Genomic DNA, 72,089 nt, shown 5'->3' with positions numbered 1-72,089 from the left:
AAGGGAGAAAACTGATCATGTAATTAAATTGACAAGAAACAAAAATGAATGTCAAGAGTTGTACAGGTATATAAAAATTGAGTATCGAAAGTCAGCATCGAACCCTTGGAGGTTCTGACTGTGGAATTGATCATGGGTACAAGGAAACAGCAGATCATTTAAACCGATATTTTACATTGATCTTCATGAAGGGGGATACCGTTATCATCCTAAAGGGAGCAAATAAGCAAGTTTATCACGAGTAGAAAAATGTTATAACAGTTTTGTCACAGGCGACAAAGTATTGACCAACTAATAGGACTAATGGCAGACAGGACCTTTTGGCCTGGATCAAACACTTTTAGGGCAACTGACTGCAGAGATATTCAAGGCATCAATTGGAATATTCCAGAATCAGGGGATACAGGAAAAATCCAGTGGATTGATGCACCTGTTCAAGAAGGGAAGGGAGACAGAAATCAGGAAACTATAGACTAGTTAGTTTAATATCTGTGTTTGTAAAATGGCAGAGTCGAATATTAAAGTAATAAATAGCAGGACATTTAGAAAAGCTTATCATTTAACATTGTAGACTGGGTTTTGTGAAAGAGACACTATAACAAATTTGCAACAGTTCATTGAGGAGATAACAAGCAGGGCTGATAAAGGGCAATCCAATGATGTTCTGTATTTGGATTTTAAAAGATGCATATGATAAGGTGCTATAGAAAAGTTAATTGCATAATACAGGACCTCACTGTGTCAGGGGTAATGTATTTGCATGGAGTGAGGATTGGTTAACCACACTGGCTGTTGCTGAGACCTCACTTGGAGTACTGTATACAATGTTAGCTCTCTTATTTAATAAGGGATAAACCAGTATTGGAGACCATTCAAAAAAAGATTCAGCTAGCTGCTTCAAGGATGGAAAGGTTGACCTATCAAGAATAGCTAAACAGGTTAGGTCATTATTCAATAGAATCTCGACAAACAGATTACATACAGTGTGGAAACAGGCACTTTGGCCCAACAAGTCCACACTGATCTGACGAAGCACAACCCACCCAGATCCATTCCCCTACATTTACCCCTTCAACTAACACTACAGGCAATTTACCATTGCCAATTCACCTAACCTGCACTTTTTTTTTGGATTGTGGGAGGATACCGGAGCACCCGGAGGAAACCCACGCAGACAACGTGCAAACTCCACACAGAGAGTCACCTGAGGCAGGAATTAAAACCAGGTCTTTGGCACTGTGAGATATCAGTGCTAACCACTGTGCCACCCACATAATATAAGGGGTGATCTTATGGAAACAAGATTCTGAGGAGCTTGACAGGGTAGATGTTGACTCAATCTTCTAGCACCAATGAAGTCTCAAACTAAGCATTACATAAGGGAACATTCATTTTGTAAAAAATGTAAAGAATTTTTTTCTCTCATGCATGGCTGGAATTTTCTAGCCCAAAAAATTGTGAAAGATAAATGTGGAAGGGTAATTGATCTGGTTGGGTTAGTCATCAGAGGGTCAGTGTGGCTTGTTGGGCTGAAGGGCCTGTTTCCACACAGTAGGGAATTTATGATTCTGTCTCAAATTATTCTAAAAGAGGGCAGATAGATTTTTGAAATATTGAGCAGTTGAGGGCTATGCAGATCAAGCATAAAAGTGGTGTTGAGATCTGGGTTGGCCCAGCCATGATCTGATAGAATGGGGGAACAAGCTGGAGGGAGTGAATGCCCTACTCCTGCTCTGATTCCTTGAGGCTCCATTTCATGCTTTTTTTTTATCTCCAAAGAAGAGTGTGATACAATGTGCTGAAGATCTCAGATGTTGTGAAAATGGTGTGTTTATGTACTGGTTCAGATGGCATTGGTTCATCAATCACAGTTATGCAGTCTGAGTAGGAAGGGAATTCCCTCGATGAATAAAGGAAATCTACTGCAGAGCTCACACAAAGGGATCCTTTCCCTCAGTCAACTCTCCCATCACATTACCCAACATATCAGCAAAAGCAGGACGCACTACGCATGCTCTCTCCAACAAAGGGTCCCCGGGTAATTGATGTCAGCTCCGGACCAATGAAAGGACAGTGGGCGGATATGGAGGACCTGGCGGAAGCTTGGTGCTCCAACCAATCAAAGTGAACTAGGCGCAGAACTCGACTAAACCACGTGATCACCCTCGCGCGCGGAGGAGAGTTGCTGTAATGAATGGTCAGGAAGTTATGGAGCGAAAGGATACGGTAAGGAAATAAATAAATAAACAGAGGGAACCTGGAGAAAAACTGTGTTGCTATGAGCGGAGAGGTTTTACAAACATGTTGTGAACGTCGGAAAACACAAATTTGAACGTCCCCGTCCCGTGTTTGGAGTAAACGGGGAATTGCCTCAGCGCGGCTGCAGGCCTGAGTGAGTGCCGCCATCTTTATTCGGGGCAACGATTCACTAGTCACGTGGGCGGCCGCCATCTTTGTAGGGAGCAAGGTGCAGCCAGGCGCATGTGCAGCCTTTCTCTGGTACAGAGTCATTGGGCAGAATTCACACAGAGCACATTCAAACTCAGAGAAATGGATGTTTATTTCTGGATGTGTTTCGTCATTCATTTAAATGACTTGCTATCGTAACTAAGTTTGCAGGTCATTCAAAATTGGAGGAATTGTGCATAGTGAAGAAGGTTACCTCAGGTTCCAGTGAGATATTGATCAGATACAGATTAATTTAGATAAATGTGAGGTGCTGCATTTTGGAAAAGCAAGTCAGGGCAGGACCTCTACACTAGGGAAAAGTGAAGACTGCAGATACTGGAGTTCAGAGCTGAAAAATGTGTTGCTGGAAAATCACAGCAGGTCAAGCAGCATCAAGGGCTCATGTCCGAAACGTCGATTCTCCTGATCTTTGTATGCTGCCTTACCTGCTGTGCTTTTCCAGCAACACGCTTTTCAGCCCAGGAGTTATACACTGAATGGCAAGGCCCTGGAGATGCTTGCGGAACAAAGAGACCTTGGACTGCAGATTCATAGTCCTTGCGAGTCAAGTTGCAGGTAGATAGGATGATGAAGAATGTGTTCAGTGTATTTTCCTTTATTGGTTAGAGCATTGAATATAGGATGTGGGAGGTCATGTTGCTGTACAGGACATTCGTTAGGCCACTTTTGGAATATTGTGTATAATTCTGGCCTGCCTTCTATCAGAAGGGTGCTGTGAAATTTGAAAGGTTTCAAAAAAGACTTACAAGGATGTTGTTAGGGTTGGAGGATTTGAGCTACAGGATGAGGCATAAAAGGCTGGGGCTGTTTTCCCTGGAGTGCCATAGGCTGAGCGGTGATGTTATGGAGGTTTATACAATCATGAGGAGTATGAACAGGGTAAATGAACAAGGTGTTTTCCCTGGAGTAGTGGTGTCCAAAAGTAGAGGACATTGCTTTAGGGTGAACGGGGCAAAAATTCAAAGGGGCCTAAAGGGCAACTCTTTCATGCAGTGGGTGGAATGAGCTGCCAGAGGAAGTGGTGGAGGCTAGAACAATTAAAACTTCTTGAAGGCATCTAGCTAGACACATTATACGATTTGGAAGTGTTTACAAGGATATGGGCCAAGTGCTGGCAAATGGGAATAGATGAGGTTCGGATACCGGGTTGGCATGGATGAGTTAAACCGAAGGGTCTGTGTCGGTGCTATACGTCTCTATGACTGTAGGATCATAACAGCTTATACAGCTGTGCTTCATCTCTGGGCTCCCTTATGAGCACTTTGTCAATATCTAGCTTGCTCAGAATCGAACAATGGGTGTATTTTTGGTCTGTTTAGTATTTTACGATTACTTTTACAGACATTTTTGTAAGTTATTTTTTCTCTGCTGCCCAGCCCCTGACCATGTGCTGCTTATAAATTTTTTCTGCAAAATCTTTGACAGTCAAGAATTCTTTTTTCCAATCAGCAAGTGTATTTTCCTTCCATTTCTGACTATCAAATTCTGCACCATTTTCATTCCCTGTAATCTGTTTCGCTCTCCCTGAAACATCAACTGTGTTTCTCCTTCCACAGATACCAGTGATTAATACTAAAGCCCTGTTGCCCGTGGAGAGGGTGATGTTTGACTTTCTTGTACAGCTGCAGTTTATGTGGTGAAGGTACTCCCACAATGTGATTGGGTAAGAGACATTACAGAGTATTCTTTACAGCAACAGTGATGATTTGAAGGTAATGTCCAAATCAAGAACACTTTGTAGTTTTATCATCATGCTTATAATTTCACAAAAACATTATTGGGAACTTTAGACATAAGGTCAGAGACTGATGATATTAGGTCAGGTGACCAAAACCATTGCCAAATAAGCAGGCTTTGAGGAATGTCTTAAAGGGGAAAAGCAGACCTGTGAGGTTTTGGCTGCGAATTTAAAATGTTGCTTTGGCAACTGTAAAAGCAGCCACACAGGTGAAGTAATGAATTAACAGATCATTGGGAATCTCGAACAGAATGGGTTGTCGAGGTATTCAAGGATGTGGCGAGCTAGGGATGATCACAGCCAGGAATTAAATCAAGAGTGAGAATTTTAAATTGAGCGATGTGGGCCGGATGCTGGCAGGTGAGACTAGATTGGGTTGGAATATCTGGTCAGCATGGATGGGTTGGATTGACGGGTCTGTTTCCATGCTGTACGTCTCTTTGGCTCTATGTTGTTGATTATGAATAGGAGCCTTTTGATGGATCAACAAGTTTTGGTACAAGGGAGGACTTGGGCAGCAGAAATTTAGTTTTTCTTAAGATTACAGGGAGATTGAATGTGGGAAGCTGGCCAGGAGTGTGTTTGGATACTGAAGTCTGGAGATAACACAAGGTGGATGAGAGTATATGAGCTGATACAAGGGTAGACACAGCTAGAAATAGTGGTCTTGTAGTGGGACTGGGCTGTTACACTCACCTCACCTCTGGGATTCCGCTGGTTGTCAGGTTGTGAATCAGGGCGATAACACAATCGGGCGCTGAGTGGCCCTGGTGGAGCCTAAAATGAGTGTCGCTCAGCTGGCTGTTGCTGAGCAGCTGCTGCTTGATAGCCCTGTTGATGACAGCTTCCATCACTTTCCTGCTGATCGAGTGTGGACTGATAGAGGGAAATTGGCTAGGTTGGATTGCCCTGTGTTTTTGTGTTGAACATTCCTGTGCAATGTTCCACATTGTCGGTAGATGCCAGTGCTGGAGCGGTACTTGGCTTGGTGGGTGGCAAGTTCTGGAGCACAAACCATCAGTATTATTGCCAGAATATTGGCAGGGCCCGTAGCCTTTGCACTACTTAACCATTTCTTGATGTTAATCAAACTGAATCAAACTGGCTTAAAACTCACATCTATGATGTTGGAAACCACCGGAGAAGGCTAAGATGGATCATCCCATTTTGCACTTCTGGCTGCAGATTGCAGCAAATACTGTTGTCTTATCTGGTGCGTGGGTGTGCCAGACCCCTCCATCGGTAAGGGTGGGGATATCTGTGATGTTTCCTCCAGTGAGTTGTTTAATTATCCATCACCATTCACAACTGGGTGTGGCAGAACTGCAGAGCTCCGATCTGTTCCATTGGTTGTGGGATCGTTTAGCACTGTTGATTGCTGCTGATGCTGTTTGACATGAAATAGCTTCAGGAAATGGTTTAAGTAGAATCCAAAGAGATTAAACAAACAAAGCACAGACAAAAGATGAACTGGACCAGAGAATAGGACCCTTTAAAGATTAACGAGGCTGTCTATGGAACCACAGGGGGTGGGAAAGATATGCAAATATTTCACGTCATTTTTACTGGAGAAAGATATGGAAGCTCGAGAGGTCGGGGAAATAAACAGAGAGAACTTGAACAGTATCCATGTTACAGTGGAGTTGTTACTGGATGTTTTGAATCGCATCAAGGTGGATAAAGCCCTGGGACCTGATCAAATGTATCCCGGAACTGGCTGGAAATCCAGGGAAGTGATTGTTGGGCCTCTACTGAGGTATTTGTATCATTGATAGTGACAGGTGAGGTGCCATTATTTTAAAAAGGTGGTAAGGAGAGGCCGTGGAACAAGAGAACAGTGAGCCTGAAGTCAGTGGCAGGCAAGTTGTTGGAAGGGATTCTGAGGGACAGGATATCCATCTAATTGGAAAAGTAAGGAATATTCAATGACTGTTGTCAATGTGGAGCTGAAAATGTGTTGCTGGAAAAGTGCAGCAGGTCGTCAGCATCCAAAGAACAGGAGAATCGACGTTTCGGGTATCAGCCCTTCTCAAAACGTCGATTCTCCTGTTCCTTGGATGCTGCCTGACCTGCGCTTTTCCAACAACACATTTTCAGCTCTGATCTCCAGCATCTGCAGTCCTCACTTTCTCCTGTTGTCAATGTGGCTTTGTTCGTGCACAATTGTGTCTCACTAACTTGAATGAATGTTTTGATGTGACAAAGAAAATTGATTAAACCAGGCTGTGAACGTTGTTTATATGGACAGTCAACAAGGTTCCACAAAGCAGACTGGTTAGCAAGGTTATATAACATGGAATGCAGGGAGAACAAGCCATTTGGGTACAAAGCTGGCTTGATGGTAGGAGACATAGGGTGATGATGGAGATTTGCTTTGTGGACTGGAGGACTGTGAGCAGCAGTGTGCTACAAGGATCGATTATTGCGTCCTTTAATAAATGACTTGGATGTGAATATGAGGTATGGTTAGTAGCTTTATTCAAGACACCAAAATTGGAGGTGTAGTGGACAGTGAAGAAGGTTAGTTCAGAATACAACAGGATCTTGATCAGATGGGTCAGTGGAGCAAGGAATGGCAAATAGAGTTCAATTTAGATAAATGTTAGCTGTTGGATTTTGGAAAGGCAAATCAGGGCAGGACTTATACACTTACTGGCAAGATCCTGGGGAGTGTTGCTGAGCAAAGAGACCTTGGTGTGCATGTTCATAGTTCCTTGAAAGTACAGTCACAGGTAGGTAAGGGAGTGAATGCAGCGTTTGTTATGCTCTCCGTCATGTTGTGGCTGTACAGGACATTGATTAAGGCTCTTCTGGAATTCTGTTTTCAGTTCCAATCTCCCTGTTCCAGGAATGATATTGTGAAACTTGAAACACTTCAGAAAATGTTTGCAAGGACTTTGCCAGAGTTGGACAGTTTGAGGGCAGTGCATGTTTGGAGTGAGCTGCCAAGGGAAGGGGTGGAGGCTAGTAAAATTACAACAATTAAAAGACATTTATTATGCACCTTCTCGAATTCTGTTTTCAGTTTGAATTTTCCTGTTCAGGGAAGGATTTTGTGAAACGTGAAAAGGTTCGGACAAGATTTACAAAAACGTTGCCAGGTTTGGAGGATTTGGGCTCCAGGGAGAGGCTGAATAGGTTGGGGTTAATTTCCCTGGAGAGTCCAAGACTGAGAGGTGATTTCATGGAGATTTATAAAATCACGAGGGGCATGGATACGGTGAGCAGCCGGGGTTCTCTTTCCTGATTAGATTAGATTACTTACAGTGTGGAAACAGGCCCTTCGGCCCAACAAGTCCACACCGCCCCGCCGGAGTGCAACCCACCCATACCCCTAACCTAACACTACGGGCCTTACCTAACACTACGGGCAATTTAGCATGGCCAATTCACCTGACCTGCACATATTTGGACTGTGGGAGGAAACCGGAGCACCCGGAGGAAACCCACGCAGACACGGGGAGAACGTGCAAACTCCACACAGTTAGTCACCTAAGGCGGGAATTGAACCCGGATCTCTGGCTAACCACTGTGCCACCGTGCCGCCTGATGTTAGGTGGGTCCAAAACTAGAGCACATGGTTGAGAGGGCAACGATTTAAAAGGAATCTGAGGGCAACGTTTTCAAGCTGAGTGTGTTGTGTGTATGGAATGAGCTGCCAGATGAAGTAGTGGAGGCTGATAAAATCACAACATTTAAAAGGCATCCGATTGGGTACGTGAACTGTAAGGGTTTTGATGGATACAGTTCAATAGTTGGCAAATGGGACTCCAGTAGTTTAGGATTCCTGGTTGGCATGGATGAATTGGACCGAAGTTCTGTTTCTGTGCTGTATATGTCTATGATGTTAATAAACTAAGATGCATTCCTCTTTTGTGGAGAGCAAGCTGCAGCACAGATAATTTTCCTTGGAGCTGAGAAGGTGCAGCAGTATTTTTGACCTGGTGTAGATTTGGTTCCAAGGTCTTGAATTTGCGGAGAGACAGGAATTGTTAACACTGTCATAACCTAGGCCCTGTGCTCTGTGATACTGCCCCATTCACTGTGAATGATGAAGCACATGCCAGGGCAGAGAGAGGGATTAGCCGTCCACTCTCATCACAATGGGGCCTGGCTGATTGACGGCAGCTCCAGACTAATGGGAGGAGAGTCTGTGTGGTCCTGCAGCCAATGGGAGTGAATGAGGTGTGTGGCCAGCAAGATGACACATGTCCATGAGCTGTGAAGGTGCAGTGTCACTGTTTGGGGTTGGGAGAGACAGCAGAGACTAGGACAGAGGCTGTTGGACCTGAATTACAAACTCCCGGTAAATTAGAACCAAAAGAACTGCGGAAGATGTAAATCAGAAACAACAACCAGGAGGTTCTGGAAAAGCTCAGCAGGTCTGGCAGCATCTGTGATGAAAAATCAGAGTTAAAGTTTCAGATCCAGTGTCCCTTCCTCAGAACTGACACTGAGAGAAAAAATGTTTGTTTCTATGCAGAAGGTAGGGTTTAGGGGAGGATGTAAGGCGTAAAGGATAGGTGGGGATAGAGCGAGAAGAAGGGTTGAATAAAGGAGTGGACAACTATCTGGCTGGGGGAGGGCGACTAGCTGTTAATGGAAACTGTTAGTGGCTAACCATAGGTATTGTGTACTGACAGGCTGTGAGAACAAGGACTATTGTGTGGGGTAGGGGGGCTAGGACATGGGGTTGCTAAACTATGGTCAGCCACTAACTGTCTCCGTTGTAAGCTGTTCTCCACAGACATCACTCCATGATTGGAGCTGCAGAGGACAAAGTTGCAGATGGGCAGCACAGTGGCACAGTGGTTAGCACTGCTGCCTCACAGTGCCAGAGACCCGGGTTCTATTCCCACTTCAGGCAACTGTCTGTGTCGAGTTTGCACATTCTGCCAGTGTCTGCGTGGGTTTCCTCCCACAGCCCAAAAAAGTGCAGGTTAGGTGAATTGGCCACGTTAAATTGCCCGTCGAGTTAGATGGAGGGGAATGGGTCTGGGTGGGTTGCTCTTTATGTTTGACTGATCTAAAAACCTCTTCAATATCCTTCCCAACCCCCTCTGAACTCCTCAAAGATGTATCTAAAAGTTGTTCTCTTTAATCAATGATTCCAGCATTCGTGAAGCACCTTAGGAGATTTGTCAGTGTGAAAGGCTCCATACAATGCAGGTCGTTGTTTTTAATGTCCGACATGAGGAGAAACAGGAATGAACGCTCTCTTCTACCTGATGAACAGCAGCAAAAGCAGGAAGCACTGAGCATGCTCAAGCCCACAAAGGGCCTCTGGTGATTGATCTCAGTGCAGGACCAATAAGAGGATGGGGACGGGGCTGGAAGACAAGGTAGTGCCGGTTGGTCTGAGTGAATGAGGCGTGTGGCTACACTCAACCACGTGATAAGCTTCTGGATTAGTGGTGCTGGAAGAGCACAGCAGTTCAGGCAGCATCCAAGGAGCAGCGAGATCTACGTTTCGGGCAAAAGCCCTTCATCAGGAATAAAGTGATACCACGTGATAAGCTTCACTGGCAGCACTGTGATGTTGTGACCAAGCCATTGAAAATGTGTGAAGGTGTAGGGCATGGTTCAGGAAAGGCATATTGACCAGGAAGAGAAGGAAATTTTAATGGAACAGGCTGAGACGTTTTACAGAACTTAGTGCACATCGGAAAACACAAATTTGAAAATCCCAGGCCCGTGTTTGTGGCAAACGGGAAAATGCTTCAAATGGTGAAAGGCGTGAATAATCACCGCCATCTTTATTGGGGGCAGTGATCCACGGGACACGTGTGTGGCCGCCAACTTTGAGAGGGGCAAGCTGTAGGGGGACGCATGTGCAGCCTTCCTTGGCAGGGAGTGATAGGGCAGGATTTACACGTGTCAGAGTCAGGATGTTTTCAATGTCAAAGAGTGTGATGCTAGAAAAGCACAGCAGGTCAGGCAGCAGCCGATTGGTGGGAAGGAAGATGGAAACGTAGGACAGGTCAAAAAGGTAGTGCCGAGTTGGAAGGCTGGATCTGGGATAAGGTGGGTGGAGTGGAAATTAGGAAACTGGTGAAATCCACATTGATCCCATGTGGTTGGAGGATCTGAACACAGATGATGAGGCGTTCTTTGTCCAGGCATCAGATGCCTGGGATTTGGCGGTGGAGGTGGCCCAGGACCTGCATATCTTTGGTGGAGCGGGAAGGGGAGTTAAAGTCTTTGGTCACAGGCTGTTTGGTTTGTTTAGTGTTTTTTACTGTTACTTTTGTCCTTTTGTAAGTTAATTTTCCTCTGCTGCCCAACCGCTGACAATGTGCTGCTCTCTCAACGGAGTAAATTTTCCACAGTATCTTGGGTAGTGAATAATTCTTCTTTTTTTCAACAAAAGAGTGCATTTTCCTTCCATTTCTGACCATCAAATTCTGCAACATTCTCACTTCCTGTAATGCATTTAGCACTCCCTGAAATATCAACTATGTGTTTCTCTCTCCACAGACACCAGTGATTAATGCCAGAGTCCCATTGCCTGTGGAGAGGGTGATGTTTGACTTCCTTGTACAGCTGCAGTTCGTGTGGTGAAGGTGCTCCCACAATGTGTTTGGGTAAGAGATGTTATAGATTATATACTCAGCGACAGTGAAGAGTAGACAATGTGTGTGCAAATCAACAATGGTTTGTATTTTTATCATTATTATAATTTTACAGAAATTAAGAATTTCTGACATATCCCCATTCTGATGGGGATATTGGGTCAGGTGATCAAAAGTATTGCCAAATAAGCAGGTTTTCAGGAATACCTTAAAGGAGGAAAGCAAGTCTGAGAGGGTCAGGGTGCGAATTCCAGACAGTGTTCCCTTGACCGTGTCAAAACAGCCAGACTGGTGAAGCAATGAATAAATGCATCTTTGGGAGTCTGAAAGAAACTGAGTTGTCGAGGTCTCACAGATTGTGTGGTGCAGGGAGACAGGGATGTTCACAGCCAGGAATTACATCAATGGAGAGAATTTTAAATTATTGCTTGTTAATAGGAGCCTTTTGATGGATCAACAAGTTTTGGTACAAGTGAGCACTTGGGCAGTAGGGTTTTAGATATTCTTGAGATTGCATGTAAGTTGAATGTGGGAGGCTGGCCAGGACTGTGTTTGGATAATGAAGTCTGGAGATAACACAGGGATGGACGAGTATTTCAGTAAATGAGCTGAGACTAGGGTGGAGTTGGGTGATGTCACTGATGTAGAAATAGCAGTTTTGGAGTCGGGCTCCTCCTCATCACTCCCCCTCCCCAATTCACAAATATTGTTCCTTGTTCTGTCTGTCTTTTCTGGTTATGTCCTTCTCTCCAATTCTGCTAAGAACTAATATTTGACCTCACGGTTGTTGGAAAATCCTGCTCCATCTCCACTCTCGCTTTACTTTCTGAATTCCTCATATGTGGTGTTCATCCAGGATCTATCTTTGTTCCTTCCTGTATCTCACCTACATACTGCCAGGAGGTGACATCGTATTGGTTTCATATGTACACTGACAATGCACAGCTCTCTCTCCCTATCATCCCTCTCCATTGCTCCACTGTTACTCATTCATCAAACTGCTTACGACACTTTTGGCTTCAATTTCCTCCAATGAAACACTGCAATGGTTAAACCCATTGCCTTCAGTTGCTATTACAAATTACTTTCCCTTACTGCTGAGCCCCTCCCTCTTACTGGGAAATGCCTGAGGCACAACTTCACAATATTGCTCTCATATTCTGACCCCAAGGTGACCTCCTGATCAGACATCTACACCATTGCAAACACCAGGAATTCCAATCTCTAAAATTTTGCTTTTCTCCACCTCACCCCAGCTCCATTGCTACTGAAACCCTTTACCCATGTCTGTGTTGCATTAAAGTTGACAAATCTAAAACAGAACCCTTGATTCTGCAACTGACCCAGAATCTGGTTCTAGGTTCCCTCATGATGGGACACATCCTCTCAGTGTTTACCTGTCATACCCCTTCATAAGCCTATATGTTTCCATAAGATTCCCTCTCATTCTCCCCCAAGTCCAATGAGTCAAGTCCCAACTTCTTCAGCCTTTTCTTAAAAGATAGTCCCTGCAAACCAGGGATCATCCCAGTCAAGATTCTCTGAATGCTTCCGATGAAGTGATGTATTTCCTTAAATAAAGCGTCCAAAACTTCTCTCATTACTCCAATGTGGTTCACTCGCACTGTATAAAGTGGCTCTCAGGTATATACTCCAAACTCTTATACTGCAAAAACCCTGAAATCAGGAATAATATTCCATTCCCCTTCCTGATGACCTGTTGTAACTGTGTGCTAGCTTTCTGTGTTTCCTGCACAGTTACCCCCTGGTCCCTTTTGTGTTGCAGGTTTCGACAGTTTCCACCATTTAAATAGTCCTCTGTTCTTTTATTACCTCCAAAATGAACAACTTCACATTATCCCACGTTATGCTCCATTTACCAACTTGTCCACTTCTCCGAATCCCTCTCTGTAAACTGTTTATAATCGTTTTGGAAGTTTACTGTTCTACATTTTCTAGGAGATTCCCCCCTCATTCTTCTGAATCTTTCCAGGGAGCACTGGACAGTGGGAAGCATGCTGAGTTGCTGTCTTTTCAGAGAGATTGTTTGGAGTGACTTGGAGGATCTTGCTGCCCATTGGTCAGAATGGAGACAACTTGCCCATCGAGCTGCATGAGACTTTCACCCCCCCATGTCTTATTGATGAGGCACAGCGGCAACACGGAAGGAAAGAAAATGAAGGACATCCTGCTCTCCACATCTCACTGCCCCTTGGATCATTCTGTCCCATCTATGAAAGATCTGCCCTGTTCAGTCACATGAAGTCCCAAGGTGGAAACTCAAAGAAACCCACATAGATTTCCCCCTGAACTGACTGCTGGTCTCCACAAGGGGTAATGTGTACAGTCATCCTGGACCAGGAGGAAGGGATGGTGTGAGTTTCTCACCTGACCTGACAGTGACAGATTTTATAAACTTGTATTACAGGATACTACAGGTGGATATTAGTGGGCGGCACCGTGGCACAGTGGTTAGCACTGCTGCCTCACAGCACCAGAGATCCGGGTTCATTTCCCGCCTCAGGCGACTCTCTGTGTGGAGTTTGCATGTTGGAAAACAGGAGATCAGACACCACTGTTTAAAAATGGAGACAGACAGAAGTTGGGGAATTATAGACCGGTTAACCTATCATCTGTAGTGGGGAAAATATTTCAACCTGTAATCAAGGAATAAATGGCAATGCATCTTGATAGAAATAGCAGACGCAGTGTTGGTTCATGAAAGGCAGGCCACGTGTAAGTAATCTCCTGGAATTCTAAGACGACATTCCAACTGCAGAGACCCGGTAGCTGTGGTGTACTGAGATTTCCAAAAGACATTTTGTGGCCGGCGTGGTGTCACAGTGGTTATCACTGCTGCCTCACAGCACCAGAGCACCTCAGGCGACTGACTGTGCACATTCTCCCCGTGTCTGCGTGGGTTTCCTCCGGGTGCTCCGGTTTCCTCCCACACTCCAAAGATGTGCTGGTGAGGTGAATTGGCCATGCTAAATTGCCCGTAGTGTTAGGTAAGGGGTAGATGTAGGGGTATGGGTGGGTTTCGCTTCGGCAGGTGCGATGTGGACTTAATAATCATAATCTAATCTAATCTGATATTCAGATGGGAATCTCAGTAATTGTAACGCCAAACTCTGATTGAATTACTCCATTCATCAGGACCTGGATATCTGCACTGTGTGTGAGTGTTTTGTTCCAGCTCAATTCCATTTTCTGCATAAAAATTCTCCTTTGAATCAAACCGTCCTGTCAATAGATCTCCCCGAAATCTTCAATATGTGTCCAGTAATCCATTTATGATGAGTTGATGAGTGCAAGGTTTAACATCCTACTGTATATGTTTTGTAAGCACTTGTCTCTCAGCTCCCCTCAATTTCCTTTGCAACAAGGAGAACAATCTCAGTTTTCCCAAACCCCTGATTCCCCAATGTCTGTTTGCTCTCTGTAAGGCACACATCAGGATCGTGTTGGAATATTCTCCACTTGCCTGGATCAGTGCAGCCCTCAACAGTATTAAAGAAAGTGAACATCCTCCAGGACAAAACACTGTGCCTCAGTGGTGTCCCATCCACCACCTTCAACATTCCCTCTCTCCACCCCCGATGCACAATGGCATCACTGTGTAAAAGGTAAAGTCAGCATTGTCCTACCAGACCATAGGGCTGCTCTCGCATTAGGGAGAGATGTCCGGTGGTGGTTTAACCTGAAGGTTACCACAGCCCAGGCAAGGGGAGAGGTTGAGAACGAGAGTCCATCTATTAAAGATGGATATTCTTGATATGTATTAACAACACCCATGTCCCTGCAAATAAAATCCCCCATTCCTTGAACCATCCTGGTAACTCTCCTGTGCCCCCTCTCAGGGACCCTGCCATCCTTCCCAATGTTTGGCGATCTCTGGTTTGCACAGACCCAGCTGCTCTGTGTTCCTGTGGGTGATGTCATCATCGAGCAACAGTTGCACTAAACCTCACTGTCTGTGAGGGTGGGAGACACAAATCCCCAAAACATTTGAGATGTATTTAGTGTGCACTTGCTATGCCATGATAGATGACACTTTTCCACAAGTACTGGAAAATAGATGAGGATAGTTCGGTGGTAGTTTTCTTTCTCACAGACCCGCTGGACCACCAGAGCGTTTTTCTGTTCTGTAGACCGCTGAGATGTTTATTATAGGAATATGACAGGCTCCATTGGACATCAGGTCAGAAAAGGTGATACTGGAATAGATGACACGTGATTGGTCAATGTTTTTGGGAGGAAAGTGAGACGCAGAGGCTTAAGAGGAAATTCAGAAGCTCAGCGCAGGAATTGTAAAGGGCAATCATCCAGTGAAAAATAAACATTGGGCATCCTGAAAGCTGGAAATAAAGAAAGGCACATATAGCAGAGCTTTGAGAGACTGGAGGGGATTCCACATGGGGAGGATAATGAAGCTGGAGGAGATGCAAGTTGGAAAGGATTGTGAGGATGGAGGATGTTACAGAGCTAGAGATATTTGTGATAGAGGTTTTTGGATTTTGAGGCTGGAGAGGAATTATAGAAATGAGGAAGCTTTGTAAGGCTGGATGAGGTGGCACTGATAGGGAGAGTTCCAAGCATCGAGGAATTTATAGAGATAACGAGCCATAAAGTTACACAGCATCGACACAGACCCTGTGGTCCAACTAGTCCGTGTCGACCATAAATTCGAACTGAACTAATCGCACCTGCCTCCACTTGGTTCAAGTCCATCCTAGCATTCCCTATTGATATACGGGTCCAAATGGTTTTTTCCTATTAGAATCCCATTCTCCTACCCTTTTGCTCTATATTTACACCTGACTAATTCACTCAACCCAATCATCCCTGAACATTATGGGCAATTGAGCACGGCCAGTTCACCTACCCTGTACATGTGTGGATTGTGGGAGGAAACGGGAGCACCTGGAGGAACCCACGCTGTCATGGGGAAGAATATGCAAACTCCACATGGACAGTCACCCAATACAGGAATTGAGCCTGTGTCCCTGGCGCTAAGAGGTAGCATTGCTAACCGTTGAGCCACTGTGCCACCCTGAAATTGTAATTGCATTCACATCTACCACGTCCTCTGAAAGTTTATTCCACATGTGAACCACTCTTTGTGCAAAAACAAAAAATAAAACCCGGAACTTCTTTTTAAAGCCTGACTTTTTAACGTGAGAAACGTATGTCCCCAATCTTGAATCGCGCCCCCTCCTGGAAAGGGCACCTGCTGTTCCCATTACCGAAACTCTTCAGGATTTTATCAACCTCGAATAAGGTCACCCCTCAGCCTCCTGTGCTCCAGTGAAAAAGGACCCAGCCTATCAAGACTCTGCTTATAACTCAAACCATCCATTCCCATCACCATCCTGGTAAATCTATTCTGAACCTGCTCCAATTTAAGAATATCCTTCCGATAACAGCACAACCAGAATTAGACACAGTATTCAAGAAGAGGCCTCCCCAACATCCAGTACAACCTCAACATAACGTCCTAACTCCTATATTCAAAGATCTGAGCAATGAAGGCAAATGTACTAAAGCCTTTCTGAACCACCCTGTCTGCATGTGACACATAGTTCAAAGACCTGAACCCCTCGGTCTCTTTGTTCCATATCACTACCCGAGGCCCAACTTCTAATCAGTGTAAGTCCAGCCTTCGTTTGTTTTATCAAGATGTAATATTTCGCATTTATTCCAATCCAAAAATCACAAACATCCTTTAAGTATAAAGGCAAGAGGAGTATAGTTAAGAGTTAAATCAGTAAGGCAAAAAGGGGACAGGAGACCGCTTTGGCGAATAGGGAAAGGGTTTTTAGAAATACATTTAAGAGCAAATGGGTCACTAGAGAGAGAATAGGCCACCTCAAAGATCAACAAGGCAGCCTATGTGTGAAGACGCAGGAGATGGGGTAGTCGGGGGGATACTTAACGTGTGGCATCAGTGTTTAATGTGGAGAAGGACAGATTTGTGGGGGTTGTCAAGATTAGAGATCGTGAGGGTGATGAGATGGGAGGAGACTGGAGGATGTTACAGAGATCGAGATGTTTGTGATACCAGAGATAGTGATGGTTGTGAGGCTAGAGAGGATTTCTAGAGATAAGGAAGAGTTTAGTCTGGATGAGGTGACAGTGATCTGGGGAATTGTGAGCATGGAGGAATTCACAAAGATAGCGAGAGTTAGAGTCATAAAGTGATACAGAACAGAGACAGACCCTGTGGTTAAAGCAGTCCGTGTCGACCATAATTCCCAACATAAGCCCCTCCCTCCACTTGGTCCACATTCATCCAAACATTTCCTATTTATGTACTTGTCTAAATGTCTTTTAAACATTGTAATTTTATTCACAGCTGCCTCTTTTTCTGGGAGTTCATTTCACACATGTAAAAGTAAAAACAAATCCCCAATTTACTTTTTAAACCTTTCTCATCTATTTTCAAATTGTATGCACCCAGGTCTTGAATTCCCCACCGCCCCCGCCCCCACCCCACCCCCGGCCATTCACCTTGTCTACACGATTCATGGTTTTATAGACCTCTAAGGTCATCCCTCAACCTCCTATGCTCTAGTGAAAAAGCATCCCAGCCTATTCAGCTTCTCCTTGTGACACAATCCCTCCATTCATGGCAACATCCCGGTTAGTCTCTTCCGAATCCGCTCCAATTTAATAATATCCTTCCTATCACAGCACAACCAGAACTGGACACAGTATTCCAGAAGAGGCCTCCCCAACATCCTGTACAGCCTCAACCTAAATTCCCAACTCCGGTACTCAGAGGTCTGAGCAATGAAGGTAAGTGTGCTAACCACCTTCTTAACCACCCTGTCTACATGTGACACAGACTAGGATGACCTGAACCCCTCGGTCTCTTTTTTCCATATCACTACTCAAAGCATTACGTTTAACTAGTGTAAGTCCTGCACTCGTTTGTTTTATCAAAATGCAATATTTTGCATCAGTATTTACTGTGGAGAAGGACATGGGAGATGTACAATGTGGGGAAATAAATGGTGACATCTTGAAAATTGTCCATAATACAGAGTACTGGATATTGGAAACGCATAAAGGTGAATCAATCCCCAGGCTTTGATCAGGTGTATCCACAAATTCTGCAGGAGGCGAGGGAAGTGATTTCTGGGCCTCTTGCTAAGATTTTTGTATTATTGATAGTCATAGCTGAGGTGCCAGAAGACTGCCAGTTGTTCAATATGGTACTACTATTTAACGAAGGTGGTTTGGACATGCCCCGGGAACCACAGATGATGTGCTAGACTAGGTGCTGGAGGGAGCCCTGAACGGCAGGATTTGCGTGTATTTGGAAAAGCACAGACTGATTAGGGATAGTCAGCATAACTTTCTGTGTGGCAAATCATGTCACGTACTTGATCTTGTTTTTAAGAAGTAACAAAGAGGATTGATGAGAGAAGAGTAGTAGATGTGATCTATATGGACTTCAGTAAGGTGTTCGACAAGGTTCCCAATGGGAGACTTGTTAGCAAGGTTAGATCTCATGGAAGTAGCCATCTGGATATAGAACTGGCTCAAAGGCAGAAGACAGAGGGTGGTGGTGATGGATGATTATTTTTCAGACTGGAGGCCTGTGACTAGTGGAATGCCACAAGGATTGGTGCTGGGTCCACGACTTCTCATCATTTATATAAATGAATTGGATGTGAACACAGGAGGTATAGTTAGTAAGTTTGTAGATGGCACCAGAATTGGAGGGGTAGTGGACAGTGAAGAAGGTTACCTCAGATTTCAATGGGATTTTGATCAGATGGGCAAATGGGCTGAGGAGTGGCAGATGGAGTTCAATTCAGATAAGTGCGAGGTGCTGCATTTTGGAAAAGCAAAGCTTAGCAGGACTGATACACATCATGGTCAGGTCCTGGGGGGTGTTGCAGAACAAAGAGACCTTGCTGTGCAGGTTCACAGCTCCTTGAAAGGAGAGGCGCAGGTAGATAGGATAGTGAAGGTGTTTGATATGATTTCCTTTATTGGTCAGAGTATTGAGTAAGAGAGTTGGGAGGTCATGTTGCAGCTGTTGAGGACATTGGTTTGGCCACTCTTGCAATATTGTGCACAATTCTGTTCTCTACCTATCACAAGGATGTTGTGTAACTTGAAAGGTTCACAAAATATTCATAAGGATATTGCCAGGGTTGGAGGGTTTGAGATAAAGGGAGAGGCTGTACAGGCTGGGGCTGTTTCCCTGGAGTGTCAGAGGCTAAGGAGTGATCTCAGAGGTTTATAAAATCATGAGCATGGATCGGATAGATAGATAAGGTATTTTCACTGGAGTGAGGGAGTCGAGAACTAGAGGGTATAGATTTAGCGTGAGAGGGGGAAGATGTAAAAGGGGCCTAATGGGCAACTTTTTCATGCGACGGTGTTGCGTTTATGGAATGAGCTGCCAGAGGGAGTTGTGAAGGCTGGCACAATTGCAACATTTATTAGGCATCTGGATGGGTATATGAATAGGAAGGGTTTAGAGGGATATCGACCAAGTGCTGGCAAATGGGACGAGATTAGGTTCGGATATCTGGTCGGTATGGACGAGTTTGACTGAAGGGTCTGTTTCCGTGCTGTATGCCTGTGACTCGCAGCCGGGGATCAGCTCAGTGGGTTTCAGTCTCTTAAAAGGTAAATCTTACTCTGTTTTACTTTTTAAAATCCGCAACATTCAGTAGGGTGAGTGTTTACTAGTTTAAGTGCCTCTGTTATGATCTTTTGGTTGAATGTTTTAAATATAAAATACAGGTTCTAATGTATTCGAAAGTAGTCTTTTGTAAAGCTGTAAGACTCTACCTTTTTCTGGGTCTACAGATTAAGGTGCAAAGATGACCATTCGCACAATGATGTGGACTTCCTGGAGGGGAGTAGGGGGAGTTTGAATGATCCTGATGATAGCCTGCAGGAAGTGATGCAAAACCTCTTGGATCACATGGATCAGATGGAGCAGTGCTTAATGGTAATGAAGAATTTACAAGAGTCAGGATGTGTGATAGGTGGCAGTTTCAGGCTGGAAACTGCAGATACAGTCAGGTAGATGGGTTACCTCTCGGAAAGGTAGGAGAGGGAAAGTGAGGACTGCAGATGCTGGAGATCAGAGCTGAAAAATGAGTTGCTAGAAAAGCGCAGCAGGTCAGGCAGCATCCAAGGAGCAGGGGAATCGACATTTCGGACATAAGAAGGGCTTATGCCCGAAACGTCAATTCTCCTGCTCCTTTAATGCTGCCTGACCTGCTACGCTTTTCCAGCAACACATTTTTTCAGCCATGAGTCTCCTGTGCCTATCCCCATCTCAAAAAAGTATAGTGTTTTGGATAATGTCGGTGGTCATAGACTTTCAGGGAATGTTATACTGACAGCCAAGTTACTGGTACTGAGATTGACTCCACTATAATGAGAGGTATATCAGATTTCAAATGCTCAAGGATGATAAGGGACTTTCTAGTCGGGCACAGACTGCCTTTTCTGCAGCTGACAGTGAGACATCAGAATGGGGTGGTACCTCCCTGGTGCCAGGGTCAAGGATGTTTCGGACAGGTAGCAGAATATTCTCAAAGGAAAGAATGACCAGTGGGAGGTCATTGTACATTGGTACCAATGACAAAGGAAGGGGAAAAGATAAAGTCCTGATGAGAGAATGTAGCAAATTAGCCTGGAATATAATAAACCAGGTCCTCGGTCATAATATGTGGATTACTCCAGGTGCTACATGCTCGTGAGAGTAGGAATAGCAGGATGGAGGAGATGAAAGATTGGCGAAGGAGCTGGTGTAGGGCAGAAGGATTCACATCTTTTGATCATTGTAATCTCCTCTTGAGTAGAGTTGATGTGCATAAGAAGAATGGATTGTACATTAATTGGAAGGTCTCTGATATCCAGGCAGGTATATTTGCTCGTAATACTCAGGGGTCATTAAACCAGTGAGGCAGTGTGGGTAAACTCAAAGAGATGGTGAGAAAAGAGGTAAGTCTGAGGCTGGTACAGTTCAGAAGTCAGACAGTAAAGGCAGGCAAGGGCAAGGCACAGAACCAGGTAGAACTGACAAGTTATACTGCATTTACTTCAATGCAACAGGCCTGACAGGGAACGCAGATGGGCTCAGGGTATGGTTTTGAATGTGGCACTGGGATATCATGAGTTTTACAGAAACGTTGGTCAGAGATGTGTAGGACTGGCAGCGTAATGTTCCGGGGTATCGATGCAAGAGGAAGGATAGAAAGGGGGATATGAGAGGGGGCGGAGTGGCCTTTTTGATTAGGAGTAGCATTACAGTTGTGCTGATGGAGGATATTCTGAGATTACGTTCAGCGAAGTTATTTAGGTTGACCGGGCAAATAAGAAAGGGATGATCACCTTATTGTTATTATCTGCGTGGGTTTTGTCTGTTTGCTGTGGATTCCTCCCACTATCTAAAGATATGCAGGTTGGGTGGATATTCCAGGCTGAATTGCCCATATTGTTCAGGGATGTGCAAGCTAGGTGGATTAGCCATAGGAAATGCAGCGTTACAGGTTTAATGTAGGAGGCTTTGAGGGTCAGTGTAAATGTGATGGGCCGAATGGCCTGCTTCCACACTCTCAGGATTCTCTGATAATTCTACTAGTTTTAAAATAGTTACAGAAAGTAATAAACCAGATCTAAACGGTGTTCTAAATTGGACAAAGGTGAATTTTAACGGTACAAGGCGAGACCTTTCAATATTTCTTTGCTATTCCCAGGTAAAGGGACAGCTGGAAAGTGGAAACATAAGAACATAAGGAAGAGGAGCAGGAGTAGGCTACCTGGCCCCTCAAGCCTGCTCTGCCATTCAATAAGGTCAGGGCTGGTCTTTTCATGGCCTCAGCTCCACTTTCCTGTTCTCTCACCATAACCCTTAATTCCTTTCCTGTTCATAAATCTACCTTTTGACCTAACGATAGTCAAGTTGATAACATCAACTGCTGCACTCAGCAGCAAATTCCACAGATTCACAGATTTATCTGAAGAAGTCATCCTGAACTCAGTCCTAAATCTGATATCCCCTTATTTTGACTCTCTGCTCCCTAGTTTGTTCCATCCCCAGTGTAAATAACCTCGCTGCTTCTAGTTTATCTACTCCCTTAATAATTTTAATTTTTTTCCTATCCAACCCCCCATACTTCGAAATTTCAATGAGTATAGAACTAGTTTTCTCAATCTCTCCGCATACGCCAACCCTCTGAAATCCTGACTCAAACTAGTGATCCTCCACTGCACCCTCTCCAGTGCCAGTACATCCTTCCTGAAGTGAGGAGACCAAACCTGTTCTCAGTACTCCAGGTGTACCCTCTCCAGCACCCTGTACAGCTGCAGCATAACCATCCCTCCAGCAATGAAGGACAATATTCCCTTCACTGTCTTATTTACCTGCTGCACCTGCAAACCAACTTCCTCTGATTCATGTACAAGGAAACCCAGCTCCCTTTGTACAGCAGCGTGCTGCAAGTTTTCACCATTTCATCAGTTAGCTGTTAGTCCGACCAAAATGGATGACCTCACATTTTCCAACATTGTCCTCCATCTGTTCGACCATTACCCACTCACGTAACCTTTCCGTATCCCTCTGCAGACTTACATTGGCCTCTGCACACATTGCTCTACCAATCAGCTTAGTGTTGTCTACCTTTCATGAATCGATGCTGTGTCTGCTCTGAGACAATTTCTATCAAGATAGCTCACTATTTCTTCCTTGAGAGATCGAGCATTTCCCCCACTACAGACGTTATGCTAACAGGTCTATTTTAAAATATTGGCATCACATTTGCAGCTATCTAATCTGTCAGAACCGTCCCAGAGTCCAGCACATTTTAGTGAATTATCACGAGTGCGTTTGCTATTTAGCCTCTGCCATCTGTTATAGTCCCCTGGGATGCACTCCATCACAGCCAGTCAACCCATCTACCTTTAGGCTGTTATCTTTCCCAACACCACCTCTTTACTGAGAATGATTGCTTCTCTGTCCTCATCTGCCATTGCGCCCATAGGCCTGCAACAACGAGAGTACACAGACAGAATGTTACTGTTAAGGCCAAGGCTGGTAGGTGTAAGGAATGCTGCCTGTCGAGAGAAATTGAGGGCCTGGTCAAGAAAATGAAGGAGGGATATGGCAGGTACACACAGCTGGGTTTGCGTGAATCCGTCCAGGTGTAAAAGGGCAGTAGGAGTATAGTCGGGGGAAACCACGAGGGCTAAAAGTGGACATGAGATAGCTTTGGGAAATAGGTTTAACGGAGAACCCAAAGAGATTCGACAAATACACCTAGGATAAAAGAGTAACCAGGCAGAGAATAGGGTCCCTCAAAGATCAGCAAAGCTGTCTGTGGAACCATCGGAGGTGGGAGGATTACATGTCAGCTTTTACGTAAAGAGGATGTGGAAGTGAGACAGTTTGGAAAAATAAATAGTGATAACTTGACAAGTGTCCATATTACAGAGAATGAGGTACTGGATATCTTATAATACATAAAGCTGAATAAATCCCTGGGACCTGATCAGGTGTGTCCCAGAACTTTGTGGGAAGTTAGGGAAGTGATTGCCGGGCCCCTCGCTGAGATATTTGTATCGCCAATAGCCACAGGTGAGGTGCTGTAAGACGGGCGCCATTATTTGAGAAAAGTGGTGAGGAAAGTCCAGGGAACAATACACCGGTGAGCCTGAAGTCAGGCAAGTTGTTGGAAGGGCTTCTCAGGGACAGGATTTGCACGTAATTGGAAAGGCAAGAAATAATTAGGGATAGTCAGCATGGATTTGTGCATGGAAATCACTAACTTGGTCTTCAGAAAGATGTTCAACAGGTTCAACATAACAGACTGGTTAACAAATTATACAAAATTGGCTGGAAAATTGGAGACAGAGGATAGTGGTGAAGGGTTGCTTTTCGGACTGGAAGCCTGTGATGAGCAATATGGTGTAAGGATTGGTGTTGGGTCCACTGCTTTTCATCATTTATATAAATCATTTCTATGTGAATATAGGAGCTATGGTTAGTGATTTTACATAGACACCAAAATTGGAGATGCAGTGGACAGGGAAGAAAGTTACCTCAGAATACAATGAGACTTCAATCAACTGGGCTGAGGAGTGGCAGATGGAGTGGAATTCAAATAAATGTGAGGTCCTGCATTTTGGAAAAACAAATCAGGGCAGGACTTGTACATTTAATGGGAAGGGCCTGGGGAGTGTTGCTGAACAAAGAGACGTTGAGGTGCAGGTTCATAGTTCTTTGTAAGTGGAATAAACAGGGTGGTGAAGAAGGTGTTTGGTGCACTTGCCTTTATTGGTCTGTGCATTATGTATAGGAGTTGCGACATTATTTTGCAGCTGTACAGGACATTGATTCAGCCATTTCTGGAATTCTGCTTTCAGTCCTGGTCTCCCTGCTATCGGAATGATATTATAAATCTTGAAAGGATTCAGAAAAGATGTGCAAAGATGTTTCCAGGGTTGAGGGTTTGACCCATACAGAGAGGCTGAATAGGCTCGGGCTGTTTTCACTGGAGCATCGGATGCTGAGAGGTGACCTTCGAGGTTGATAAATCGTGAAGGACATGGTTAGGGTGAACAGCCAGGGTCTTATTCCCAGGTTAGGGGAGTCCAAAACCAGACAGCACAGACGTGAGGTGTGAGGGAAAAGATTTAAATGTGATCGAAAGAGCAATGTTTTCAAGCTGAATATGGTACGTGTATGGAATGAGCTGCCAGAGGAAGTGTGGAGGCTGGTAGGATTACATTTAAAAGGCATCTGATTGGGTACGTGTTCAGGAAACTTTTAGAAGGATATGGGCCAAGTGTTGGCAAATGGGACGAGATTAATTTAGGATATCTGGGCGGCATTGACGAGTTGGACCGAAGTGTCTGTTTCTGTGCTGTGCATCTCTATGACACTAATAAATTCAAATTAAGATACATTTCTCTTTTATGGAAAGTTAGCAAAAGACCTGACAAGTCTCCTTGGAGCTGAGAAGCTTAAGCAGTGATTTCAACCAGAAACAGATTTGTTTCCAGGATATTTAATTTACAGAGACACTGAGAGAAATTATTGTCACAATTTTTGGTAACTACCTTCAGGTAATTGGCAAATAATGCAGGTTAAAAACTCAGTAGGTTCTGAGCATCTGGAACAGTTTCAATCACAGCTGGATGCAGCTTTTGTTATTGTCAAAACAGATTTGGAATTTAACTATTTGAGGATAAATGTGGAGGGCTACTGGTAAATGGGAGTGGAGTAAGGGCAGATTGGCAGCATCTCCAGAGGAAGAAAGTACAGCCCCAATGGGCTTAATAACCCCCAGACCCTGTGCTCTGTGATACTGCCCCATTCACTGAATGATGAAGCTCATCCCAGGGCAGAGCCACAGTCATGTACAGCAAGGAAACAGACCTTTTAGTCAAACTCGTCCACACCGACCAGATATCCCAACCTAATCTAGTCCTATATGACAGACGTTGGCCCATATCACTCTACGCCCTTCCTATTCATATACCCATCCAGCTGCCTTTCAAATGGTGACAGCTTGTATAGTTACACTACTTCCCTGACAGTAGATTCCATACACGCACATGAAGAATGTTGCCCCTTGGGTCTCTTTTATATCATTCTCCTCTCACCTTAAACCTATGCCCCCTCGTTCTGGACTTCCTAACCCCAGGGAAAAGACCTTGCCTCTGTATCCCATCCACGCCCCTCATGATTTTATAAACCTCTGAGGTCACCCCTCAGCCTCCTACCACTCAAGTCACAATGGGACCTGGCTGATTAATGGCAGCTTCAGACCAATAGGGGAGTTGGTGTAATCCTCCCGCCAATGGGAGTGAATGAGGGGTGTGACCAGCAGGCCAACACGTGACGATGAGCTGTGCAGGTGCAATGTCACTGTGAGGGGGGACCCAGTGAGTGTGAAGAGAGTGGGAGAGAAATTGAGTTTGTGTACTGGGTGGGTTGATAAACACACGCTGTTGGCTGCTGGACCTGAATTGCAAACACCCAGTAAATGAAAACAAAAGGAATTGCGGATGCTGTAAATCAGAAACAATAACCAGAAGATCCTGAAAATGCTCAGCAGGTCTGGCAGCATCTGTGAAGAGAAGTCAAAGTTAACATTTCTGATCCAATGACCCTTCGTCAGAACTGCTGTTCCTGAGAAACAATGTTGGTTTATATGCAGAAGGTAGGGGTTAAGGAGTAAATGATAGGTGGTGATAGGTTCCAAAGAACACGATGGGAGCAGTTGGACAAAGGAATGTATAACGATCTGGCTGGGGGAGGGTGAATAGCTGTTTATGGAGACTGTCAGTGACTAACCATAGGTAGTGTATAATTGCAGGCGATGTAATAACAGGGCCTGGTCTATGGGATGGTGGCTAGGACACTAGTACATAGGAGACTTAGGACCTAAAATTATGGAATCCAATATTGAGGCCAGAGGGCTGAAGGGTCCCCAGGTAGAAGATGAGGTGATGTTCTTCCAGCTTGTGTTAAAGTGTGGCGCTGGATGTGCACAGCAGGTCAGGCAGTATGCAGGGAGCAGGCGAATTGACATATTGGGCCTAAGCACTTCTTCAGGAATGTGAGGGTGGGGAAGAGGACAGATAATAGGATGGGTGTGTAGGGCTGGTGGGACGGTAGTTGGGAAGGCGATAGGAAAATGCAGGTGGGGGTAATGGTGAGAGGGTGGAGTGGATAATTGGGAAGGAAGATGGACAGATGGGACAGTTAGAGGGCGGTGCTGTGTTGGAGGGTTGGATCTGAGATAAGGTCGGGGAGAGGAGATGAGTAAATGTTGCCATGTTGTTGAAGGGTCGCTCCATCCCACCTATTATTTACTCTTTTCCCCTATCTCCTGCAGTCCAAAGATGTGTAGGTTAGGTGAATTGGCCAAGCTAAATTTCCCGTCGTGTTCAGGGATGTGTTCAGGTGAGGTGTGTTGTTCAGGAGAAATTTAGAGTAACAGAGTAGCGGAATGGGTCTGGATAGGATACTCTTCGGAGGGTCACTGTGGACTTGTTGGACCGAATGGCCTGTTTCCACACTGTAGGGAGTCTAATTTTCCCAGCTGCCATCGGTTCTGAGGAAGGGTCACTGGACCCGGAATGGCCCTTGGTTTGTGCAGGGGCCGGAAACTGGGAAGGGGGAGAGGCAGCGGAAACTGGGAGAAAATGATTCAGTTTAGACTGGGAGGTTTTATTTACCCATCTGTACAGGGTGTTAGTCCTGAATTAGAAACTCTTGGTCCCATGTTTACAGCAAATGGGAAAACGGCTGTGGGCCTCAGTCAGTGATAGGTCCTGGGTTATGGCCGCCATTTTTACTGGGGGCATGGTACAGCAAGGTGCATGGACATGTCCTCTTCCTGGGTGGGGGAGGGGTGATTTAAAGAGGAGCGCTTAAACACTAGACACATGCCAGAGAAATATTTTTCTTTCCAATTCATCCTGCGCTGGCTGAGATTTGTTTTGTGAATTCTTTCTATGGGATATTAAATGAGAATAATTGAGGACAGGATCTCAAAAAAGCAGATTTCTGCACTCAACGGAGTCATCAGGATCTGGATATCATTAGCATTTTACTGTGGAAGGAGAAAGGGCTGTCTGTTCTGTCTCTGGGAAAATTTCTCCAATACTTTTGTGAAGCAACATGCAGAAAGATGTTCAAATTTGTGGTTGAATCGCCCATGGGCGATTTGGCCTGAGTGGGAGCACAGATTTATCCAGATTATACCTCGTCTCTTTGCAGGAACTGTCAGATTTAGTCCCAATCACTCACTTCATGATGTTAACCTGTAAACTCCTAATTTTCAACTCCCTGCAAAATTCTCATTAAAATTCTTTGTGAACTCAAATTCCAGCACATTTTCAGGTGGAATGTTCCAGGTTCTGACAACTGTCTGTTCATCCAGAAACAGCTGAGGTCCATGTTGACTCTGGGGTTACAAAGGGCTGAGCTGAAAGATGAGGTGCTGTCCCTGAGCTCCCATTGTGATGCATTGGAACAGGACAGGAGGCTGAGGGCAGTGTAGGTGTGACCAGACAATGAAAATGACAGGGCTGCACTGAGTGTTCACATGGTACCAATGGGAACAGCCAATTTATAAGTGATACCTGCAGAGTATTTGTTAAGTTTTTAAAATATAACGTATCAGCTTAAGTAAAGATTGGGGTTTTTGACATATAATGGAAATGTTTGAAGTGGAGGAAAGTTGAACGTTCTTTTAAATTCTCTTAATGGGAGCAATTAGCTGAATCCAGAGAGACGTTGTGACAGGAGCCCTCAGACCCGTGGTGTGCTCCTCTTGTACAATGTGGGAAATAAGGGATACTTTCAGTGTCCCTGACGGCTATGTGTGCAGGAAGTGGGCCCACCAACAGCTACTGGGAAACTGCTTTTCAGACCTGGAGTTATGAGTGGACTCACTGTGGAGCATATGAGAATGTTATGGACAGCACATTTAATGAGTTCGTCACACTGCAAGGCAGAAAGGGAATGGGTGACCATCAAACCAAATAAAAGGCTCAGGAAGGCAGTGCAGGAATCCCCAGTGATCATCCACTTCTCAAAAAGATACTGAATCCTGCTTGGAATTCTGTTGGGGTGAATGCGGTGGAGTGGCTTCTCGGGAAATCAGCAACAGCCAGGTTCATGATACCACAGATAGCTCTGCTGTACAGAAACGGAGGAAAGACAGTGGCAGGGCTATAGTGACAGGGGATTCAATGGTCAGGGGTACAGGCAGGCACTTCTGTGACCACAGACATGAATCCAGGATGGTATGTTACCTCCCTGGTGCCAGGATCCGCGATTATCATGGAGCAGCTGCAGGACATTCTGGAGCTGGAGGGTAAAGCCAGTGGTTGTGGAACACACCGATACCAATGACATCACTAAACAAAGGGATGAGGTCCTGAAAGCTGTATATAGGGAGATCAGGGATACATTAAAATGTAGCTCCTGAAATAAAATAATGTCAGACTGACTCGCAGTGCCATGTGCTAGTGAGAGCAGGAATAAGAGGATAGATCAGCTGGACGTGTTACTGGCGAAATGGTGTACCAGAGAAGGGTTTAGATTCTTCAGGCACTGGGACCGTTTCTGGGTGGGTCTTGTACCAGCCTGACCAGTTACCCCTGGGCAGAGCTGGGAGAAATCTCCTGGTGGAGGCTTTTGCCAGTCCCATTGGTGTCATTTTAACTAGTCTAACAGGGGGATGGGAACAAAAGTGCAGGCTTAGATTGGTCAGATTCAGGACAGGGAATGGGAGGTAGAATATTAATGATGTAGTCAGCCGCTCAGAAAGCTAAAGGAAAGGATGATGAAATGACGATTGAATCTCTCTTCATCCATCAGTCCTGCCATCCCAGGAATTATAGTCAGCAAAATATGGAGCTGTACAGCTCTCTGACTCTAAGTGCTTGAGCAAAATGGGGGAAATCCACAATAAAAACAAAAAGTGCTGGAGATCCTCAGCTGGTCGGCCAGCATCTGAAACGCTGACAGATGCAGGAAACATTGCAGCCTTGAAGAAGTGTTCTGATGGTCACACCAGGTACTACAATATCGGTTACACGCTGAGTGCCAGAACGTGGGACTAGAATTAACAGGTGCTTGATGACCAGCATGAATACGATGGGGCTGGAAAGGTGACATTTCGGGTCAGGACTATTCATCAGGGCTGACAAAGGGTTCCGACCTAAAACATCAACCTTCCTGCTCCTGTAATGCAGCCTGACCTGCTGCACTTCCCCAGATCCACATTGGATGGACTCTGACTTCCAGCATCTGCAGTCCATGACTATCTCCACATCCCAGGACTCAGGCTGGTGACCCTCCTTTACTCTCTCAACAATCAGGAGAGCCTTCCTTGGGAAAGGGGAACAAAGGTATACACAGTACTTCAGGTGTGGTCTCACCAAGGCCCTTCCAGAAAGGGATCCCTGCTACTGTACACGAATCCCCTCACTAGAAAGGTCACCCATCATTTACATTCTCCACTGCTTCCCACTCCTGCCTGCTTCCGAAAAAGAGGGAATCGCAGGGAAACATGGAATCAAATGAGATCAGAGTCTCCGGCATAAAACTGTTGAACACAATGCCCCCATCTTCTACATCCTGGCCATCAAGCGCACGTGCCTGGTGTGATCATCTGAACACTTCTTCAAGGCTGCAATGTTTCCTGCATCTGTCAGCGTTTCAGATGCTGCCAGACCTGCTGAGGATTTCCAGCACTTTCTGTTTTCTCTGCTGTAGAGTACTGAAAGGGGGGATTTGCAGTTGAGAAATTCAAATTGAACTTCATGTTCAGATGTGATAGTTACTTGATCCGTGCCGATCTGAATATCATTGGCCTTTTCATCTGGATGGAAAGGTGTGCATTCTGCCCGTGGACGAATATTTCAAATCTCAGTGTGATTGGGAAAAAAGTACTGAGACAGTGAAGTCCATGTTAGCGTGGGGTCTGTGGAGAGAGATTTCATTGGTTTTTGAAAGTCTAAACAATCATGGCACGTTTCCCAGGAACAATTAAGCCACTGGTTTTGTTTGAGGGCAATTAACCATGAAACCAGAAAGACAAAAGGATTCCTGCATCATGGACGAAGCTATGAAAATGGGATTGTTGTAACGGAGTAAATGATCGATCATTTATTGTAATCCATTGGCGTTGTACCGTCAGTTCCAGTGCCGTGGGGAAACACTGGAAATGTGATGAATGCAGTGTAGGTTTCAGTTATTAAACTGGGAAAGGTGCTGAAGAAATTTACAAGGATGATGCCAGGGCTCAGGGGTCTGCGTTATAGGGAGAGGTTGGACAAGCGAGGGCTTTTTTGTTTAGAGCAGAGGAAACTGCGGGGGAATATTTTATAGAGGTGTATAAGACGATGAGATGCATGGGTAAGGTGAATGCACTCCGTCTTTTTCCCAGGGAACCAAGGACTGGAGGGCATCAGTTTATGATTTAGAGCAGAAGGAATAAAAGGGAAGCTGAGGGGCAACTGTTTTACACAGAGGGTGGTATGTATATGGAATGAGCTGCCAGTGGAAGTGGTTGAGGCGGGTACACTAAAAACATGTAAAAGGCATTTAGACAAATACATGGATAGCAAAGTTTCAGAAGCAGATGGGCCAAGTGCAGGGAAATAGGGTTAGCATGGATGGACATTCTGATCGGCATGGGCCATTTTGGGCCAAAGGGCCTGTCTCTGCTGTAGGATGCTATAACTAAGTGTCTTTGCTATTTCTCCCACGAACTCTGTTGGTATCCTGGGATGTATTCCATCAGGGCAATGAGACTTGTGTACCTTTAACTCCATTAGCTTGCCCAGCTCTAACTCTTTCACGATAATGGTTATTATCCAGGTCCTCAACTTCCTCAGTCTCCTTATCAATTACTGGCATGTTCTTCGTATCCTCCATTGTGAAGACTAATCTGTGTACTCATCTTCCTGAACCCTGCTGGATGGGAATTACAAGGCACAGAACTCTGAGAGGTCTTCTTTGAGTCTTTATTGATGAGACATGGTAGTTACCTGGGTATTTTACGTGCAAAACGCCTTTAGGCAGCATCAGGTCCGATGTACGGCTCCCATTCTTCTACCTTTGTGATTTGTGACTTTGCATAGAGACTGTCTCTCAGGATTATCTCCATGGCAAGAACAGTTAAAAAAAGTCTAGTTCAGTTCAACTCTGTGGTTAAACCACACACCCCTCCCCCCACACCCCCGTGGCTCCCTCAAGTACCTTACAGGTGCTTCAGTTTCCGTGGAGCTCTCTATCAGGATTCTGATGTGGAGGAGCCGGAGTTGGGGTGGGGTGGACAAAGTTAAAAACCACACAACACCAGGTTATAGTCCGACAGGTTTATTTGGAAGTACAAGCTTTTGGAGTGTGCTGTGATTTTTAACTTGATCAGGATTATCTCTCCGGTAACTGTTAAATGCTTCAACAATTACAGAGGCCATATGTTCCCCAAACAATAGGTTTCCCTCTAGCAGTGTAAACTGCTATTCTGTCCCTGGGCATAGCTACTCATCACTATTTATACCCAATCCCATCAAGCTTTCAGTTGACCTTTGATGTTTTTCTAATCTCCTAGTTTCTCCTAGGTCTTTACCAATTTGTATGCCTTCTATTTCAATTTGATAGACTCCCTTATTTCCTTAGACACCCATGGCAGCTTACCCCTTTTCCGACAGTCCTTCCTTTTCACTGATGTATACTTCTGCTGAGCACTTCGAAAAATTGCTTTGATATTCCTCCACTGTCTGTAAACTATCCCACCGTAAAGTCTTTGCTCCCAGTCTACATTACCAACTCCTGCCTCATCCTATTGTAGTCTCCTTTGTTTAAGCACAGGATCTTCGGACTGGATTTAATCTCCCCGCTTTCCATCTGTGTTCTAAATTCAACCAGATTTATCACGCGTCTTTTGTTAGATTAGGAAGTAAGGCGATGTTTCCTGGGTGTTTTGGTTTTCATTATCACTGACCTTGGCTTTGTAATAAATTACAGAATAGATATTCACAACAGAGTATTCTGGACAGTGTGAATGTACGACACAATCTATAATCATAAATCACTGTTACCCCTCAGTTTAAAATTGCAAAATCATTATCTTCGACACACTTCCTCACTATCTCAGTATTGAATACTATTCCACTTGACTATCCTACATTTTCCGAAAATCTCCTTTGGTGAAGGTGGTGAGTTTTGGATTCAGCTTTCCAGTTATTACCTTAAGAAGATAAGCAATGGGCACAGGAGAGGCAATGCAGCCCTTCGAACCAGCTCCACCATTTAATACTATGATGATTGAGCTCGCCTCGGTCTCAGCTGGATTTTCCTGCCTGCTCTCTCTCTCTCTCTCTCACCCTTCAGCTCATTGCAAATTGAAAATCTGTATCTGTCCATTAAATTTGCTCATTGTCTTGGCATCCACTGCGTTTTGAATAGGGAATTCCACAGATTCATAACATATCGAGATAGGTGCATTCTTCTTCATGAGAATAGAATAGAATCCCTAGAGTGCAGAAGCAGGGTATTCATCCATCGAGTCCACACCAATCCTATAATTCAGACTCACCCATTCCCAGTATTTCCCATGGTTAGTGGCTTAACCTGCACATGCATGGACACTTTGGTTTAGCATGGCGAATCCACCTAACCCGAACATCGTTGGACTTTGGGAAGAAACTGGAACACCGATCAAAACCGTACAGCCACTTGGAGAACGTGTAAACTCCACATGGTCACCTAAGGCTTGAATCAAACCATGGTCTCTGAAGCTGTGAGGCAGAGGTGCTAGCCACTGAGCCACCTCTGCCTAAAACTGCTTCCACTTATTGACCCCTCCACCCCGCAATTGACTGAATCTATATTCCTTACTTCAGAAATTGGGTTGTCTAACCAGATGTCTCAGTAAAACCCAGTGACAAGCCAAATGTCCTGTCTGTCTGAATGGGGATCCTATACACAACACCCTGCCATCCCACACGTTTCATTCTCTTTCCAGAGACAGGGCTCCAGTGACTTCATGGGGACTGTAACTTCCATAATTCCTAAGGCAGGGACCACAGGTGTATTGGGAAACCCGGCGCTGCATATGTGCAGAATGTGGGTGGGTTTTGGAGCACATGTTTTGGGGTAATTAGGGGAAAGTATTTCACACTGTGATTGGCTAGAGGAGGAACGTGTCTGCTTGTAGTATTGATCAGTTGGGGGGGTCAAAGTGTCACTACACCCTCGTGGGAACACTCTACATCCCCAGTTCATTGTAACGCTGGGAATAAACTAATGGGAAACAAGGAAGAATCTGATCCATTCTCCCAGATTAAAGGTTTCTCTTCTGTCCAGGATCTGCCACCTCCCATTCTGCTTCCTTTTGTTTCATTCTGCTGTTACAGGATTGACTTACAGCAACTGAAGGGAAAGGAAGTAAACCCAGAAAGGGTGCAGAGTCAAACCAGGGATGGGAAGTGGTGGCTTGGATCTGTTTATCAGTAACTCCATGAGAATGAGGAGGGTGTACATTCGAGGCAGCAGAGTCAGAATGGTAGGAGAGAGTAAGTGGGCTGGAGGGTTACAGCTTTGGGGGAAGAAAGGGGAAAAAGATATTCCAGAGAAACTAGAATAGTCTGTTCTGAACTTCTAATCTGTGCATATTCCTTTATACAGGGTGCTAGATGGTGAAGATTTGCAGTCTGAAATCTCAAAATCATGTGCAGATTGTGATTAAATTAACCAGCGTTTGAAGAACCAAAGATGGAGAATCACTGGGCCAAAATCCTGTAACACTCTCCCTCCCAGCATTGTCGGTCTATCTGCACCAAATGGACTGTGAATGGTTCAAGACAGCAGCTCACGACCATCTTCTCAATGGTACCTAGTGATGGGGTATAAATGCTGGCTGAGCCAGTGATGCCCATATCCTGGAAACGGTTTCTTTCTTTATTTACTGAAACCCCGTTGATGTTACTGCAGGATGATGAGGGACGCTGAGTGTGTCCTCCAGGAAGAGCACCATCACATTACCCCTGCCTACACCCACGCAATAACACAGCAACATCACTGGTACAAAAGGCAGTGAAGCCCAAGGAGGACTGAAATATAGTTCTTCAAGGTAAAGTCATGAAAGCGGATTGGACCACAGCAGGAACAGGAGACTGAGCTGGATGGTCAGCTGTTTCTCATTGAATGGTGGAGGTAGATTCAAAGGCCGAATAGCCTTCTCCTGCTGCTATCTCCCAGGTATATATAAATATTATATATATCCATGGAGCCCGGGCAGGAAGAAGTAGTCAGGGCAGGGATTCTGCAGGAGAGTGGACTTCCACCTCAGTTTTCAGTGAGGGATGGTTTGATGGATTTTATTTAACATTTGTCTTTAATGCAAGGTTTGTGAATTTTTGTTATATAAAGTACAAGTTTATTCCACAATAAATAAAACTTAAATAATCGAAACTATCTGCATATAACAGTTTTTAAAATTTCCAATGCCCCTTAAACAAAATCCTGTCTACTCCCGGACCCCATCACTTTTCAGTTACTCAAACTCCAGGGAAATATTCCTTCCCTCTCTGAACCTTTGGTTTGATTTAACTACTTTCAGTTCTCGTTCTGTGAGCTGTGAAGCATTTTTCTCCAATTCCTCTTACCCAGAAGTGTTATCTCTCACAGCTGAGCAACCTTCCCAGCAACAACATCATTATTCCATTATTTTGCTTTTTGCTAACGTATAATCGCCAGCAGTAGCACACCAGTGTCATCAGTTGAACATTTACAAACAAAGCCCATTATGGGCAAAGCAAACCATTACAAGTGAAAGAGTGGGAAGGGACTAAATCAAAGTAGAGTTGGGGATGAGGGGGTGGCGGTGGCGGTGGAGATAATGCACTGTATCCCCTGCGGTGCCCACCTCTATCTAATGCCATAGAGAGCATTGATACACACCACATGCTCCTCCTCCAAGGAGACCCTGAGAATATTCTTTATCCTCAATCATAGAATATAATCCCTACAGTGTGGAAGGAGAGCGTTGGTCCATCAAATCCCACCAACCATCTGAAGAACATCCCGCCCAGAGCACTCCATCCCTGTAACACTGCATTTCCCATGGCTGATCCACTTAGTCTGCAAATTCTGAACACTGTGGACAATTTATGACGACCGATCCACCTAACCTGCATATCTTTGATTTGTGGGAGAAAACCAGCGCACATGGAGGGTACCACACTATTATGGGGAGAATGTGGATACCCCACATAGGCCGTTGACCAAGGCTGGACTCTAACATTTTACCTGGTGCTGTGAGAAAGCAGTGCTATGATCACAATTTAAATCAATACAGATGAACCCTGCTCCTTGTCACATTGCTGTTTGTGGTGACCTACTGCCCAGAGAGGCATCCTAAGGTTCAGAAAGTGGCAATATAAATTCAGCCAACTCCAGCCCAGTTAATGTGGTTAACAACAACAACATCAATACTCCAGCAGTGTCATCATGAACACGGTCCACTCCTGACTCTGATGGACAGTAACTGCAGAATCAGAGTCCTGCAGTGATGTGTGAACTCTACACCACACTGAGCAGGGGGATGACCACTTCCCTGTGTGCACTCACTGGGCTCTCAGTCGTGTTGAAGTCTCAGAAAATCCCTTGTCCCACAGAGAGGGAAACAGCTCCTACCCAGTGTGAACACGCTGGGGTCTTGGGGGTCAGGATGAATCACTGAATCCCCTCTCACACCCTGACCATCTGAATGGCCTCTCCCCCTGTGTGGGCTCACTGGGGTCTCAGGGGGTCAGGATGAATCATTGAATCCCCTCTCACACACTAACCATCTGAATGAGCTCTCCCCCTGTGTGGGCTCACTGGGGTCTCAGTGGGGCAGGATGAATCACTGAATCCCCTCTCCCACCCTGACCATCTGAATGTCCTCTCCCCTGTGTGGGCTCACTGGGATCTCAGGGGGTCAGGATGAATCACTGAATCCCCTCTCCCACCCTGACCATCTGATTGGCCTCTCCCCCCCTGTGTGGGCTCACTGGGGTCTCAGCAGGTGGTGCATTTGAGTGAATCTCTCCCCACATTGGGAGCGAGTGAATGGTCATTCTCCAGAGTGAGCTCGCTGGTGTTTCAGCAGATCAGAGGACTGAGTGAATCCTTTCCCACACATGGAGCAGGTGAAGGATCTAAATCCATTGTGCCCCCTCTGGTGCCTCAGCAGATTGTAAGATCGAGTAAATCCCTTCCCATACGTGAGGCAGGTGAACAGCCTCTCCCCATTGTGACTGTGTCAGTGAGTGTCCCACTCGGAGGGGTAAGTAAATTTCTTTACATTTACACAGCTTCGCCCTGGTCCCGTTACATTGGTGTCTTCCCAGATCACATGACTGGTTAAATATTCGACCAGCTGCCTAACATGGGAATGATTTCTCTGAGCTAGGAATGCTGCTTTCCCCTTTTATATTACTGATAAGGATCAGGACCTGCAGAATTGGACGACTCTGCAGTTGATGTGATGTTAAAGCTGAGTTTTCCATCTGTAAACTCTCTCTCTCTGTGAAACAAGTTTTTCCCTATCATTACTACAACTCCCAACACCAGCTCTCCCTTCAGTTCTCCTGAATTTCTAAATTTGGACTAATGCAAAGACCTCAGTGATGTGCTTTCCTCTCAATTGTTTCTGAAAGTAAATTGGAGCCATTTTGAATAAATTTATACACTTTACCAGCAGAACTCATGCCTACTCTGTCATTTACGATTTGTAACCTCTGGGAAATTTGTTGCCATCTTCGATGACCGTTATAACGCTCTGCCCACTTCTCTGGAGCCAGGATAAGTCAATTCTAACAATTACCAATAGATTGGATCTGAACAGAATGTCCCCACAACAGTAGGCACTCTGACACTCAGTGCTCAACATTTAAGTTCTGTTTCTTAAACCCCTCATGTGTCTGGCAATCTGGCGATACAATTGCAGATATTTTATACAGTTGCCTTTCAGTCTCTATTGCCAGTTCCATGTCCTTGAAGCCATCGTGACCTAATTCTAACAGCAACATTGCCTTGGCAGAAGAGATTGAGGAGAATTAAGCTGTCTTCTCTGGACTATCTAAACATGAAACACTTCAAATGAACAAAAATCTTAAAGAGATCAATATGGTGGACACAGCAAGGATGTGTGCCCTGGCTGGTGTGTCTGGAATGAAATAAGCACTAACTGTGGTATCTTTACCCAGCATCCCCTTTAGCTGCATAAATGTTTAAGATTTATTTGCTGCTCTAATTCCACTCTCTTGATCACTCCCATTTGTAACTGCTGTAATCTTGGCAGCTGTGCAAATTGATAACATTTGATTCAATCCATCCCAAAACCTCTCTGTATCTGTGTCTCACTTTTGTTCACCGAGACCCTCATTCAATCTGACCTCTTTACAAACCCTGCCCTGATATTTCCTTCGTGGGCTCAGAATAAAATGTTCACAGAATTGTTAATGCTGAAAGGAGGCTGCTTAACTCATCAGCTCTCCAAAGGTAAGAGGGCTGAGAGGTAAATAAGAGGGGTGTGTGGGGTTGGTGGGATGGGAACTCGGAAGGCAATAGGTAGATGTAGATGGGAGGTAATGATGAAAGGTTGGAGTGGATAATTGGGAAGGAAGATGGACAGGTGGGACAGTTCAAGAGGGCAGTGTCGAGTTGGAGGGTTGGATCTGAGTTAAGGTGGGGGAGGAGAGATGAGCAAACCTTGATGCCGTGTGGTTGAAGGGTCCCAAGGTGGAAGATAAGGTGTTATTCCTCCAGGCGTCGGGTGGCTGGGATTTGGCGATGGAGGCAGCCCAGAACCTGCATATCCTGGGTGGAGTGGGAGAGGACGTTGAAGTGGTCGGCCACAGGGTGGTGGAGTTGTTTGGTGCATGTGTTCCAGAAATGTTCTCTGAATCAAGTTGGCGTCCTGACTCCCCAGTGTAGAGGAGACCACATCAAGAGCAAAGGATAAAACAGGTGAGGTATCTGGACGTGCAGGGAAATCTCTGCTGGATGTGGGAGGATCCTTTGGTGCCGTGATTGACGTGAGGGGAAGGTGTGGGCACAGGTTTTACACCTCTTGAATTGGCAAGCAAAGGAGCTGGAGTGGAGGGTGGGTTCGTGGGGAGCATGGATCTAACGAAGGAGTCGCAGAGGAAATGGTCTGTGGAATGCTGAAAGGGGTGGGAAGGGAAATATATCTTTGATGGTGCGGTCTGATCGAAGGTGGTGGAACTGGCAGAGGATGATGTGTTGTATCTGGGTGGAAGGTGAGGACTGGGCGGTTCTATCCTTGTTGCGGTTGGAGGTGTGGGGTTCAAGAGTAGAGGTGCAGGAAGTGGAGGAGATACACGAGGGCATTGTTGACCACATGGGAGGGGAAATTGTGAGTCCTTGAAAGAGGAGGCAATTTGGTATGTTCTGGAGGGTTCTGACAGCTTGCATCAAGTTTCACTGGAACACTGCAGTAAGCTTGAAACAGAGATGGTGGCCAGGGAACAGTCTTGTGTGTTAAAGAGCAGGCAACTGGAAGCTCAGGGTCTTTTTTGCAGCAGAACGTAGATCATCAGCCACCATTTCCACCACCGCCAGTGAGATGCTGCCAGACACAGGTTCCTGTCCCCTGCGTTAACAGCGATGCACCCTCCCAGCAAGGTCATTCTCCACTCCTTTGTCTTTCCAAATGTTTCTGTTTCTCTTTGCACTCCATCTCAACCTATTATTTACTCTTTATCCCCTATCTCCTGCAGTCCAAAGATATGCAGGTTCGTTAAATTGGCCAAGCTACATTTCCCGTAGTGTTCTGGGATGCATAGTTTGGTGCATTAGTCAGGGGAAATATAGAGTAATAGGGTCGGAGAATGGGTTTGGGTGGGATAATCATCGGAGGGTGGGTGTAGGCTTGTTGGGCCGATGGCCCTGTTTCCACACGGTGGCTGGGAAAATTTAGAATTCCTACAATCGGATCTAAGGAAGGGTCACAGGTACCGGAATGACCCTTGGTGTGTGAAGGAGGTGGAAACGGGAAAGGGGGAGTGGCAGCGGAAACCAAATTAAATGTATCAGTTTAGACTAGGAGGGGTTTAATTACACTTTGTACAGGTCGCTAGTCCTGAATTAGAAACTCCTGCTCCCACGTTTGCAGCAAATGGGAAAATGTCTGTGGCCCTCAGGCAATGATAGGTCCTGGGTTATGGCCACCATCTTTATTGGGGGCAAGGTACAGCGAGGCGCATGGACATGTCCTCTTCCTGGGTGGGGGCGGGGAGATTTGAAGAGGAGCATTTACACATCAAACACATACCAAGGAAATATTTGTCTTTAATATTCATCTTGCACTGACTGTGAGCTTTGTCTTGTGAATTTTTTTATCCGATATTAATTGAGAATAATTGAGACCGGGATCTCAAAAGCATGTTTCTACAGTCAGCGGAGTCATCAGGATCTGAATATCATTGGCATTTAACTGTGGAACGAGAAAGGTTTGTCTGTTCTGTCTGTCGAAAAGTAGCTCATATTTTTAGGTAAAAACATTATCCTGTGGCCCAACATTTCAACTCCCCTCCCACTCTGTCGAGGACATGGAGGTCCTGGGCCTCCTTCACCGCCGCTCCCTCACCACCCGACGCCTGGAGGAAGAACGCCTCATCTTCCGCCTTTGAACACTTCAACCCCAGGGCATCAATGTAGACTTCACCAGTTTCCTCATTTCCCCTTCCCCCACCTCACCCCAGTTCCAAACTTTCAGCTCAGCACTGTCCCCATGACTTGTCCTACCTGCCTGTCTTCCTTTCCACCGATCCACTCCACCCTCCTCTCTGACCCATCAACTTCATCATCACCCCACTCACCTATTGTACTCTTTCCTACGTTCTCCCCACCCCCACCCTCCTCTCATTTATCTCTCCACCCTGCAGGCACCCTGTCTGTATTCCTGATGAAAGGCTTTTGCCCGAAACGTCGATTTTACTGCTCCTCGGATGCTGCCTGAACTGCTGTGCTTTTCCAGAACCACCCTATTCCAGACTCTCATATTTTTGTCAAGCGAATAGCAGAAATATGTACAAATTCATGGTTGGATCACCCTTGGGGTATGTGCTCTGTTCTGGGCCGTGCAGCCCGGGAAGGAGATATTGGTCTGAGAGGGAACATTGATTTATCCAAACTACACCTCGACTCTTTGCAGGAACTGTCATGTTTAGACCCAGTCAACCACTGCATGACTTTAACCTGTGAACTCCTTATTTTCAATTCCCTGTAAATTTCCCATTAAAATTTCTTATGGACTCAAATTCCAATACCTTTTTAGGTGAAATGTTCCAGATTCTGACAATTATCTGTTCATCCAGAAATTGCTGAAGGCCATGTTGACGCTGGAGTTACAAATGGCTGAATTGAGAGATGAGATGCTGTCCCTGAGCTCCCATTGAGATGCATTGGAACAGGACAGGAGGCTGAGGGCAGTGTAGGTGTGAGAAGGCATTGAAAATGAAAGGGCTGCACTGTGAGGGCTGCTTGGCTCAATGAGAGTGTTTTGGAGTTGGGTGTAAATAGTGAGGTGAGACGGGGAGAAGGTGAAGCTGGAACTCAGTTTTCGTTCAGGCCATTCAGAATTTCGCATGGTCCCAATGAGAACAGCCTATTTGTTAACAGTTTTTTAAAGTATAATATATCAGCTTAAGTAAAGATTGGGGCTATTGATTATAATGGACATGTTTGAAGTGAAGAAAGGTTGAAAGCTCTTTTAAATATTCTTCATGGGAGAAAACAGCTGAATCTAGAGAGACATTGAGACAGGAACCCTCAGACCCGTGGCGGACTCCTCTTGTACAATGTGGGAAATAAGGGACGTTTCCAGTGTCCCTGACAGCTATTTGTGTAGGAAGTGTGTCCATCTGCGCTACTGGGAAATTGCTTTTCTGACCTGGAGCTGTGAGTGGACTCACTGTGGACCATCTATGATACTGAGAATATTATGGACAGCACGTTTAGTGAGTTCGTCACACTGCAGGTGAGGGTTACACAGGCGCAAAGGGAATGGGTGACCATCAAACTAAATAAAAGGCTCAGGAAGGCAGTGCAGGAATCCCCAGTGATCATCCCCTTCTCAAACAGATATTGTATACTGGTTCGAATTCTGTTCGGGGTGAATGGGTGGGGTGGCCTCTCGGGGAAATCTGCAACAACCAGGGTCATGACACCACAGATAGCTCTGCTGCACAGAACAGGAGGTAAGATAGTTGCAGGGCTATCGTGACATGGGATCAATGGTGAGAGTTAGGGCAGGTACTTCTGTGGCCACAGACATGAATCAAGGATGGCATGTTCCCTCCCTGGTGCTAGGATCTGTAATAGCATGGAGTGGCTACAGTGAGTTCTGCAGCTGGAGGGTAAATAACCAATGGTTATGGAACACACAGATACCAACGACATCGCGAAACAAAGGGATGAGGGCCTGAAATATGTATAAAGGAAAATCAGAGATATATTAAAGTGAAAAGTAATAATGTCAGACTTACACCCAGTGCCATGTGCTAGTGAGAGCAGGAATAAGAGGATAGATCAGCTGGATGTGTGGCTGGAGAAATGGTGTACTAGAGAAGGGTTTAGATTTCCCAGGCACTGCGACCGTTTCTGGGCGAGGTGAGACTTGTACCAGCCTGACTGGTTACCCCTGGGCAGGTCTGGGAGAAATCTCTTGGTGGGGTGATTGCTAGTTCCATTGGTGAGATTGTCACTAGTCTGGCAGGGGGTTGGGAGCTAAAGAGTGGCTTAGATGGGCCAGATTCAGGTCAGGGAATGGGAGATAGAGTATTCGTGATGCAGGCAACAGCTCAGAAAGACAAAGGAAAGGAGAATTAAACGAGGATTGAGTCCTCTTCATCCATCAGTCCTGCCATCCCAGGGGTGAGAGTCAACAAAATATGAAGTCTTTCAAATGTCTATTACTCTACGTGCCTCAGCAAAATCGTGGAAATCTGCAATAAAAACAAAAAAATAATTGCTGGAGATCCTCAGCAGGTCTGGCAGCATCTGAAATGGTGACAGTTGCAGGAAACATTGCGGTTTTGAAGACCTTGTATAATGCCATCCCACAACGTTCACGACTCCAGGCAAAATATCCTCAGCCCCTCCTTATGGTTCACATGTTTCAATACTGGCAGCACCCTTATAAATCTTTTCTGGACTTTTTCAGGGTTCCCAACATCTTTCCTATAGCAGGGATACTAGAATGTAAAGCAGTCTGGGCATTCCAAAAGTGGCTGAGCCGATAAACTGTACAACCGAACCATGATCTCCCAACTCCTATACTCAATGCACTGCCCAATAACAGCTAGCATAGCAAACACCACCTTCACGGACCTGTCTACCTTCAGCGCCACTTTCAATGAACTATCAAACCACTCTGCACAGTGTATTTGTTCGTCAATACTTCCCAGGAACTTGTTATTATGGCGCTGAGTCTTATCTTCCTGAAATCAGGGAGACTAGAATTGAATGTAGTATTCTAAAACTGGCCTCACCAATGCCCTGTACAGCCACAACGTGACCTCCTAACTCTTATACTCAGTGACAGAATCCATACGGTGTGGAAGCAGCCCATTCAGCCCATGAGACCTTACCGACCATCGGAATAGCATCCCACCTGAACCATGTGACCCAGCATTACCCACAGTTAATCCACCTAACCTGCACCTCTTTGGATTCCAGAGCGCCCAGAGGATGCCCGTGCAAACACACAGAGGGAGAATGTGCAAACACGGCACAGAGTGGAATCGAACCCAGGTCCCTTTATTGATGAGTGCACAGACCAATAAAGGTCAGCGTCCCAAATGCAGCCTTCAGCACCCAGTCTCCCTGAAACTCGACTTTCCAGGAACTATGCAGTTCTGAGCTCTTCAGAGGGATTGAAAGTGAGGAGGAGAAAACAGGAACAGGGTTGAGTTGTAGATCTATAAAATAACTCTCTGTTCCCCCCTCTCTGTTTCCCTCCCCCTCTGTTCCACTCCCCGTTCTCTGATTCTCCCCTGCCTCTGCCTGTCCTCTCCTGCCCCATCCCTGTCCTCACCTGTGTGACCACTCTCAATCCCCACATCCTCTCTTTCCCCCCACCCTCAGCTCACCCTCTCTGCCTACTCTCCCTTCCCTCTCACTTAGTTTTGTATACTCCAACCACAGGGAAAGGACCTTGTCTATTTGCCCTACACATGACCGGCTGATTTTATAAATCTCTATCAGGTCATCCCTCAGCCTCCGACGCTGCAGGGAAAACACCCTATCCAACGCTGGCAACATCCTTGTAATTCATTTCTGACCCCTTTCAAGTTTGAGAACATCCTTCCGATAGGAAGGAGACCAGAATTGCTGGAATATTTCAAAACTTGCCTAATCAATGTCCTGTACAGCCACAATATGACATCCCAACACCTATACTACATTCTCTGACCAATAAAGGAAAGCATACCAACTGCCTTCTTCACTATCCTATCCACCTGTGACTCTACTTTCGAGGAACTATGAACCTGCACTCCAAGGTCTCTTTGTTTCACAACACTCCCCAAGAACTTACTATTAACTGCAAAAGTCCTGCTAAGGTTTGCTTTCCTAAAATGCAGCATCTCACATTTTTGTAAACTGAACGCCTCAGCCCATTCGCCCATCTGATCCAGATCCCGTTGTACTCTGAGGTAATCTTTTTCACTGTCCACTACACTGCCAATTTTGGTGTCATCTGCAAACATGCTAACAATACATCTTATGTTCACATTGATATAAATGGCAAACAGTAGTGGATTCAGCACCGATCTTTGTGACATTCCATTGGTCACAGGCCTCCAGCCTAAAAAGCATCACTCCACCACCACTCTATGTCTTCGACCTTTGAACCAGTTCTATATTCAATTGGTTAGGTCTCCCAGTATTCCATGAGACCTAACCTTGCGAACCAATCTCCCATGAGGAACCTTGTCGAACACCTTACTGAAGTCCATGAAGATCATGTTCACCGCTCTGCCCTCATCAATCCGCTTTGTTACTTCTTCAGTAAACTCAGTCCTGTTGATGAGACATGATTTCCCACACACAAGGCTGTTATTGATATCCAGGACTTAACTCTGTACATTGGGGTCTGTGTCGCCCAGTTATAGGAGTTAATATTCTGGATAACGTTCACGTACAGCAGCTTTGTGTTGGTGACTGTGTATTGAGTCTTGTTAATAACACCAACACAGGTGAGTTCCTTTTGAAAGGCAGTCCCTATATCCCTACCCCCTCCCACCTGCTCTGTCTCCTCCATCCCCACCGTAGACAGGAAGTATGAGGAGCTCATGGAATTTCCATGTTTTTGAGGATGAGCAAATCTTCCCTTCTTTCCACTAGCCCACCATGAAATGGTGGTAGTGTCCTTTCCTCTGGACCAAGAGGATAGGGTTCAGGGTTTGGTAACAGCGGCTTTGAAGAGGATGATTAGAAAACCTGCCCAAGCCACCAGGCCATACTGTCTCCCAACAGTCCCTGCCTGAGTCTCCAAACAGAACCTTCCTGTGGTTTCTCTCCTGTCAGACTCTCCCATTACTCAGTTTGTCCAGTATCCCCTCCTTCTGCTGCACTGATCCCGTCCCTCACTGACCTGTCCATCCCCCAGTGTCCTCCACATTCATTCATTGTTTACAATCCCATTATTTCCCGTCCTCCAGCCCCACCCCCTCCACTCTATTGGGCAGCAGCTGATATCAATCCTCCAGGCTCCTTTGTGATCGACAGCATGTTCCGTAGGAAGGGAGATCGGTGCACGGGTGCAGTGCTGGCCAGTTGTTGGCGTATGTGCAGGGCAGGTCAGTGCCAGGGAGGGAGGCTGTGGGAATAATCTGTCATTTTCAACTCCCTTCCTTCTTTCCTCTGAGAACCCGACCCAGGGGTATAGCCCTTTGCCTGGTGTCCTGACGAATGGTCAAAGAATCTATGGGGGATCATTTTGCAGCACGTTGTCAGAACTCTTATGAATAGTCAGAATTGTTATAGAAAATGACAAGGGTGGGCCTACAATTAGAGTTCTAATTTGGTTAATTTTAGTTCAACCAGATATGATTTGGCCATTGTGTGCAGAATGGTTCTCATCAGAGAATGGGGGTTCTTGGAGATGGGGGGAGGATTCACCAACACCCTGGAGGCTCCAAGTCAAACTCATTGATTTGGTTCTTAGTCTGCAGACAGCAGCTCGGAAACTGAATTCAAGGCGAGGAGAGAGATTGTGAGAACTGGGTGTGGAGGAAAGGAGGGACGAGATTGGTTTGGATTTCAGTTATCAAGAGAGAGAAATTGTGCGACTGAGATTTAAAGCTTTGGGGGAACAAGGGAACTACAATTTAATACTATCATTGTCTTATAAAGTTCCATCCTGTATTAACAATGCTGACTTGTTTTTTTCTGTTATAGGGTACGGAAAGGGTGGATTTGCAGATGAGAAATTCAAATTGAACTTCATGTTCAGATCTGATATTTACTTGATCCGAGCCGATCTGAATATCATTGGCCTTTTCATCTGGAAGGAAAGGTGTGCATTCTGTCCGTGGGTGAATATTTCAAATCTCAGTGTGACTGGAAAAGTACTGACACACAGCCAAGTCCATGTGAACGTGCTTTGTGGCTTTGAATGGAGGCTGGTTGTAAGGATTATCTCCGTGGCAACGGCAATTTAAAAAGTCTAGTTCAATTCAGCACTTTGTGTTTAAACAACACACCCCTCCCCAACACCTCCGTGGCTCAGTCAAGTACTTGAGAGGTGCTTCAGTTTCGGTGGGGTTGTCTGTCAGGATTCTCATGTGGAGGAGCCGGTGTTGGAATGGGGTGGACAAAGTTAAACATCACACGACACTAGCTTATAGTCCAACAGGTTTATTAGGAAGCACTAGCTTTCCAAGCACGATGTAATTTTTAACTTTATCAGGTTCATCTCTATGCTGACAGTTTTCTTCAGATAAGACCTTCAGCAATTAAATAGGCCATATGTTCCCCATGCAATAGGTTTCCTCGAGCTGTGTAATCTGCTATTCTTGCCCTGGGGATAGCTACACAATTGTATACCCAGTCAAAATCCCATCAAGCTTTTTGTTGATCTTTAAAGTTTTTCTAATCTCCTAGTTTCTCCTTGGTCGTTGCCAATTTGTATGCCTTCTATTTCAATTTGATAGACTCCCTTATTTCCTTAGACACAAATGGCAGATTACTCCTTTTCCTACAGTCCTTCCTTTTCACTAATATATATAATTTTGCTGTGCACTTTGAAAAATTACTGCCTCATCCTGTTGTAGTCTACTTTGTTTAAGCACAGGATCTTGGGATTGGACTTAATCTTCCAGCTTGCCATCTGTGTTATAAATTCAACCAGACTTCTCACATATTCTTAAAATGCCTCTTTGGATTCATCCTAATCTTCTCAGCCAAGATTCTTTCATATCCACTTTGTCGCCCTCCTGATTTCCATCAAAGGTAAACTCCTATATCCCTTATTGTGCGCCACGGACTCCCTTAATCCCCGTTGCCTGTACCTGAGCCACGCATCCCTCTTTTTTCCAGTCAATGCCTAAATATCTCTTGTCATCCGGGGTTCCCCATTCCTGCAAACCTTGCCCTTCACCGTCACAGGAACATATAGAGCTTGAACTCTAGCTATCTCACATTTAAAGGCTTCCCATTAGCCAGAGGGCCATTTACCTGCAAACAAATTACTCCAGTCGACCCCTGCAAGATCCTGTCCAATCCCATCAACATTCCCCTTGTCCTAATTTAGAACTTGAAACTGTGGACCCAGTTTTGTCCCTCTCCAAAGCTATTTAAAAATTAATAGGACGATGGTCACTGGTCCCGAAGTGCTCCCCCACTGTCACCTCAGTCACCTGTCCTGCTCTGTTTCCCAAGAGTTGTTCGAGTTTTACCCCTTCCCAAGTAGGACCCTCGACATACTGCTAGAGGAAACTTTCCTGAATTCACTTATCGGATTCCACTCCATCAAATCCCTTCACGCTATGGCAATCTCAGTCTGTTACAAAAATTAAAATCCACTCTTATGACAACCACATTGCTCCTGCATGTCTCCCTTCTCCCTGCATATTTGTTACTCAAATTCACGTTGACTATTTGGAGGCCGATAGTACAATCCCGGTGACATCATCATCCACTTCCTACCTCTTAACTCCACCCCCGAAGCCTTACTGGATGATTGGTCAGTTATTTTATCTCTGATTACTGCAGTGATAATCGCCTTAATCAGAAATTCAACTGCTCCTACCCTCCTTCCACCATTCCTGTCCCGCCTAAACTACCTGTACCTGATGCGTGAAGCTGCCAGTCCTGACCCTCGCTTAGCCATGATTCCATAAAGGCTATATTATCCCAATCCAATGTTCCTAACCACGCCATTAGTTTATTGGTCTTACCTGCCAACCCTCTTGCACAGAAATAAATGTAGTTTAATCTAACAGGCATTCCTTACTCCTTATCATGTTCCAGCCTGACCTGTCTCTTCACTTTATTGTTTCTGATTACTGTATCTCCTACCAGCCTCGTTCTTGCCTCCCTGATCATGACGGTATTGCTCCTCGCCAATATAGTTTAAATCCTCCCTTGTAGCATGAACAAATTTCGCCAACAAGATACTGGTCCCCTTCCCAGTGCATGCACCACCTGTCCCTCCTGATCAGGTCAACTCTGTCACAGAAAAGACAACAATGTAAAAATCCGAATCTCTCTGCCCCCCACCCCCACACCAATTCTTTAATTACTTATTTATCTGCCATATCCTCCTGTTCTTACTTTTATTAGCTCATTACAATGGAAGTAATCAGGAGATTACCACCGTCAAGGTCCTGGTTTTTAACTTTTCTCCCAGCTCTCACTAATCACTCTGTACGACCTCATTCCTATATCTACCCGTGTCATTTCTGCCAACGTGCATAATGATTTCTGACTGCTCCCCTTCCCCCTTGAGAATGTTCTGCAGCCGCTCGGAGACATCCTGGACCCTGGTGCCTGGGCGGTAACTCAACATTCTGGATTCCTATTTGAGGCCACAGAATCTCCGATCTGTCCATCTAACAATCGACTCTCCTATCTCTAAGGTCCTGTTAACTGTTACCCTTTCCCATTGTGCCCCAGAGTCAATGGTAGTGCCACCAACCTGGCTACTGCTGCTTTCCCCTCGAATGTATTTCCCCTGAACAGTATCCAAAACGGTGTACTTGTTTTCGCGGGGAATTGCCACAGGGGATTCCTGCATTCTCTGCCTACTCCGTTCGCCATTCCAGGTGGTCGCCAACTTCCTCTCTGTCTTGAACACAACAGGGAGCAAGGACTCCTATTGGATTAAATTGCTTTTATTTAAATGCAACAGGACAGATAAGTAAGCCTGATGTACTCATAGCATGGATCTTAACGCGGGACTGGGATATTATAGTCATTACAGAAACATGATTGGGGCGAGTCTTGGGTGTGACCACAACACGAAAGCTCTTATCTATGAAGTTTTCAATATCTCAGATGATCCTGAGGGCATCCAGCTCCAGCTCCCGAACACCGTCTCCCAGGAGTTGCAGCTGGGTGCATTTTCCACACGTGTAGTTACCAGGGACTGTGGGAATTTCCCTGAGCTCCCACATCCCGTTGGAGGAACGTTCAACAGTCCTAACTGCCATCTCCATTGCTGCAAGACTAAAGTTGAAAGGACTTTATTTGAGCTTGCCTGTAGTTTTCGCTGAGCTGCTGCTATCCAAAACCTCTTGAGCCAAACATTACTGCTGACTCTGCTACCAACCGCATGTCTCTCTACCCCTTCACATTTAGTTTTGGTTAGAGAAGGAGGGAGACATTGCAGTGATGTCGCACTTGGGCATTAAGCACTCCTTGACACCTGGTCACTAACGACCTGCTCTCCATCCAAGATCACTGATTGGCCTTGGAAGATGTCTTACTGAGATTTTCCTTCTGGTAGTGCTAACTGCGCTGCTGCTAATCTTCACCCCGACAGCCAATCTGCGTTGTCACAGTCCCTTGGTCCTTTCTGTCTAAGAGTACTGAATTTCTTAATTCTTTGAATCCATCGCCTGCATTCCAAACTGTGTCTCACTCCACAGCGAGAGAGGTTGATGTTCCAGTGAATACAAGGCTATTGTAAAAATGATACAATTCCACATCGGGACAAAAATATGTCTATCCGCTCACTGAGTGCTTTTCCACTCAATTAGGTGAGATCGATTTTGATAATCCCCCATTCCACTTGTCTATATTTTCCACATAAACCTTGTATGAAAATCAGTCTGCCTCAATCCTAAAGATATTTAATGAGACAGCCTCAACAGCCCGAAGAATTTTCGAAAATGATTTCCCTCTCACTGATGTGAGACTTGGTGGTTTTTAACCCCATGCGGTACTTCTAGCACTCTGTTTGAAAGTTGTATCAATATTAGATGTTATCCTGTCCTATCACACCTTCTCTGTGGTCAGAGGCAAAACAAAATGAAAAGTTAAGAGACTGTAATATCCTCACATCAGCTGAAGATACAGCTCATCCTGGTCTGTGCATTTGCCGACTCTCTATCCCGCAAAACCTACCAATTCATCGTCAGCTTCTGTATCAATTCACTCAAGGATCACACGGTCACTCTCCTTGAATCCAGGAATTCCTTCTTCAAACTGAAGATCGGAAGGAAGTCAGTGTTTAACATATTCTCTGGCTCCATTCACAGGCTGCCCCCTTGGTCCCTAAATACTCCCCATTCTCTCCCGCGTTATCCTTTTCCCCTTAATAACTCGAAAGAATGTCTTTGAATTCTTGCTAAGCTCTACCCTCGAATGTTTTAACTCCCCGCCACTACTTCTGCTCTTCTACTGACTTTTTAAGTTTAGCCCTACACTTTCTATATTCTTTTCGGACCTCCGTTGACCTGTTCACTTTGTTACTGCTTTAAGCTTCTTTTTCCTTTTTAATTCTGTTCGGAAATGTGTCGACACCCAAGGTTCTCTGGGCTTGTATTCCTAAAATTCATCTTCGGTGTAACGAGGTCCATCACTGTCATCAATTATATTTTGCTCAAGTGACCCCCTAACTCGCGCCCCACGCTGTTCTGCTACAGTTGCACCTAGAATCATCTGCACTTTGGCCAGATCCTGTCATATGTTTTCATAAAATCGGTCTCCAATTGCAAAAAGCTTTTATTTTCCAAACATTTTTGGGTCTTCTCCTTCGCAAACTCAAGACATAGGAGTCACGGTCACTGGTCCTTTCATGCTCAACCCAACCCTGCCTGCAACATCTGACTGGCTTCGTTCCCCACGGTGAGGCCCAGCACAGCCCCGCCCATTGTTGTATCTGCTACACTTTGACATAACAAACTCCCAGGAATAAATTTCAAGGCATCTGTCCCATCTTAAAAATGTTATCACTGCCCGAATGAATGTTTGGAATCGAAATGCCCGAATATAATGATCCTATTGTTGTGTTAGCACACCTCAATAAATTGGTTTTATATCAGCTCCTGTACTTTCTTTTGTTTGGGAGTCTATAATATATCCCCAGCAGTGTGTCTTCATGGTTTTGATCCTGAGCTCTAACCACCAAGCCTCATTAGATCATTCTTACTGCAGTAACTAACTCCACAATTAGTAATGCAACCCCACTTCCTCTTTTACCACCTCTCTTGTCGTGCCTATAGATCTTGTACCACAGGATATTGAGTTGTCAGCTCTGACCTCCCTCAAACACATCTCTGTGATGGCAAAAATGTCACACTTCCCCATTTCACCTCATTCCGTTATCACATCTGTTTATCCGATAATATTCCCAGCATTAAGGTAAACGACATCCAGCCTGGAATATAGCACCTGGAATACTCTAAAACGCGGAGATCTTTAGTCATTCATTGTTTGTTCTCACGCTGCCCAATTGATGAACCAAACCTCTGGGAATGAATGAATATTTGTTGAATTGTAATTTCTCTTTTAATAAATGTATTCATCAAATGCAACATTCCAGAACTAAACAGTCAGCTTCACACGCAATGGGTTTCTGCTGATTAATTCCCTGTTCAGTGTGCAGAGGGGAGAGCTCTAAGTAATGGAGAAAGTGAGAACTGCATTTACTGGGGATCAGAGTCGAAACATGTGGCGCTGGCAAAGCACAGCCATTGGGGCAGCATCTGAGGAACAGGAGAGTCAAAGCTTTGGGCATCAGCAGTTCATCAGGATCTGCAGTTCTTACTTTCTCCATTACTTAGTTCTGGAAAGTTGCATTTGATGAACACAAAGGAGAATGAGAGATGACTTGACAGAGGTGTATAAGATGACGAGAGGCAAATATAGAGTAGATAGCCAGATACTTTTTCCCATGGTGCAAATATCTATCATGAGGGAAAAAAACCTAAAGGTAAGTGGAGGAAGGTTGAATGGAGATGTCAGAGGTAGGTTCCTTTCACAGAGAATGGTGGATGGTTGGAATGTACTGCTGGAAACTGTAGTAGAGTCAGCTGCATTGGGGATATATTAAGAGACAATTGGATAGGCAATTGAATGATAGCATAATGAAGGGTTTGTCGGTTAGTCTGATGTTAGAGTCGGATAAAGAGTCGGCAGGACGTCAAGGCCAAAGGGTCTGCACTGTACTGTTCTATGTTTCACTCAGCATGTGGATTCTTTTCAGTTGTTGAATGTGTGAGGCAGTGATGTGTGTGAGATCAGGATGCTCTGTAGGTGCGTTAGGCCAAGACGTCCACTTCTGGGGTGCATTCTTACATTCGCCTGAGTACCAGTACAATATATGTGTGATGACCAACACCAGACAGAATCAGTCAAGTTCTGTTATTAAGGTGATTCTGGACTTGTCATTTGCTGCTGTGTTCTTCAGATAGATTTTGTTAGTTGACCCACGTATTAATTTTTGTCCATCCACAGAGATGTACAATTTTATTCGTATACTGGTGAATGTGAAGGTGACATTTATTGGACACGGTTTTGGAGCTTTCTTTGAGAGACACAATGTGCTGCAGAATACTGTCACCTTGTTAACATCTTTACCCAGTGTCTGGTCCAGATAGCAGATGCTTGGAGTCTGGGAGGCAGGCCACATATCATCACCATAATTAACTTGTGCGATGTGATTCTGACACTCCATGTCCATTCATCTGCCCCCAGTCAAGGCTCAGACCGAAGATGGAATCGAAATAATTTGTTGTGAAATAATGTTTGAATGACTGCTGTGACCCAGGTGGAAGCTCTCTGGATTCATTTAAGAGCAGACAAATGTCTTACCCAGTATCACAGGCAGCTGTGACTGAATTCAAATCTTTTAAAGTCTTTTTTCAGTGCAGGTTATGATTGCAATCTGATCTGAAAAAATCAGATATTTGCTATGTTCGTGAATTGTGATTCACAAAAGTGTGAAATATCATTATTCAACCAAACAATAATTGCATCACCTCTGAAAACAATTAGGTTGATGTTATATTTATGGAACTAAAATATACTTACCTGCCAACATTTTATGTTACAAAAAAAAGATAGTATGTTTTATTTAATACCGAACAAAGAACATGTTATCTGACTATAGTGCTGATCACAATTAAATGCTTTTGCATACATGAACATCAATTCACCACAAAAATACATCATCCTCTCTCTAGTATTCTCACATACGGATGAGGAAGGACACCACTTCAACTGGGACAACACATCCATCCTAGGACAAACCAAATAGAGGCACGCACGAGAATTCCTAGAAGTATGGCATTTCAACCTGAACTCTATCAACAAAAACACCGAGTTAGACCTCAACTATCATCCCTGAGAAAAGGAGCAGGATGTGACTTCACCACAGGAAATAACATCACCACAAGAAATGACATCACCAAACCAAAGAAACTCCTGAGGCCCACTGAAGATGAAGATGGCAAAACGTCTCGAAATGAACCTCCCAGCTCAGCGAAGAAGCCTACATCCAAAACTTCAACCTGAGCTACAAATCTTCTCAAAACTCGCTACAATTACATACTCATTGTCAGTATTCAAATGCTCCAACATTTGGAAAGTTGTGGGCGTCTGAATGATTGTATGTTTCGAGTGAGAAAACGATTGAACAGTCATATAGAAATTGCGTTCTTACGCATTTATACATAATCGATCAGTTTAATTTCTCACTAAATGTGCGAGCTTCAGTTCTTTTCCAACAATTGAAAAATGACAATAATTCAATATGAACAGAGAATATTAGATTAAATAAATAATTTGTGTTATTAAATTGAAACCTTGCAATTTTCAGAATGAATGGTATTTAATGTGAAATGTGAAGAAGAATGAAGAACATTCATTCATGTCGGCTGCAGAGGGACTTAGATATGATGCAGAGTTGGGCTGAGGAGTGGCAGATGGAGTTCAACCCTGCCAAGTGTGAGGTTGTCCATTTTGGAAGAACAAATAAGAATGCGGAATACAGGGTTAATGGTAGGGTTCTTAGTCAGGTGGAAGAACAGAGTGATCTTGGGGTCTATGTACATAGATCTTTGAAGGTTGCCACTCAGGTGGATAGAGTTTGTAAGAATGCCTATGGAGTATTATCGTTCATTAGCAGAGGGATTGCATTCAAGAGTGGTGAAGTGATGTTGCAGCTGTACAGGACTTTGGTTAGGCCAGTTGGAGGACTGTGTGCAGTTCTGGTCGCCTCACTTTAGGAAAGATGTGGAAGCTTTGGAGAGGGTGCAGAGAAGATTTACCAGGATGTTGCCTGGAATGGAGAGTAGGTCATACGAGGATAGGTTGAGAGTTCTCGGCCTTTTCTCGTTGGAACGGCGAAGGATGAGGGGTGACTTGATAGAGGTTTATAAGATGATCAAAGGAATAGATAGAGTAGACAGTCAGAAACTTTTTCCCCGGGTACAACAGAGTGTTACAAGGGGACATAAATTTAAGGTGAAGGGTGGAAGGTATAGGGGAGATGTCAGGGGTGGGTTCTTTACCCAGAGAGTGGTGGGGGCATGGAATGCGCTGCCCGTGGGAGTGGTAGAGTCAGAATCATTGGCGACCTTTAAGCGGCATTTGGATAGGTACATGGATGGGTGCTTAATCTAGGTTAGAAGTTCAGCACAACATCGTGGGCCGAAGGGCCTGTTCTGTGCTGTATTGTTCTATGTTCTATGTGATATGTTCTAACATATATCCGTGTGAGTGAACAGTCAGACAATTTCGAAAGAGTTTTGTGGCAAAGCAAAGGAAATATTTGTTTTATTTGTTGGGATACAAAATTTAAAATATTCGTGTGCTGAGTACTAATTAGACTTCATCATCAAGCTGAACTTGCAATACTTGCATTATAAATGGTTATGCTGCAGCAAAATGATCAGATATTTGCCAACATTTACAGCGGAAAATAATCTGATACTGGCTTTGAATTGCATCTGTACCTGATAGAGTACAGAACTTTTATGTACACAAGGAGGCTATTTGGCCACTGTGTATGCATCAGCTTGTGAAGTGTCTCCCAAATCCTCCCATTTGCCACCTCTGTCACTGTTGCCCTTTAATTTCGGAACGTTCAAATATATATCCAGTTCCCTCTTTAGTCTTCATTCACAAATCTCCCAGGTAGGGCATTCCAAATCCTAACAACTCTCTCAATAAGGAGCTTTTGCCTTATCTCACTCCAAGGTCTTGTGCCGACAATCTTGAAACTGGGATGCTGTAATGCCAGCTAAGAGAAATGAAGTATTCTTATTTTATCCTTTTTTTCATAATTTTGATTACTGCAATAAGTTCACATCTTCGTCTGTTCTGATCAATCAGGCGTAATTTCATTACTCAAATTTCTCGCATCCTACCTTTAACTAATTTCTTCATTCCACTTATCATTCTGATTATTTATAAGGTTCCTGGTATTCTTCTTCAAAATAATGAAGGGTGTGTGTGTGTGTGTGTGTGTGTGTGTGTGTGTGTGTGTGTGTGTGTGTGTGTGTGTGTGTGTGTGTGAGAGAGAGAGAGAGAGAGAGAAAGCGAGAGAGAGAGAGACAAAAAAAAAACAATTCTCTGTAATGTCTGAATTACACCCAGTGCCTCGTGTAAAAGAGGTAAGGATTAGGTAACGATTAACATAAGGTAAAAGAGCTAGTTCAGGGACGATCTTGCAGGAAAGGATCCTCTTGGAAAGAATGACCACAACATACTGGTGAGAACAGTGTCACATACGAGAGCCTTAGTGTTGGGTAATAATACTTACAGTGGCCGAAGGAAGGTGTTGGTGGGGGTGAGGGGGTGGGGGTGGGGGGACAGTCAAAGGCAGGACAGATGAAGAAATTTGGCAAATACTTAAGGGGATACTAAATACGTCTCTAGAAAGTATATTTGTGAGAGAAGAGGAATTGCATGACAGAGAAAATTTATCCATGTCGAGATTAGGAATTCAATGACAGCATGAGGGCAAAAACTAGGGCAAATCATACTGCACAAGTTAGTCGTGCTCCAGGGATTGGGTAAGGTGGTGGCCCAGTGCATTACAGCGGAACTGCTCATCCAGAGACCCAGATAATGTTCTGGGGAGCTGGGTTCGAATCCTGCCATGGCAGATGGTGGAATTTGAATTCAAATTTGGGATTAACAAACTGATGGTGAACATGAATAGATTGTCAGGAGAAGCTCACCTGTTTCACTAATGTCCTATGGGGAAGGAAACTGCCATCCTTCGCTTGTCTGGCCGATATGTGACTCCAGACCCACATCAATGTAGATAACTCCTAACTGCCCTCTGGGAAATGAAGGATGGGCAATAAATACCGGCCTACACAGCAATGCCCTCTTCCTGTGAATTAATGAAATCAAACAAAAAAAAATCAGCAAAGGGTTAACACACAACATTAAGAGAAGCTATGACAGGAAATGAACGGAAACATAAATACTGATATCATTAGCTTTCACTAGTACATAAAAAAGAATCGCAGAGTGAAACTAAGTGATGGCTCTTTGCAGGATGAAACTGATAAGATAACGATGAAAAACTCAAAAATGGCAGAGGCACAAAAGCAATGTTTTCTGTTTTCACAGACTACACTAAAAACTGTAGTTCCTACAGAGGAACTTGTTGGGATTACTGCTGTTTGTCATTTTAATGAATTAACTAGATGAGGGCATAAAATGATGTGTTAGTAAATTTAATGATGATACTAAGGTTGGTGAAGTGTGGATAGTGCTGAAGGATGTTGCAGGTTACAGAGGGACATAGATAAGTTACAGAGCTGGGCTGAGAGGTGGCAACTTCAGTTTAATGTGCAAGAGTGTGAGGTGATTCATTTTGGAAGTAGCAAAATGAATAAAGAGTACTGGGCCAACGGTAAATTCTTGGCAGTGTCCATGAGCAGTGATCTCGGTGTCAATGTACGTAGATCACTCAATGTTGCCAATCTGTTTAATAGGCTTGTTAAGAAGGTGTAGAGTATGTTAGCTTTTATTGGAAGAGGGATATAATTTTGGAGCCACATGATCATACACAAAGAACCGATGTGGCCGCACTTGGAGTACTGTATATTTCTGCTTGCTATATTACAGAAGGACGTGGAACGATTGGAAAGGGTTCAAAAGAGATTTACAAGAATGTTGCCTGATTTTGTGGGAAAGTCTTATAAGGAAAGACTGAGGTAGTTGTCGCTGTTTTCATTCGAGAGAAGAAGGATGAGAGCTATCTGAATTGATCTATATTAGATAATCAGAGGGTTAGATAGGGTGGACAGTGTTATGAATTTTTAAGTGTACTCTCCCTTCAAGAGAGTTGAAAGGCTGGCCAGAGTACTGGAAAAATTAAAAATGTAATATTTGGTCAAACAGCTAGCAGTATCTGGGTTGCTATGAGACAAATTCAAATTCAAATTCAGCCAATCAGTTTAAATAATGTGCCAAGATGCCAAAAGCTAATCAAGTTTGTATTTAGTGTTTTTACAAAATTAAAACCAATAAAACAATCCAATTTTTTGGGGTATAAATATCAAACATTTTGAACAGTTGGCCAGAGCAGCAAAGAGCAGCAAGCCGCCAACAAGTCCAGCCTGGCAGCAGAAAGATCTGCTCTCTGACAGGGACCTTTATCAACCAAAGACCTGGGAAGCAGAATCCCCAATAATAAGAAAAGAAGACAGGAATATGGTGAAGAATCGACAGCTGCCTGGTTTTGAAATAAGAGTTTTATAAAAAATCTTCATCAGGATTTTTTGATCGGACTATTATTATAGAGATGGAGGTATCAGTGTGCATATCAATCTATTGGTGAGTAAAAACGGCGAAGTTGCAAAATTTTGGACAATACCATGATGACCTTTGAAAAGGTAAGGTGCTTTTCGGTGATTAAACAGAAGAACGAATGTCTGTGGGTAAGCAGTTTGCAGGTTCCCAATTGACAGAATGGATCAAACCCATTCAGTTAGCAGGCCCAAGCTGCATTTTTATCCAGGCAACAGTTCAAATGCTGCCAATTAACATAAAACGGCACTTGGAGATTAAGGATCCATTTTAGCGTTAACAATATGAAACCAATCATAGAACAAAAATTTCTTGTGTCAAGGAGATATATATATAACAGAGAGGCAATTGGACAGAGGGGGAGAGTCCACTGCTAGTTGAAAAAATGATGACAGGGAAGTGTCATCTGTGAAAGAAATATTGGGGTCTCACAAAAAATCTCCATGCTCTGCCTAAAAAGCTCTATCCATCAATAAAGGTACACAACACGCTGAGCAAATATTCTTGAAACCAGAAAACAACTGAGAAGGCATTTCAGACAGAGAAAGACGAGGGAATAAGATACAGAAATTTCAAGGCAGTCCATACTGGATGAACTTTGAGAGACTAAGTTTTAATTTTACTCTTAATAATAATGGATTTATGAGTGGAATCCGCATTAATGAAACCGCATATCAGGAAAATCTTGTTTCTTTTCCGGAAAACGTAATTAGTTACAGAGAGATTGTTCAGTTTGTTAGTGATTTGTTCACTGTTAAAGTTAGAATCATAGAATACGTAGAGTAGGGAAACAGGTCCTTCGGATTAACAAGGATCACACTGACCCTCCAAAGAGTAAACCACTCAGATGCATTCCTCCACACTATTGACTATATTTACCCCTGACTAACGCACCTAACTTACACATCCGTGAACACTATGGGCAATTTGGCATGCCCAATTCAAGTAACCTGCACATCATTGATTGTGAGAGGAAACAGGAGCACGTCTTTGAGCCCACACAGACACGAGTAGAATGTGATAACTCCACATAGACAGTTGCCCGAGGTTGGCATCTAGCCTGGGTCTTTGGCACTATGAGGCAGCAGTGCTAGCCCCTGAGCCATGATGTCACCCCTAGACAAGCAAATAGTACTTGTCAATTACAGAATGCATGAAAGGATTCCATTTCATTGAACCAATCCTTTATAACAAACTGGATTGTCAAAAAGGAAGTGGGTTATATCACTTGTCACACTCTCTTCGTTGGGTGCATTGCTTTTAATTATCAGATGGATGTTGACCTCCACTTCGTTATATTATAGAGAGTTTGAAGTGGGTCAAGTGAATGATATATTGGTACATGGGGCATAGGAGGAAGCATGTTTCTGTGTTTGAATAGATTGGTGGTTTGAATGAAAAACAGTGCATTAATCCAATGGAGAGATTGCAAAGCTGAGGCACAGAGGAATCAGACACCTGGATAACAAAAAAAAAACACGTTGCGTGCACATCATAGGGAGGCAATATAAATTTTCAAACCTTTTGAAAGAGAATACATTCAGGAGTAGGGAAGATATCCTACAGTTTTGTAAGGTACAGTGAGATCACATTAGGAGAGCTGAGGGCCCAATGACATGAAAAGCAGTCCAGAGAAGATTCTCTCAACTGATTCCTGTGAGGAGCATTTATCTCTGGAAGAACATTGTCAGATTGGCCTTGGATCAGTTAGGGTTTAGGCAAATGACGCACGATCCCTTTTAAACCCATAATATTCTGAGTAGTCTATTCAAGTTGAATGCTGAAACAATATTTAAATTTGTGCAAGAGATTTACAGACATGGATATACTCCTGGAAACTGAAGAATATCCCAGTGAAGGAGTTGGTGATTGTTTTAACCATCTCGAAGGGTTCTGCGTCTTTGGGAGCTTCCATCCCAGAGAGTGATGGAAGGTGAGACATTGAATATTCTTAAGACACAGTCAGACAGTTTATCGGCTATGAATTATGAATTAAAGTTATAGAGCATAGCCACAATCAGATCATCCATGATCTTATCACATTGCAGACTTGGTTCAAGTTGTCCAATCACTTACTCCTGATCTTAGTTTTTTCGTTGCTATTGCCTTTAGATACTGGCAAATAATTAAAGCATTCTCAAGAGCACAAAGACTCTCCTTTTCAGAATGATGAGCACACCTTGAAAATGTGATTTTTAATCAGCACTGCGAAAGCACTCGTGGAAGTTTCATGGAGTTACAGCAAGATCAGATGCTTAGGTCAAAGTAAAAGCCTCATTAAAACTGCGTTAGAAATCAGATAGTTTAGAATGTATGCCTTTAATAGAGCAGATTCCTGTCAGTTGTTCTTGTAAGGTGAATTCCGTTAGCAAGACCAGCATTTATTGCCTATGTCTAAGTTCCACTCAGCATATGGTGGTGAACCCCAGTGATCCTCGTGGTGCAGGGACACTAACTGATATGTTTCAAAGAGAGCCACAGAATTCTAAACAAGTGACAGTGAAGGGAAAATGATATTGATTCAAGCCAGGATGCTGTGTAACCTTGGAGATTGTATTCCTCCCTACGTGATGCTCACAGCGATGGAGATAGTGGGACAATCTCTTGCTTTTCTTATTTTGGGGAATGTACAGAGTGATGTAGTTAAGGTCATTTCTGAGGGAGCCTGAAGTCGCATTTTGAACACATAGCTGAACTCTCCTTTTACATACACTCTGCCAGCTCTGCATGTTTTATTTATAAACCTTGTGAATAATTTAGGATGAAAATGTGTTGCTGAAAAAGCACAGCAGGTCAGGCAGCATCCAAGGAACAGGAGAATCGACGTTTCGGGCATAAACCCCTCTTCAGGAATGAGGAAAGTGTGCCAAACAGGCTAAGATAAAATGTAGGGAGGAGCGACTTGGGGGAGGGACGTTGGAAATGCGATAGGTGGAAGGAGGTAATGTGAGGGTGATAGGACAGAGTGGGGGTGGGGGCGGAGAGGTCAGGAAGAAGATTGCAGGTTAGGAAGGTGGTGCTGAGTTCGAGGGTTGGGACTGTGACAAGGTGGGGGGAGGGGAAATGAGGAAACTAGAGAAGTCTGAGTTCATCCCTTGTGGTTGGAGGGTTTCTAGGCGGAAGATGAGGCGCGCTTCCTCCAGCCGTTGTGTTAATATGGTCTGGCGATGGAGGAGTCCAAGGATCTGCATGTCCTTGGTGGAGTGGGAGGGGTAGTTGAAGTGTTGAGCCACGGGGTGGTTGGGTTGGTTGGTCCAGGTATCACAGAGGTGTTCTCTGAAACGTTCCTCAAGTAGGTGGCCTGTCTCCCCAATATAGAGGAGGCCACGTCGTGTGCAGCGGATGCAGTAAATGATACGTGTGAAGGTGCAGGTGAATTTGTGGCGGATATGGAAGGATCCCTTGGGGTCTAGCAGTTAGACTTTCTCATTGCTAGGACTAAATCTATAGTTGCCCAATCTCTAATGGATTGTGCTACGTTAAACTTCACCTGAGGAATTGTGGGTGGTATTAATTGTACATTTGTCATTGTACATTCCCACTTTTGAACTTATGATGGAGGGAAGGACATTGATGAAGCATCCGGAGATGTCTTGGCCTGGGATATTTCGCTGCAGAACTGGGCCCTTGTAATGTAGTACTTGGAGGTGCATCGTAAAATAGGGGTGAGTCAGCATGACTTCGTCAAGGAGAGGTCTCGCTGACAAGTCTGGCAGAATTCTTTCAGATGATAATGTGCAAGTTGACAAGGAAGTATGTGATTTGATTGGCTAATTGGGACTCTGCGAAATATGAATCTGCGTTAAATTGAATTTTGTTAATCTGTTGGTTACAAGTTGCATAAGTAGAGATATAAAAACATTTAAAAATAAAAAAAAACACAATTTCAGCACTAGCTAAATACAATAACGATGGTGGTTCGGGGAATGTGTTATTTCTGCACCATGTGGTAGCTGGAGACATTCACTGTCTCGCTCAGCAATCCTAACCTGCGGTGTGACAAGTTCACTAAATGTGCTATCCACTCCCTCCTCAGCATCGCGGATGCTCCACAGTGAGTCCATCCGCAGCTCCAGAGCCATCATGCGGTCAAACAATAGCGGCAGCTGCATACATTTCTTGCAAGTGTAAGAGTCAGGAACGTCAGACCCGTTCCTAAACTCCAACATCAAGCATTAGTCACATGCCACGCGTCTGAGGTCCCCTGCCATTGTAAGCTTAACTTTATATGAACTAACTAAAACCAAACAATGCACTTAAATAAATGAAAAAGATGGATAAGACATAAAAGCCTTACCTTACAGGATCGTTTTCTTCTGGTTAGTGGAGGGGGGAGTTAGGAAGATATACGTGTAGTATCTCGGTATAACAACAGCCCAGATATAAATTAAGCCCTAACCTTCCCAGCAGCCCTTGTTTCACTTCTCCTCCTCTCCCTGCCGCTCTGGAAAAATGGAGGTCGTTGTCAAGCAGGTTTGGTGGAGGTGATAGTTCACAGATCCTGTCATCACTGCACTGATTCAGAGGATTCCTCTTTCCCAGTTAATGAACTCACTCTTAAGTATTTATTGTCAAGTCTGTCAATTTTAAAGAAAAAGTAATTGCCGGAGTTGTGCTGAAATGACATTTAAATTTTGGTGTGACAAGACTATTCCATGTGCCAATGAGGTTAGGAATAGGATGGTAGTAGAGTTAAGTACATGGGCAAAGAACTGGTAGAGGAGGCAACACTTCCGATATGTGTATCATTGGGATTCCCGAGTCCCTCTCTCAAACAAATCTCTATAATATTAACATAGCAGTGGTATATACTCACCCAAGCTCCAAGTTCATCCGTCTTGCCTGTCATACTCCTCACATTATAATCAGTGTACTTCAGACTGCCAGGCTCATTGTGTTCAGTAACCTCTGTCTGTTTGCTGTTGGTCTTAGCTGTACTGGGATTAGTCACCAACCCCGCCTCAGTCGTGTACTTGTGGACCTACTGCTCTGGTTCCCACTGTTCCACGCTCCCCCCAACGACCACACGAGCTTAAACCCTCCTGTTTGACAACAGCAAACCTGCCTACCAGGAGATTTCTGCCAGTTCAGGTCCATCCCGTTCTTCTTGCGAACAACCTACCGACCTGCAAATCCCAATGATCCACATATCGGAGATTGCTGCCAATTAAATTCCATCCCATCCTTCTTGTGTATATCCTATCGACTCAGGATCTGATGGCATTGGGCTGAAGTGTGTTTATGTCAACGCCATGATTATTATGGGTAAGGCAGATGAGCTTACAGCCTGATTCAATACGTGGAACCATGTTGTTGCAACTATTACAGGCATTTAGTTTGGAGAGGGACAGGACTGGGCGTTCAACATTCCAGGGTATTGTTGTGTTAGATGAGATATAAAGGAAGGTAAAAGAGGTGGAGGAGCTATATTACTAATCAGGGAACATGTTGCATTTGCAGTCAGAGAGGTCGTACTGGAGGGCTCATCAACTGAGGCAATGTGAGTAGAGTACAAAAATAAGATTGATGCAATTAATGTGTTCGGATTATACTATAGTCCGTTCAACAGCCACTGAGACTTTGAGAACAAATGTGTGGGCCAGTTATGGAAAGGTGTAATAAAAGCAGAGTTGTCATAGTGAGTGACATCAAAATCCCCAATATTAACTGCGACTCCCTTAGAGCAAGTGGCTTAGACGGGGCAGAATTTGGTGCATCCAAGCGGGTTACTTGAATCGGTATGTGGGTAGTCCACCACAGGAAGGGTCATACTGGACCTCGTATTGGCTAATGAGCCTGGACAGTTGACTGATATTTCAGGGGGACAGCATCGTGGAATCATTTTCGAAACTCCTTCAGTTTTAAGATAGCTAAGAACATGGATAAATCAGGACCTTTTGATAAGCTATGGAATTGGAGTAAGGCAAGTTATGTCAGTATCAGGCAGGAGCTAGGGAGTGTTAATTGGGAGGAGTAGCTATCAGGCAAATCCACATTTTGTATGTGGCAACTGTTTATTAAATCCTGATTGCAATATCATCTGGCGAACGTTGTTCGAATTTCAATCTATTTTATTTGAACAGAGATTTCGAAGTCGCTGTATACCAGAGACCAGAAAGAGATAATGGATGATTGTGACCTGTGTCCTTCACTGAATCATCTTGTCTCTACAGCACCTAACATTTTTATTGTGGGTCAGAGAACCTCAGAATTAATAGAGCACAGACGGAAGCCATTCATTCCTTCGAGCTCTCCAACTCTGTCTGAAAGCAGAGGGAGTTATTGGAGATAGACAGTGAGAGAGAGAGACAAAGAATGAAATAGAGAGAAAGAATGTGAAGGGAGATAAACAGAGAGGAGAGAAAACGGAGTGACAGACTGATAGAGAAATGAACAGGGGTGAATCGGGGATGAAATTAGATAGATCACGAAGCAGCATGAGGAGAAATAGACAGAAGATGCAAGTTATATTTAAACATTCCCCTGAACTGTAAGCTCTTTGTCTGAGAGCCATACCTTGTGAGCACCATGCTGATACTGGTGGTGATCCCAGATCATTTATCTCCTATAATATCACAGAGTTGAGTGGCTGACAGCTAAACAGAATCCAATAGACCAATTGACGGGCTCCAGAGAGAAGGTGGATTAATTTAAATGGACTGTGCCAATACTAGCAGGAACTGATAACCCCCGAGACACTGTGCGAGTGACTGAGCCAGAGAATCTCAGTGAGGGGGATCACTGTCAGAGGGGAAATCAGCATCTCAGCTGTGGGTCAAGTAATGACTGAAAAGGTTTGCACCCCACTTCCATGGTTTAGTAATCCACATTTCACTTCATACAGCTCGATATCATGAGGGTATTTGAACAATCTTATCTCTTTGTACATTTCATATTTTGGTTTGTCGACAAAATCATTTTGACCCTGTATTTTGTGTTAAATAAACGCATATAATTTCTGGGGAAGAAAAGACCTGTTCTGATGGGACAGCCTTTATCAGATCCATGTTGGGACCAGAGTCCGAATGAATCACTTAACTAGGGCGATAGACAGGGATGTAAATGGAATAGGAGTGGGGGAACGGGAATCAGTTATAGGGGTAATTAGAAACCTGAATTAAAAGAGGAGGTAAGAGTGCAGAATTCAGGATAGATTATTAAAATCTCCATCACAGACATAAATAGGATAGAGTATCTAGAAATGATTAACAAACAAACTTCAAGCACACTGGAATACGAATGACAATGAGAGGAGAGATGGTTAATACAGGACTGACAGCGTTATATCTGAATGCATGCAGTATGAGGAATAGGGTAAATGAATTCGTGACCCAGATCGAAATTGGCTCTTATGACATGATGGGCATCACGGAGATATGGCTGCAAGGGGATCAGGATTGGGAGTTAAATATTCCAGGATATGCACCCGATCCAAAAGATACGCTGGTGGGCTGATGAGGTGGGGTTGCCTTATCAGTAAGAAATGAAATTAAATCAATAGCAAGAAATAACATACGGTCAGATGGTGTAGCATCTGCATGGGTAAAATTGAGGAAGCACAATGTTAAAGCAACGACAGTTGGTGTCTTATCCAGGCCTCCAAACAGTAGTGAGGAGCTGGGCCATCAGATATATCAGGAGATAGAAAAGACGTGTAGGAAAAGCAAGGTTACAGTGATTATGGGCGATGTCAATATTCAGGGGGGAATAGGAAAATCAGATTGGTAGTGGATTGTAAGAAAAGAAATTCATGAAATGTCTACAAGATTTTCTTTGAGTAGCTTGTGGTGCAATCCACGAGGGAACAGGCAATACCGGATTTAGTGTTGTGTGAAGAGGCAGACTAGATAAAGGATCTTAAATTGAAGCACGCCGTCAGAAGCAGCGATCATAGCATGGTTGATTTTATACTACAATTTGAGAGGCAGAAGTTAGAATCAGAGGCAACGGTACTTCAGCTGAATAAAGGCAACAGCAGAGGCATAAGGGAGAAGTTGGGTAGAATTGACTAGGTAGAATAGCCTTGCAGAAAAGACAGTAGAACAGCAATGGCAGGAGGCTCTAAGAGTAATTTAGGAGACACAGCAGAGATACATTGCAAGGACAAAGAGGCATGGTACAAGGAGGATGAGGCAACCATGGCTGACCAGGGAAGTTAGGGATAGCATCAAATCAAAGGAGAGAAGAATATAATGTGGTGATGGGCAGTGTGAAACCAAACTATTGGGAAGCTTATAAAGACCAACAGAGGTCAACAAAAATGTTTCAGGATGGAGAAAATTAAATAAGGAGGTAAGCTAGCCACTTAGATATATAAAGTGCAAAAGAGAGGCAAAAGTAGATGTTGGAAATGATGCCAGAGAGGTCGTGGTGGGGAACAAAGGAATGGCTGAGGATCTTTACGTCAGTCTTCACAGTGGAAGACAGGATTACTTTCCCAAAAAAATCAACAGAGTGAGGGGAAGAACGGAATATGGTGGTCATCACCAAAGAGAACGGGTTACAAAACTGAATACCCAGAATGCAGAGAAATAATCTGGACCAGATGGACTACACCCAAGCCTTGTAAGGGAGATAGCTGAAGATGTAGTGCAAGCGTTAGTTGTGATCTTTCAGGAATGACTAGAATCAGGAAAGGGCAAAGTGGACTGGAAAATCGCTAACTTGACACCCCGTTTAACAAGGAGTAAGGCAGAAGACAGAAAATTACAGACTGATTAACCTAACCTCAGTTCTAAAATCTATCATGAAGGATGCGATTTCTGAATACTTGGATGTAGATGGAAAAATAGGGCAGAGTTAGAATGGTTTCATCAAGGGGCGGTCATGCCTAACAAACATACTAGAATGTTTTGAGGAAGTACTGAGCAGATTAGGAGAACCAATGGATATTATCTACCTACACCTCAAGACGTCCTTTGACAAATTGCTACACTGGAGGCTATAGAGAAATGGGGACCCATGGTGTCAGAGGCAACGTGCGAGCATCGATTGAAGCTAGCAGAGAGTAAGGGTAAAATGTGCCATCTCACGTTGGCACTCAGTGACAAGCGTTGCCACAAGGCTCAGTGTTGGGAGCACCAAATTTCACCTTATACAGCTAAAGATCTAGATGAAGGAACAGAGGGTACTTTGGCTAATTTTTATTATTAGAATCAGTAGAATGTGGAAACAGGCCTTTGGCAAGATAAGTCCTACACCAACGCTCCGAAGAGTAGTCCAAGCAGACCCATTTTCTGCTGACTAATAACGAAATAACTGGGCAATTTAGCATATCCATTTCACCTAATCTGCACATGTTTGGACTGCAGCGGGAAACCAGAACAACCGCAGGGAACTCACGCAGATATAGGGAGAATACACAAACTCCAAACTAGCATTGACCCGAAGTGGGAAGTGAACCTGTGTCCCTGGCACTGTACTAACCACTAAGCCACAGTGACACCGACAACCTGATATTCAGACAGTACAAAGATATGAAGAGGGTCAGATAGCATTGAAGAGGTGGTGAGCTTGCAGAAAGTTGCTCCACCGATTCTCCTCACCTTCCCAAACCTCTGTACTTGAACCCCACCCTTCCTACCAGAACAAGGATGGACCGCCATGGTCCTTAACTTCCACCCCACCAATCTCCACATAAAATCATCATCCTCCACTATTTCTGCCACCTCCAGTCAGCCTCTACCACCAGAGATATATTTCCCTCCCCACCCCTATCAGCATTCTGCAGAGACCATTCCCTCCACAACTCCCTCATTAGGTCCACGCCCCAACCCCCCAACCAAGCCATCATCCACTCCCAGCACCTTCCCTTGCCATGCCAAGTTGTGTAAAGCGCGCACCGACACCTTCCCCCTCACTTCCATCAAAGGCCCCAAAGGATCCTTTCACACCCCGTAGACATTGTACTTTGTCCATTGTTCCCTGTTTCCTGTACATTGAGGAGACAGGCTGTCAACTTTTGGAACGTTTCAGGGAGCATCACGGACACACACACACACACACACACACACACACACACAATGACCCTACCACCCCATGGCCGAAAACTTCAACTCTCCCTCCCAATCCGCTAAAGACACGTCAGTCTTGGGGCTGCTCCACTGCCAAACCCAAGTCACCGAACACCTTGTGGAACAACATCTCATCTTCAACCCTGGGACCGTGCAACCACACGGTATCAATGCCAATTTCACCAGTTTCATCATCTCACCTTCTCCACCTTATCTCACATCGAACACTCCAACTTCGCACTGTCCCTTTGAACTGTCCAATCTCTCCATCTTCCCTGTCCTTCACGATCACAATCCACCTTCGTCGAACTATCGCGTTCCACACTACCATCCCGACAGCCTCACCCTCTCCTATTTAGCTTTCAGCACCCTCCTCAATCCTGACAAAGAGCTTAGGCCTGAAATGTCGCACCTCCTGCTCCTCGGATGTTGACCGACCGGCTGTGCTTTTCTAGCACCACACTTTTGGTGATCTCTTGCATCTGCAGTCCTCACCTTTGCCTGCAGAAGGATGTGGGCAGTTTGGGAGATTGCGTAAAGAACTGGTCGATAGAGTACAGTGTGCAAAAGTGTGTGGTCGTGCTCTTTGCAAGAAAGACAAGAGGCATGGACTATTTTCAATATTAAGAGTAAAATCAGAAGTCTGAAGTGCAGAGACTTGGGAGTTCTAGTCCAGGAGTCTCTCAAGGTCGAATTGCAGGTTGTCAGTCGTAAGGAAAGCAAATACAATAATGCTATTTATTTCAAAAGTGTTTGAATATAAAAGCAGGGATATACTTCTGAGGCTGTATAAGGCTCTGGTCAGACTACATTTGGAGCATTGTGTGCAGTTTTGGGCCCCGTATCTCACGAAGGATGCACGGACACTGGAGGATGTTCAGAGCAGATTCATAGGAATGGTTTTCGAATGAAAAGCTTAACATATGTGTAACATTTGAGGACTCTGGGTCAGTATCTGATGGAGTTTAGAAATATCTGGGGCATCTAATTGAAACTTACAAAATACTGAATGACGTGGACAGAGAAGATGTTGGAAAGATGTTTCTATTGATAGGAGTGACTCGGACTCCAGATCCCAGCATAAAGGGAAGACTTTTTAGAGCAGAGCTAAGGAGAAACTTCTTCAGCCAGAGAGTCGGGGATCTATGGAATTCACGGCCACAGAAGCTGTAGAGACCAGGTCATTATGTATATTTAAGACAGCGCTCATTATGTTCTTGATTGTCAAGGAGACCAAGGGTTATGGGGAGAAAGCGGGAGAGTGATGTTGAGAAGCTTAACAGATATGATCAAATGGTGGAGCAGACTCAATGGGCAGAAAGGCCACATTTCTGCTCCTATGTCTCCTGTTCTAATGGTTAATGTTGGCTGTCCTCATCCCTCACTATAGATGCATCATGATTCTGGCCTAATGATTTATAAAGAGCCACGTTCCAATACTGATGAAGGGCAATATCATTATCTCTCCCTCCAGTCGCAGCAGATATTCCCACAATTCTCTCTGATTTCTGTCTCGTCCCCAATGTCATAGTCGCACAGTAATTGAAGTCTAACAAATGATAATTCATCAGAGTTCATTGACATCAATAACATCAACAGCATGACCCTTACTTGCCCCTTCTCATCCTCAAATAACAATCTGAATTGTATTTGTCATGTACAGTTCTCTGTTAACATATCCATGCAGTTTGCCTGTTATAATCCATGTTATCTTAAGCACATTTTCCCATCAGAGTTTGGACTATAAAAGTTAATTCATCAATATAATCACTGATCAATAATTTCAGGCTATAATTTCCATTTATAAATGGAGAAACTGGTTTATGTTCCAACAATTCTCTGTAATTACTCTCCTATCCAAGGCAGATTGAAAGATTACACACAAACAATCTGCCATCTCCAGCATCCCTTCCCTCAGTCACTCCAACATATCCCATGCGGACTGTGAAAATTTTAAACGTTATTTTGAATTTTAATAAAATTAATATTGAATTGAAAGGGGTTAACTGAGCTAATTGTTCACCGACTGTGATTATTGTCAATCTCTGTGGATTCAAATTATCCCAGTGGAGGGTTTCCATCTTTAAACGATAAATGGGCTCTGTCAATGTATTATCCCATAGTGTGAGAGAGTGTATCACCGACAGCACTAACAGGGATCAGCAGCACCAAAGGGAATGGAGAAGAGATCAGAATCTGTGAACATTACACTCGAATGTTCCAACAATGAACAAGATTTATCCTGGCGTCTTTACTTTCTTTCTCAGCCTTGGATATCATTAGCATGGTGGATACAGGAAATCCTTTGTATTATTCAAGGTGGTTACTATCCCATCCTCGCTATAGTTGGTGTTCCTAGTAAGTCATTCTCTTTGACTATTAAACTGGGTTGAACTGAATTTCTGCTCATGATATGTAAATATTAGGAAATGGCAATCAATGTCTTCAGTTCCAATCAAAAATTCCTTTCCTTATAAAATATATTAAGGAAATTACTATTTACGAATTACTCACTGATATGCGAGAAGGAACCGGACTGTTCTCAAACTCCATAATCCTTTCTATCTGCACAAATTTACATTTCCATATCCTCCCTACCCACCAATCCTGTCCAATACCACCATACCATTATGATATCCCAGTCGCCTCCTCAGCTTCAGTGCAATTCCTGAATGAACCACCGTTTGTGTTTTTGTTAAATCCGACGCAGCTGTTACTTCAAGTCTCTTCAAACCACGTGTCCAGCACAAAATAATTGCACTTGAGATGTTTAACTTATTCTCTGCACAGAATCTATCAGATATAAGACAGTGTATAGTGCTCAAATCAATGACGCTTAACCTACTGCCATCGAATAATAATCCATTGATATCACATGAAAGAAATTGATATAATTAAAATGAAACCATTATCGTTTGTGAGAAAAAACCCATCTGCTTGCCTCATGTCGTTATAAGAAGACAATGGGTCATTTTTGCCTGGTCAGGTCTCCTTGTGACTGCAAACTCACAGCAATGTAGTTTACTCTGTACTGTCCTGTGGAACAGTTGAACCAGCCACCCATTTTCAGATCGGTATGACATGCTGGTCTGACCAGGGCTGCACACATCCCATGAGGGAACAACAAAGGAAAGATAGCTCCTCCCTCTGCGTGTTTACCATATTCCGACAGCTCATTTCCATTGGGGGAGGTGACCATTCCTTTTTTTAGGTGTATTCTTCATCTTTAAAGTTCTTCACAAGAGTGATGTTCATCTCCATCTCTGGTGTTGGCTTTATTGATGTTGATGTACAGACGGAAGGAACTTGTAAATTTCACGTCAGTCTCAGGGCATAGAGAAGGAATGACTTATTCACACCACAGGAAAGAAACAGAGACGGAAAAGTGATGGAATTCAATTACTGTGATAATCTCTGAGAGTGTTGTTGAGGCAGTATTTAGGGTATTGTGAGCAGATTTTCTCTCCTTCATAAGGAATGATCTCCTCGTCACAGAAAGCGTGTGAAAGAGTGTCAACAGACTAATCACTGGGATCATGGTACCAAGAGGAGTGAGTGAAGATTAATCTGTAGCGCTGTGACAGAATAAGAGGTGATTGCATTGAAACTTGAGGGGAATGGACAAAAACTCATTATGTTCTAAACAGACACTAAGAACGTGATTAATTCAATTGTTTGGTTTTTTTATACGCGGGTTATAATTCTCGATAGTTTAAGTGCCTCTGAGAACGTTTCTCCTACTTCAGCCGCACTCTCCATGTCGATTGACAGAGACAGGTTCAGACTTTGCATACAGTCTCCGACATTAATATAGTGCATTCGGTGTGTGTGACTCTGCACAGAACGTCATGTTATCCACAATCCCGACAGCAGCCAAAATACCTTCACTCTAAAACAGTTAACTATTCCCAACAGCTTCTGTCCTGGATGGAGAACATAAGTCTGTCTTCTCGGAGGGGGAGGATGTGTCCTTGAGACTTCGCACAAAATATTTGGCTTCTCTCCTCACTGCCAGGAAACTATGTTAAAATGGCACACGTTCCACATGCAATGGGGCTACGAGGAAAATCATGGAGCCATCTCTGAGTGCAGTCTCTGCTCCTTTTGTTTGTCACGTTGGAGCATCAATGACATCCTCCTTTTTCTGCATAAGAGGGGATGGATGTTCTCGTCCAGGTCGCATGGAACACGCTCAAGGATCTGATTGGACTTTTCACGTTCCTGTTTAGCAGTTAGATGCACTGACGAGACTGCTTCTTTTCTTGTGGAACAGGCAGAAGGATTGAATGGTTTGTCCCTCTTCTTGTTCATTCGTTTCGATGGCCTGAATTACTTCCTCATATCCGGGTGCAACCACATTGAGATGCTGAATGAGCTCCTATTTTAACTGTGGAAATGTGCAGTATCTGGCCGTGCTGTATCATGAATGTTACCGACACTTTAACAGCACAAGCCTGAATGTTGTCCGGATCTTGCTGCATATGGACGCAGAC

The 72,089-nt window shown here is 44.3% G+C and overlaps 1 long non-coding RNA gene across 2 annotated transcripts; it reads left to right on the top strand.

Moving 5' to 3' along the window:
• The first annotated feature begins 13,893 nt into the window (after positions 1–13,893).
• On the top strand, positions 13,894–34,001 carry LOC140453852 (uncharacterized). Of its 2 annotated transcripts, none has more exons than XR_011952510.1 (3): positions 13,894–13,957; positions 17,473–17,577; positions 33,977–34,001. It is a non-coding gene; the product is annotated as an uncharacterized lncRNA (long non-coding RNA). The 2 variants fall into 2 exon arrangements; XR_011952509.1 differs by lacking the exon at positions 33,977–34,001 and adding an exon at positions 32,154–32,221.
• Positions 34,002–72,089: the final 38,088 nt, after the last annotated feature.

The sequence above is a fragment of the Chiloscyllium punctatum genome, chromosome 28 (assembly GCF_047496795.1).
Source record: "Chiloscyllium punctatum isolate Juve2018m chromosome 28, sChiPun1.3, whole genome shotgun sequence".
NCBI lineage: Eukaryota > Metazoa > Chordata > Chondrichthyes > Orectolobiformes > Hemiscylliidae > Chiloscyllium > Chiloscyllium punctatum.
Note: the sequence above shows the minus strand (reverse complement) of the source record. Positions and strands in the feature narration are given on the sequence as shown.